At 45.4% G+C, this 69,077-nt stretch overlaps 8 protein-coding genes and 1 long non-coding RNA gene across 11 annotated transcripts; 6 read left to right on the top strand and 3 right to left on the bottom strand.

Moving 5' to 3' along the window:
- Window positions 1-6,488: 6,488 nt before the first annotated feature.
- Window positions 6,489-7,214, bottom strand: LOC120665447. Its single transcript, XM_039945018.1, has one exon. The coding sequence runs from the start codon at window positions 7,153-7,155 to the stop codon at window positions 6,799-6,801; it is 357 nt and encodes a 118-aa protein (XP_039800952.1). The 5' UTR covers window positions 7,156-7,214; the 3' UTR covers window positions 6,489-6,798.
- Window positions 7,215-11,777: 4,563 nt separating this feature from the next.
- On the bottom strand, window positions 11,778-16,279 carry LOC120665448 (RPA-interacting protein A-like). The gene is made up of 6 exons (XM_039945019.1): window positions 16,004-16,279; window positions 15,603-15,695; window positions 13,723-13,936; window positions 13,443-13,519; window positions 12,738-12,854; window positions 11,778-12,395 (listed from the first exon to the last, which is right to left on the bottom strand). Exons 1-6 carry the CDS (start codon window positions 16,064-16,066, stop codon window positions 12,234-12,236), a joined length of 726 nt encoding a protein of 241 aa, XP_039800953.1. The 5' UTR covers window positions 16,067-16,279; the 3' UTR covers window positions 11,778-12,233.
- A 181-nt stretch (window positions 16,280-16,460) lies between these two features.
- Window positions 16,461-20,901, top strand: LOC120665449 (26S proteasome non-ATPase regulatory subunit 14 homolog). Of its 2 annotated transcripts, none has more exons than XM_039945020.1 (7): window positions 16,461-16,623; window positions 17,800-18,009; window positions 18,080-18,257; window positions 19,288-19,369; window positions 20,025-20,201; window positions 20,271-20,438; window positions 20,547-20,901. In XM_039945020.1, the coding sequence occupies exons 2-7, from the start codon at window positions 17,883-17,885 to the stop codon at window positions 20,736-20,738; spliced, it is 924 nt and encodes a 307-aa protein (XP_039800954.1). In that variant the 5' UTR covers window positions 16,461-16,623; window positions 17,800-17,882; the 3' UTR covers window positions 20,739-20,901. The 2 variants fall into 2 exon arrangements, with proteins under 2 accessions (XP_039800954.1, XP_039800955.1); XM_039945021.1 differs by having other exon boundaries at window positions 16,476-16,725.
- Window positions 20,902-21,384: 483 nt separating this feature from the next.
- On the top strand, window positions 21,385-24,834 carry LOC120665452. Its single transcript, XR_005671164.1, has 3 exons — window positions 21,385-22,065; window positions 24,564-24,639; window positions 24,764-24,834. It is a non-coding gene; the product is annotated as an uncharacterized LOC120665452 (long non-coding RNA).
- A 44-nt stretch (window positions 24,835-24,878) lies between these two features.
- LOC120665451 (zinc finger MYM-type protein 1-like) lies at window positions 24,879-27,726 on the bottom strand. Of its 2 annotated transcripts, none has more exons than XM_039945023.1 (3): window positions 27,654-27,726; window positions 25,749-27,543; window positions 24,879-25,083 (listed from the first exon to the last, which is right to left on the bottom strand). In XM_039945023.1, the coding sequence occupies exon 2, from the start codon at window positions 27,035-27,037 to the stop codon at window positions 26,123-26,125; it is 915 nt and encodes a 304-aa protein (XP_039800957.1). In that variant the 5' UTR covers window positions 27,038-27,543; window positions 27,654-27,726; the 3' UTR covers window positions 24,879-25,083; window positions 25,749-26,122. The 2 variants fall into 2 exon arrangements, with proteins under 2 accessions (XP_039800957.1, XP_039800956.1); XM_039945022.1 differs by having other exon boundaries at window positions 25,194-27,543.
- Window positions 27,727-32,430: 4,704 nt separating this feature from the next.
- LOC120665453 (protease Do-like 10, mitochondrial) lies at window positions 32,431-37,136 on the top strand. Its single transcript, XM_039945024.1, has 8 exons — window positions 32,431-32,917; window positions 33,621-33,866; window positions 34,497-34,692; window positions 34,778-35,037; window positions 35,330-35,457; window positions 36,036-36,239; window positions 36,340-36,390; window positions 36,510-37,136. The coding sequence occupies exons 1-8, from the start codon at window positions 32,494-32,496 to the stop codon at window positions 36,753-36,755; spliced, it is 1,755 nt and encodes a 584-aa protein (XP_039800958.1). The 5' UTR covers window positions 32,431-32,493; the 3' UTR covers window positions 36,756-37,136.
- Window positions 37,137-37,339: 203 nt separating this feature from the next.
- On the top strand, window positions 37,340-39,268 carry LOC120665454 (thioredoxin-like fold domain-containing protein MRL7L homolog, chloroplastic). Its single transcript, XM_039945025.1, has 4 exons — window positions 37,340-38,218; window positions 38,461-38,542; window positions 38,639-38,750; window positions 38,852-39,268. Exons 1-4 carry the CDS (start codon window positions 37,530-37,532, stop codon window positions 38,971-38,973), a joined length of 1,005 nt encoding a protein of 334 aa, XP_039800959.1. The 5' UTR covers window positions 37,340-37,529; the 3' UTR covers window positions 38,974-39,268.
- Window positions 39,269-39,771: 503 nt separating this feature from the next.
- Window positions 39,772-44,136, top strand: LOC120665455 (crooked neck-like protein 1). The gene is made up of 4 exons (XM_039945026.1): window positions 39,772-41,496; window positions 42,794-43,010; window positions 43,120-43,318; window positions 43,529-44,136. Exons 1-4 carry the CDS (start codon window positions 39,865-39,867, stop codon window positions 43,644-43,646), a joined length of 2,166 nt encoding a protein of 721 aa, XP_039800960.1. The 5' UTR covers window positions 39,772-39,864; the 3' UTR covers window positions 43,647-44,136.
- A 16,716-nt stretch (window positions 44,137-60,852) lies between these two features.
- LOC120665456 (LOB domain-containing protein 6-like) lies at window positions 60,853-64,198 on the top strand. The gene is made up of 4 exons (XM_039945027.1): window positions 60,853-61,155; window positions 61,624-62,044; window positions 62,218-62,635; window positions 63,890-64,198. The coding sequence occupies exons 2-3, from the start codon at window positions 61,637-61,639 to the stop codon at window positions 62,617-62,619; spliced, it is 810 nt and encodes a 269-aa protein (XP_039800961.1). The 5' UTR covers window positions 60,853-61,155; window positions 61,624-61,636; the 3' UTR covers window positions 62,620-62,635; window positions 63,890-64,198.
- Window positions 64,199-69,077: the final 4,879 nt, after the last annotated feature.

Below are 69,077 nucleotides of genomic sequence, written 5' to 3' on the forward strand. Positions count from 1 at the left end.
AGGAGGATAAAAAACCAAACATTTCTTCCTTCCGATTCATAAATCGAGCTTCTAGCTAAAGTATGGGCACCGATGTTCGATGCTCTTTCTTCGTGAACGACGTCTGCTCCTTCGAAACTCGACATCGCCGCCTTGAGCTCTCTGACCACACATGGCCGTATCGGCTCATTCCCGACCCCTCCAAGCTCCGGACTGCACCAACACAATCAGAGGCTATCCGCACCCTACTGATCATCAAGTCCACTGCCAGGGCGAAGCCCTCGCGGCACGCCAGAACCTCCGCCGTCTCCGGATCAGTAATGCCGTTCAGAACAAGTGCCGACGCTCCCAATAAAGCGCCCGTCCCATCTCTTGCCACCGCCGCCAACACCACTAGGTCAGAGTTTTTGGATAGGGCAGCATCAACATTTACCATCATCAACCCTGGTGGAGGCGGGATCCACCTAGGAGCCGCAGCCAGGACAGTGCACGCCGGCGCACTGTCCAACCTCTCCAACTTCGGTGTCGCCATCTCCAGGTCTGCAATAAACCTCTCGATGAAGTTGTGAGTTAACAATGGGCTCTGAAACATGTTTTCATGGATAGCTTTCCTCCTCGCATACCAGATTGCCCACACCGATACAAACAATCTCACCCGCTGATCATGATCGAGACCCCAAATTGCTTCATGGAGCCACCCGCGCGCGTTGTCATCTCGTGCCTGGCTGATAAACTCAACAATTTCATCACTCTGTAGAGCCCAGACACATCTCGCCATGTTGCACTCTAGCAGTGAATGCTTCCATGAGTCCTGACCGCCACAGATGGAGCATGAACTTGTTTGTGCCATGTGGCGGTGGTGCCTCACATCGGCCGTCGAGATGGAGTGCTTGGCAAGCCTCCAGAGGAACACCCTTATCTTTGACGGGACCTTGATAGACCACAGGTCCGCCCACTCTCGTTGGTCTGCTTTAACGTCTGATCTGCCCGGATTATGTTCAATCCAATCCGATCTCCTCTCGCACATACTGGCAAGCATCCGATAAGCTGATCCTACCGTGAAAATACCGGACTTCTCGTAATGCCATGCCCAGAAATCCGGCTGCCGGCGCCCCGACAGCGGAATACTTCTAATCGGCTCCCCATCCATCGGCAGGAAGTGCGTATCCACCGCCTGCACGTTCCACTTGAGTGTCACCGGATCGATGAGTTCACTGACCTTAACCGGCGGTGGCTCGCTGATGCAGCAAATCGGTCGTAACTGCCCGTCCCTAGGGATCCAGTTCGACCTCCACACTTCCGTCTCTTCACCGGTACCAATCCTCCGGATGAGACCTTGCTGAAGGACATCTCGGCCATCAACGATCGCACGCCACACACTGGACGGAGAAGGTCCCAGAGCCGCTTCCAAGAACAAAGTGTTCGGGAAGTACACCGCCTTGAGAACCCTCGCACTGAGCGTGTCTGGATCCTGCAAAATTCTCCACGCCTGCCGAGCCAACAATGCAAGGTTGAACATCTCTATATCTCGGAAGCCCATGCCTCCCAAGTATTTTGGTTTAGTCATCTCCTCCCATGCAACCCATCACATCTTTTGACTGCCCTCCTTGCTTCCCCACTAGAAGCTCCGGAGTAATATGTCAATGTGCTGGCATAATCCGCGAGGAAGTCTGAAACAAGACATCGAGAAAGTAGGAACAGCTTGCGCCACAGACTTGATGAGGACTTCTTTGCCGCCAGAAGAAAGTGTTTGTTCTAGCCAGCCCTGAACTCGCTTCCACACCCTGTCTTTTAGGTATTTGAAAGCCCCATTTGTCGAAAACCCCACATCCGAGGGCATGCCCAGATACTTCTCGCTGAGTGCAACATTATGAACTTATAGGGCATTCATGACCACTTCACGAGTGCTCTCACTAACTCCTTTTGCGAAGTGTATAGATGATTTGTCCATATTAATCTGTTGTCCAGAAGCCTGGCAATAGATGTGTAACACATCTTTCACCTGATCCGTACTCTCCCTATTCGTCTTAAAAAAGAGCAGGTTGTCATCTGCAAACAAAAGGTGACTGACCATCGGAGCCGAGGCTGCCACTGTAATTCCCCTGAGGTTCGATGACTAGATTCTGGGTTTCAAAAGACACGAGAGACCCTCTTCTGCTAATAAGAACAAATAACGCGAGATCGGATCCCCCTGGCGGATCCCCCTAGACGGTGCAAAACTCTCATGACGCTCCCCATTAAAAAGAACAGAGAAAGAATCCGAGGTTACCAATCTCATAATGGAGTCGACCCACATCCGATGAAAGCCAAGCCGTAGCATGATAGCTCTTAGATAGCTCCACTCCACCTGGTTATAAGCTTTCCGCATATCCAGCTTAAGAGCAGCGAACCTCCAGTCGCGGCCACGCTTCTTCTTCATGAAATGCATACACTCATATGCTGTAATTATGTTATCGGTAATCAATCGTCCTGGCACAAAAGCTGACTGCTCTTCTGAGATCACATCAGGCAGCACATTTTTCATCCTGTTTGCCATCACCTTGGAGGCTATTTTGTAGACGATGTTGCATAAGCTGATAGGCCTAAACTGGCCCAACTCCTCCGGGCTCTCCACTTTTGGGATAAGTACAATGCAGGTACTATTGATTACTGAAGGATCATCCTCCTCTCTCAAGATTCTAAGCACCACCTCAGTTACCTCGTCACCACATAAATCCCAATAGCGCTGGAAAAAGTGAGCTGGCATGCCGTCCGGTCCAGGCGCCTTGGTCGGAAACATCTGGAACAATGCTACTTTGACTTCTTCTTTCCTGAAAGGCGCCACCAAGCCCTCATTCATAGCCGGTGTCACCTTCACAGGGACCGTGTTCAGAACTTGATCCATATCCGTAGTACCCTCAGAACTGTATAGAGTCTTATAAAATTCAGATGCCATAGCACCCATCTCTACCTCGTTCTCGGTACACTGGCCGTCAGCCTTCTTGAGTTTAACAATCCTGTTCTTTCTTCTTTGCTGGCTAGCTCTGAGATGAAATTTTTTTGTATTTTTATCACCCGCTGCCAACCACATTATTCTGGACCGCTGTTTCCACATTATCTCCTCCCTATGATTCAGCTCCATAATTCTCTCCACAACCTTGACATCGGCGTGCGACGGTCCCACCCGAGTTGGCTCCGATCTCAGGCGCTCGAGCTCTTCATTCAGCATTTGAAGGCCACTAGTTTATGCACAAAGACAGTCTTGCGTTCTCGAGCACACAGAGTCCGCACGCGGCCCAACATCATCTTCACGGCTAAACATGAAGACGAGCGGAGATTTTGACGTGAAGACGGCCCAACATCAGAGGGGGAAAAAAGGCAAGTGAAGACGAGCGGATATTTTGGAGTTTCCTCTAGAAAGGACAAAAAAAAGTTTGTTCAACAGGGTAACACTGGCTTTGACGTTTAGTGTGGGCCATCTTTCACAGTGTTCGATTGCTAGAAAAACATACACTAGTACTTACCTTTTTCTCCCCTTTCTCGCTACTACAGGAAGAAAGGGCAAAAAGAGGGCGAGCGCCTTTTCCTCCGGCGATCCACCGGCCCCCTCTCCTTCAGCGGCCCTCGAGACGCCAGAGTCGAGAGGGGTGCCTGGCTCCTCGGCGGGTGGAAGTTGTATAGCTGTCGTTCTAGGACTTCTAGCTATAGTTCCCGGCGGCGGTGGTTGCCCCCGTCTAGGGTTAGGTCTCCCCTGTGCTTCTTCGGTGGCGGTGGTGGCTCGTCAGCGCTTCCTCCGTCTGGCATAGGGGATCTTGCTTCTCCTCCTTGTCGGCGTGGCTTCAAGCGGCGCTGATGGGGACGAGTTTTGGTGGTGCCTCCGAGGCGGCTCCGGCGTCGTGTGCTCCGGCCGTCTTGTGAGGTCAGATGTTCCCGCTGACGATTTGTTGAGGGAGACGGCGTCGGCTTCGTGGAATAAGGTACTCTAGATTTCTATCTTCTTCGTCGGCGTGTACTCCGGTGCCGGCATCGGATCTCTGAGTTGTACAGGAGTGTGGTTCTTCTTCCTTGGCATTGCTTCTGGTGTGTTCGCTGGCTTTGGGGTGGCGGCCTGGTGCTCTGGGAAGGTGGAAGCAGGGGGAAGAGGGGCAGAATCAGAAGAGCCGACGATTGATGTTCGTTCATCGAGAATCTCTTGCAGTTTCCCAAAGCTTGGAGTCTGCTCTCTGATTTCGAAAGGCGAAGATGGATGGTTGAGGATCAGGTGCGTTGCTCACGACCTGGTGAAATACCGGCGGCAGGCTCCGCTGAGGAAGACGATGAACAGTGGCGGGGAGGACCTTGTTCTAATTTCTTGTTACTCAGGGGCCTTTCTGCAAGAAAGGAATGTACTGTGCTCTCTTTCTTAATATAAGTCACGTTCCTTCTCGCAAAAAAAGTGTTCGACTGCTAGAAGAAATTCCAACTAGCATGTCAGCTAGGCAGCTAGCAATATTTTTCTTTCATACCAAATCAGCATCAGCCATCACCTACCAGCCACCAGTACTTTTTTCTTACAACAAATCAGCATTAGCTATCAGCCATAGCTAGCCGAACAGAACAAATACGTTTGCCGGTGTTTCTTTCAAAAATAAATAAATAAATATGTTTACCAGTGTTCGACATAATAAGGAACGAAGGAGACAGTAAGTGAAGGGCAGATCTGTCCGAAATGGTGGAGCCTACCTATGTCGTGTGTAATTGTAAGGCCTTCTCCTACCTCGTAGCTATGAAAAATAGAATAAGAAATAACTTTTTTAATGATCTAACTTTTAACGCGTAGTTCAAAATATGGGCTGTGTTTAGTTCGAAAAAGGTTTGAATTTTGATATTGTAACACATTTTGTTGTTATTTGACAATTAATATCCAATCATGGACTAATTAGGCTTAAAAAATCATCTCGTATGAAATAGTTAAATTGTATAATTAGTTATTTTTTCAACTGCATTAATGGTTCATGCATATATCCGAAGATTCGATTTGACGGGCTGTAGGAATTTTTTTTGGGAACTAAACATGGCCGTAGACAGATGCATATACCATCTCTCCATAATCTTGGACTACGTGTACAAAACTGTAAGGCCAGTCTCAGTGGGAGTGTCATCGACATAGTTACCAAAATTAGAAACTTAAGAACTGTGCCAGTGGAGTGTCATGGTGATGACACTCCTCTCACATTTTATGACACTCCTCTCTTCTCTCTCCTCGTACTATTGGTACGTGTTAGCAAATTTAATGTCCATGACACTCTTATAACACTCCCACTGAGATTGACCTAAGGCTAGTCTCAATGGAAAGTTTTATGGTGTTTCATGCACATTAAATAAGGTGCCACATAAACAATTTGGATGATATGACAATAATTTAAAAAAGAGAGATGGAAGGAGTTTCATCTATGAAACCCCACATACACTATTTCCAAATCATTATATGTCTTATTTTACAATTAAATGAAGCACATAGAGAACACCAAAATTGAAATCTTGCATTGTAGGGGTTGTTTCATCCATGGTTTCATGGTATTTTAGATGATGTGATAATATTGAAAACAATGAGACGAAACCACCCACTAGGAATAGCCTAAGTGATACAATAGCTCTTCTTTCTATTTCTTCTCTAAATAAAATATTATACTTTACTTTTATAAGGGCAGTTCCAATGGTTTTGTTGATGATGGTTTCTATCCTTATTAAATGACTTGCCACGTAGGCAAAATGCTAATATGACGACGTAATTAATGAAAAAAGAGAGCAAAAATACTAGAAACGGTTTCCTGAGGAAGAAATTAAATCTTCTTTTGAGATCATCACCAACCCTCCTATTAGGATGGTGTCCATAGCATTAATGATACTGCCACATAAGCAATTTGGTGATATGACAAGAGAGTTAATGAGGAAAAAAATAGACATGATTTCTTATGCAAAATACCATGTCTACACAAGAACCAAGAAAGGGAGAAGAATGATAGAGTAAGGTAAGGAGAGAGAAGAGAGATGATTGGATGATATTTATTTTCTTAATTTATTATAAAAATCATTTATTATGGAGGTAGTATCTATGAGTAATTTCTTACTGTTGGGATGACCCAATGCACCAAGAAGCCATAAAATCACTATTGGAGAGAAACCATCAGCTTCTAGAGGGTCTGCGCTCACTTCCCATTGGACCAAGAAGATATAGTTGGGAGAGAGAAAAAAACATTTATTACTCGAATACACCTTCATTGTGGAAGATAGTTTCTATAGATGATTTCTTATGCTATAGAAACCATGCCAGTTTCTTTCATTGGGACTCCTCTAAGCTAGCTGACTTGGCAACATTGGAGGAGGCTTAACCTGTGGTTAAACTTGCTGATCTTTTGTCGAATGCTATGCTAGGAATTGTGTGTGGTGTGGGGTGGGGGTTGGGGGGGGGGGGGGGTTTGTTGTATTGCTCAGTGGAAACAGGAAGCAGGATCAAGATAGTCCTGTCGTGCAATCTTTGCCAGACCGAGTGCAAAATGGATCGCTTAAAATCAAAGAAATCTGAGACGTAAGTCCCCTTCCGTAACAATTACGGAGTACTCCACTACTAGTTCGCAATCGGGAAAAATTACAAAAACAAGACTTTTTTTCGACGAACCACAAAAAAAGATCACCAGTTGTACGATCTCTCATAAACATGAAAGCATCCCAAAGAAAAAGCAGCTACTAACTTTGTATACATACAATCTGGAGTTCTCAAGACACATGTGTCCACATCTGTATACCTTGTGCAACTTGACGAACTCGCTGTGCTCACGAACGCGTGCGCAGGCGGCGGCGTCAGGCGGCGCCGATGCAGGCGAAGGCGCGGACGCTCCTGGCCTTGGGCAGCGGCACGCGCAGCCGCCGGTCGTGCGAGAGCCCCACCTCGCCCGCCAGCTCCTCCAGCGACAGGTTCCGCCGGTGCGGCAGCGGGCCCTCCGCCGCCGCGGACGACGCCGACGCCGCGTGGACCGGGGAGCGCACCTCCTGCAGCAGCCACCGCCGCCTCTGCTCCGGGTCCTCGAGGTCCATGGGCGCGGACGTGCCACCGGCGTCGTCGTAGGCCCGGCCGCCGCCGCCGCCGCCTCCTGCGACGGCGGCGTTGCTCCGCCGGTCCTTGATCGCCCTGTAGGGCAGCGGGATGAGGCCCTCCATCTGCGAAGGGGGGTTGGTGGGAAACGGTTGCGTTTGGTGCTTGTTTTGGTCTCGGTCTCGGTCGGGGGGAGTTCAGTATGGTCGGGTCGGCCCTTTTATTCGACGCCATTCTCTCTTCCGTGGCAAGCATCGAAGCAGTCAAAATTATGAGTTTTGACAAAACAGATTTGCTAAGAACACCTAAATAAGCAACCAAACAATATCAAAGACCAGAAATCTGTGAGTATCTTTTTTCGAGTAAATAAGCGCTAAATGTTTTGCCCCTATTTCTTGTACTATAGTTGGATGGGCTAAAAGATTTGTGAGAGCAATCTTTTTCAAAAATAAAAATAAAATTAAAAGGATTTGTGCACCAGTTCCACTGCAATTTTTGTCTTTGCTTTTAATGCATGCCACAACGTGTTCACTTTGCTACGCAGGCAGTAGTAGTTTACGACAAATCCCAGCGCACCGTGTTCCATTAAGCTACAGCTGAGCCCACGCATATAAATTAGCCTCTGTACGCTTCACACACTCTTGTATGACTTGGCTTCTGTGTGACTACGACTACGAGTGACGGCATTCTACTCCGTTGTTTGCTGATGGCTAGCTGCCATTTGGATTCTTGCTTGTAATAATTAAGTGTATGATTTGATGGTAGTATTGGCTTTAATTTCGGTTGCGTGCGGGGAGCCACTGAGATTTGGTCTGTGGACGGTGATTGGTTGGACGACCTTTTCTTTCCAGAAATATTTTAACACAAATATAAAAAAATAGTTTTGTTACTCGTAGAACATGTCCATTGCTTGGCGTGTAGTCTACTCGAACCGCTATCTATCTCATCTCCTGTCATCAGGCTAGGCTAGCCCTCTTATTACCGCCGTCACCAATTTAATTGGTCTCATGGTCTGATCTTCAGAAAAGAAAATTCTGAAATACTGGTGCCCCACTTGGCGAGATATACTTGTCAGTGTTCGAGACTCATGGGTTGTCGATTTGCTTAACCCGGCCCTCTTGGAAGCAAGGAATGGTTTGAGAAAGAATTACGTGACAGCTAGAAAATTGGACATTAGTACCGGGTCGAAACCCCCGATTAGTACCGGTCGGGCGTCCGGTACTGTTTGGTCGGTACTAAATATACTTACATTTAGTACCGGTCAAAACGTCCGGTACTAAATGAATTTTTTTAGTACCGGTCGGTATATCGCTTTGTACCTACCACATCCGTGGTCTTTTTTCTTTTCCTTTTCTTTTCTTATTTTCTTTCATTTTTCTTCCCACAGCAGCCATCATAAATTTCAGAACTACACAATCCCAATTTGACAAGAGTCACAACAATCACAAGATTTCATTTCACAAGAATCAAAAATTTATTTGACAAATCACAAGGATCCCAAACTACACAACAATCAAAATTTGCCTAGCGTTGCGTTTAATCACAGTGTCGTTTAATTACAAAAAATGTTTAATCTACGTTTAATCACAAAAAACTCTAAACCATAGGCTAGCATTCACCTAGCGTCTAGCGTTTTTTAAAACCTTGCAAAATTTCATTTCACAAGACTACACAAGAATCACAAGATCTGAATTTCACAAAAATTACAAAATCTGCTGCCGCGAGCGCCGCCGACCGAAGCTGCTGCCGCGCGCGTCGCCGCCACCCCAAGCTGCTACCGCACGCGCCGCCGAGGGTCGACGGCAGGGCCCCAGGAGCAGCGGTGCGAGGGAGGAGGCGAGCTCGTTGAACTCCACGGTGCCGTTGCCGTCGGCGTCCATGGCGGAGCTACTCGTCGCGAGACACGCACGCCGGCCGGCCGCCCCGCCGTGCCGTCCGCGCCCGCACCGCCCCGCCGTCAGCGCCGTGAGCCGCCGCGCTAATGCCACGCGCCGCCAGCCTCCTTCGCGCCGCGCGCCGCCGCACTAACCTCGTGCGCCGCCGCACTAACCTCGCGCGCCGCCGGCCTGCCCCCGCGCCACGGGCCCGCTGATGCCCAGCGACCGGCCTCCCAACGCACCGGCGGCGCTCGCAGCTAGGCCGGCGGGCCCTTGCACCAACAGCAGCCCCGCGCGTCGGCGGCCGACCTCCCAGCGCTTTGGCGGCGCCTGCAGCCAGGGCGACAGATGAAGGGAAGAGGAAGGGAAGAGATCTAGAGAGAGGAAGGAGAAGCTAGGACTAAGGAGCCGGTGCGAGTCTGGAGCAGGGTTTTATTTCCCAACCGGAAACCGGTTACCGCCGCCCTCCGGTACCGGTTTACCGGACCGGTTAGGCCGGTAACCGGTGGAAACCGGTTGAATTCAAATCCAAATTCAAATAAATTCAAATTTTCCCGTGCAACCGGTTCCGACCGGTTTACCGGCCGGTTTTACCGGTTTACCGGCTGGTTTGGCCGGTTTACCGGCCGGTTTTACCGGTTTACCGGTCGGTTTGACCGGTTTGAAATTCAAACGCTCCCGTGCAACCGGTTTACCGGCCGGTTTTACCGGTTTACCGACCGGTTTGACCGGTTTACCGGCCGGTTTGACCGGTTTGATCGGTGGGCCTTCATGGGCCGGCCCATTTTTTCCTTTTTCTTTTTTGATTTAACTTTAAATTCTCACAAACTATACTAAATGAATGAATTTTTGAGAAAATTTGACACCATTATATTCATCACACCTTGAAGTATTTTTAGGAATTTTTTGGGAATTTTTCATTTTTTGAATTCAAATTTAAAATTTGAATTTTGGCCGGTTGGGTACCGGCCGGAACCGGGCCGGACCGGTTTGACCGGTAACCGGTCAAACCGGACCGGTTCCCACCGGTTAGGTTAACCTTGGTCTGGAGACGATAAGGTTTCAAGATAAATGGGAGAGAGAGTGTGGAGCTACCGAGGGAATGTTGCGTTTTAGTACCGGGTGAGGGCTTCACCCGGTACTAAAGAGGGTAAGATATATTTAGTATCGGGCCAAGACACCGGCCGGTAATAAAATGCGACATTTAGTACCGGCCGGTGTCTTGGTCCGGTACTAAAATGGCTCTAGGGGCTTTTAAATTTGGGCTCGGTACTAAAATGGCTCCGTACCAACGTTTGTACCGAACTAAAGTATGCCCGATACTAATGGTCGCGAACGAATAAGCCGTTTTCTAGCCGTATGCATAGAAACAAGGTGACGACACTAAACATGTGTGTCGAGTTGCTTGTGTAGTGTGTGCAAATAAAGGTGCATGAACGAACGTTTTCCCCGTTTCATAAGGATTGAGGAAAACGGGAGAAAGAAATGCTTCTCAGAATGAAAAATAGAGACTTAAGCTATCGCATTTCATCATCAGATGCTGCAGCTAATTTCTTAGTCGGAAGTCGTTCCTAGATACCTCACTAGAATTAGGAAATTTGATTTAATTTTTCGGGCTTTATGGTATACATGACTTGCTTGTTACAGAACTAGGTAAAAAACTAAAGCGTGTCTCCATTACTTGCATTGCAACAAAGATCCTTTGCTTGGTGATTGCGGACTGCGATATTGATGTCAACACTCAACAGCTAGGTAAGTTCAAAGATTACTTTGTGGGGGCACGGACGCACGGCAGCAACTTCGAACGGCGCTGCTGCGCGTGACTTGAGACCTCACCTGTCGCCTGTCGGCTGTTCCTCTTGTACTTAACACGTATAACGCCAAGATTAGTGGCACTTGCAGTGAGAGATGACTGCATTGTCTTTTCGAATGTGATATTGTACCTAACTTCTTCCTTATTGACGGGTTCAGAAATCCTGATCTACCAAACGTAACCATAGTTTGCAGTGCGACCATACCCTAGTTACCCAACATTACATGACGAAGTTTGAATGAATATCAAGAACTTGAGAGTGCTCTTTGCACGAGATACCCGGCATGTCATGAATCGAAAAAAAAAGACTCAAACGTCGCCGGGCCCAGCTCAGCATCCACTGAAAATCCGGTAACTAACCACACTGACACCCAAGAAAAGATGAGCCATACTGGAAACAGAAGATGAGTCAATAGGTGGTGGCAGTTGAGAAGTGGCCATCAAGCAACATCATTAAAAAAGAGTTCCTAAAAAACTTACCGCGTTCCTTCTTTACTTACCAAAAGAAATCAGATGTACATGTCATTGGAAATTCATTTCTGCGGCTTGTTCTCACCTTGGAGACTTAATTAAAGTGCTTCAATCAGCATGTCAAGTTCAAGAACTGGGTTTACTCGGCAAAAACCTGGTTATAACGACCAATCGCTCTATTCAGCTAGCTGTGGCCAGTAGCTGGTGCTGATTTAATGTTAGAGAAAAGTACTGCTGGCTAGTGGCTGATGCTGATTTGGTGTGAGAAAAAAACACGCTGAATGGCTGACAAACCAGCTAAACAGCGAATGCCTTTTGGACCAGTCACTAGCCATTCTTTATGCCTTTTATATGCAAAAATATTTGGTTTTCCGTCATGAAATTAAGACGGCCGTGATTGACATATAGTGACATGCATGTGGCCGAGTTCTGTGGATTGGCTGCCGGCATGCAGCACCACTAATCATTAAGGCATTGGGCTGTTACAACAAGAAAGAACAAAAAAAATAACAGAGACGAGAAAATATGTAATTTCAAGATATTTTGATTAATGTTGGTAGCAATAAACAGAAGGGGATAAAAAACATTCAGAACTTCTGTTACTAACATTATTTACAATGAACAGACAATTAACATGCATTTGCACAAACTGCAACTGCAAATTAATTTCTTCTTTTTGGCATTGTAAAAAAGAAAACCCAAAGCTCCAAACATAAAATTAAAGTGCATTTCTGTTAGTACCGGTTCAATGTACCCACAGTTTCGACTTTCGAGTAAATACGCTAGCAACAAATGTTGACTAGTCAACTGTATATTTACAGTGCACTGTAAACCAGTGGCGATATTAAAACATGCTCGACATACATGAGACTACATATATGTGTTCTGGCACTGAGAAGAAAAACTGTTGTGCCGCCTTTCTGATGTACAGCCATCTTGTAGGATAAGTTAAACAGCTCATCTAACAGGAAACAACGAAATAACTTCAGGCAACTGTTTTCAACCTTTCTGTCCTTTGAGACGTACGTCAGGTTTCTATCACTTATACCACAATATCAAAAGTGCTGCATTCTTCACACTGCATGTAGAGTGCAGTCAGGCCAAACATAGTCTGTAAACAGAACGTGGGTGCTGATTTACATCCTCTGTCAAAGTGCTCCGTATGTGCATTAGCCAATCGTTCTCTTAGGAACTCCAGCGTTATCTGATGGAACAAATTGCAGTAATTAGTTTCTGCAATAATTTATAAACAGCCAAAGCTAAACTATCAATTTCCACAGGCTGTGGACAGCCATACCCTGTTTAATCCCATGATAGGGGTTAATTTGTAGCTAATACCGTAATACGGCACACTAGTTGTCAGTGTGTGTGTGTGTGTGTTTGCTTGTTATTTTCTGCACTAATTCTAGTCCTGTATAATGGCTGGCAGGTGCCGGTCTTTAGCCCACCTTTTGTACTCTTCCTCTTCTATATAATGCAACGATATGCAGTTCTTCTGCATATTCAGAAAAAATTATATAGAAGACCTCCGAAGATGCAAACATACCTTATCTTCACCAAGATCAAGCCGTAGCTTACAGAGAGTACAATATATGAGGTTATGTGTATCCCGTAGCTCTCCTTGTTTGCATACTGGGCACCAGACCTTAGCATTTTCAGCAACCTGACATCGTTTATAGTATCCATTAAGTCTGTGAGCACACACAAATGTGAAAACAGAACACAAATGACTAATTCATAAATGGGAAACTGAAAAAATTGGGTTGAGATAGTCATATAACAATATAGTGCATCTGGCAAACTCTATGGATGCAGATAGGTGCAACTGTGTATTTTGGTGATGTCATGTTGACATGCCTGCTCCTCAGTAGTTTCCTGTATTAATTTTAGCTGCCTGATATTCTATTTGGTCCATGTGTGAGCCCTAATATTGGCTTGCGCACCTGAACAGTAGCAAGGAAATCTTCCTACAATTACAAGTTCATATATATGTAATTGTGCAAATTTGAGGATCACCAAGTAACAATCCCACACAGATAAACATAACGAAAAAAGTTTCAACAGTTGCACAAGAAGCACACAACCATAGAGAAAATTAATTAACTATAACATCCCCTTAAAAAGACCAGGTAGGCATCCACCCAGACAGCTCCAAGCACAAAAGGCATGTCACGACTCACGAGTATGCAGAAAGTATCTAGTGTCTATTTTAATCAAGAAGATTTCTGAAACCAATGCTCAGTGAACCTACCCCATTGTCACTTAGTTGCATATGATCAAAAACAGCTTGAGCTAAGTATGCATCTTCCTCATCAAGTGCCACTAGTTCTGCAGTGGTTAGCAACTGATAAGTGAAATATCTAGACCAATGAGTGAAAACCTTTACAAAAGTGACTGACATAATTACAAAAGCAAACTTTGATCAGGTAGTTTTCAGAGCTAAATTTCTGAGATAGGACAAACAAAGCAGATATAGTTCAGTAATAAAGAAAACAGGGATGAAAAATTAGCAGAAGTTATAAGTATTGTACCTTTTCTGATTAGTTCTTCTCTAAGATCTTCATAAAGAAGTCGTTCCATTTCAAGCAATATATCTACACTTTCAGTTACAGCAGGTTTAGCAGCCTGCGGCCCTTGATATTCCCAGATCACATCCATTTCTTGGTCCTCTTGTCCTTCATTTGACTGTTTGAGTTTCTCTATCTCATCAGAGATAATGTTCCTAACTGCAGATTCGACCTTTTTCTGTCAGTTGGCATATGTAGATGAATCAGATACACACAAAAAAGGAAACATATTGAAGTAAACTATATGATGAGAAGTATATTAATTATACAAGTACGTCTCAAGTGGGGTAGGCGATAAGGACACTTTTCAATTATATTATTCATAGTCAGCTTCAAGAGATGTATTTTTAAACAAGAATATTTACTAAAGTAATGGGAATGCCTGGAACCAGAACTAGACAATGATTTACTAGTGTGTAAGAGGCAAACATTCATAACAGTTCGATTCTGCAATACCATTACTAACTATCTCTTTATGTTTGATCAATGTGTGAGAAACTTTAATGCAACAGAAAAGTGTTTCAAACCAGACGAACTAGATGGCCACATCAGGCAGATAAGGAGGCTAGATGGAAAGGAAAGTTATAACAAATCTAAGAGTGACATATTTGAAATGCCAAATTTATAGGGCAATATATTCAATAATAAACAGTAACCTGCTGGATGAAGGAAGAAGAACAACACCACAACAACAACAACAACATAGCCTTTTTTCCCAAGCAAGTTGGGGTAGGCTAGAGATGAAACCCGAAAGAAATAAGTTCAAGGTTCAGGCACATTGATAGCTAGTCTCCAAGCGCTCTTATCCAAAGCTATCTCTTTAGAGATATTTCAATCCTTAAGGTATCTCTTAACCGACTCATCCCACGTCAGTTTAGGTCTACCTCTACCCCTCTTTACATTATCGACCCGCTCAAGAACCCCATTATGCACCGGCGCCTCAAGAGGCCTTCGTTGGACATGTCCAAACCATCTCAGCCGATGCTGGGTAAGTTTCTCCTCAATTGGTGCCACTCCGACCCTATCCCGAATAACTTCGTTCCGGACTCTATCCCTCCTTGTGTGCCCGCAAAACCACCGCAACATCTGCATCTCTGCTACACTCAGTTGCTGGACATGTCGCCTTTTTGTAGGCCAACATTCAGCACCGTATAGCATCGCCGGACGAATTGTTGTCCTATAGAATTTGCCTTTTAGCTTTTGTGGCACCCTCTTGTCATAAAGGATGCCAGAAGTTTGCCGCCATTTCAACTAGCCAGCTGAAATTCTATGCCTAACATCTTCATCAATGTCGCCATCCTTTTGTAGCACCGATCCTAAATACCGAAAAGTACTTTTCGCTTGAGCCAAGGACATGCATTTATAACATAGAGAAGGATATAATATGTAAAGAAGAATATCTTGTGCTCGTATATAACAAAACGCACAAAAACTACAACAGAACAAATCTGTATGAAGAATAGCACAGCTCAATTGAATGTCAATTTCAAGACAGCTGAGGTAGATGGTCCACCTTTGGCAGACAAGGAAACAACTAGGTTGGAAGAAGTGGTATGATAATTTCTAAATTCTAATAACAACATACTGAATGACAGTGTGTTTAATAGCTATACACGGCAACCATCCAGATGCAGGAAGATGTATATCATAACCATTCAGGAACTGTGTTGTTCATGGAAATTGAATTCATGCTGAATTTCTTTTTAATTTGAACCAGGAGCGTGCATTCATAGCATATGGAACGACGTAGCAGGTGACAAGCCAAAGCTTGTATAATTTTTAAGTTGTATATAAGCTGCAACGCACTGAATCGGGAGAAAAGAACTGCACAGCATTTTTCATACCATGTCATTGGCAGGCAGCCGCCCTTGGGCCCTGAGCTTCCAGAGCAAGTTGGTCCTGTCCTTTTTAACTCTTTGCAGGCAATTTGTCCTAAGCTGTTGAAAGCATAACAAGGGATAAGCACAATTTTCATGTGGCAGACGATGTATTCAAGAGGAAGGCAAATGCTGATTTCAGGCAGGCAATTCTGGGGCGCATGTCCACTCCGGCAATCCATCGAACACCTGGTGCCCAGCACGCCGGCGCCGCAACCGTAACCAGAAGTCCTAGGCCAGCAATCCAACAGTAGAACTAGCATCGCGCCTCAAATCCTCTCTGCGAGCGCGGGTTACCACGGCATACGGACAGCCGACAGGAACCACACGCGCGTCCGGCGCGGTCAGATAAGGGGAGCTCGACGAACCTCCGATTTCCAGTCGGGGCGGTGCGATTTGATGGGCATCCTGCTGGGCCGAGCCGAATCCATGGCGGCTCGCTCCCGCCTCCCGCGGTCGCGCCGGCGATTGGTGCGAGACGAGGCCGCCCAAACTAACGATTCCCGCGGTCGCGCCCGTGCCCTGCTGCTCGTTGCAGTCGCTGTGTCGCGTGCGTTATTGAGGTCGACGCCGTCACGCCGATCGGAAGAGGAAGACTGCAGGTCCGCAGCCGCTGCCTGCCTCTTCTTTGTGTTAATACACACGGCCGAGAATGAGAACGATGAGGATTCCTTGTTCTGAAATCATCTCATTTAAAACTGGGCCTGTTTGGATAGCATGACCTGGGCTGAATCTGAGATTGTTTCTAGGTCGGCCTGTTTGGTGGTCCATCTGGAAAGCCTTAGAGAAGCCCATTGCGGCATAACTAAAAGGCTAAATTCGCCGGCCGAAAAATGAAAAAAAAGCTCCGTCCATCTCCTTCCCGTCACCGTCCGGCGTCCGCTCGCGTGCGAGTGCGAGCCCCACCGCGGCGACAGCTCCACCGCCGGCTGCTTCCCCGTCGCCGCCGAGCGCAACTCCACCGGTGGCCTCCTCCAGGGGTCTGAAGGTACCCACGCCTCTCTACTTCTCCTCCGTCCCCGCAACACGGCAGCGGCAACCCTAGATCGCCGCGTGACGCGCGGGCCGCCTCAACGCCGGCTTCGCCCAGGTCTCTCCTCCGCAACAACCCTTGGTCGGCGTCGAACTCATCTGCACATACGCTAGATATTGATTGCTCCGTGCTTCGGTGCTTGGTTCGATTCAATTCCACCACTGCTAGAGGAGATCGACCTGGTCATGCGTCCGTTGTTGTGGTAATATATAGGCCAAACGTGGCACCGTTTTCGCTTGCTACTGGAGCAGGCCTATATCCATGTGGTTTAGTTCTTTAGTTTGTGCTACAGTGCTATGATGTCAACCATGCAAGCCTATCGAGATTGTTTAGTGTCAGTACAGCCTCCGTTTTTCTCCTTGTTTAATTCAGCCTATCTGTTTATTTGGTTACATGATTATGTATTGTCTAAGCAAGCAGGGACTGTGCAATCACTATGTATGTACTCACCATTGATTGATGTGAATTGATTTGACTTCTTCACCATGCTGATGTCATTGCCACATAGTTCTTAACCCTACCAGCGCTAACAAATATGAGGCCAAGTTGTTGTGAATACTGGTTAAGAAACCCTAGAAGTGTCTAGGGTAATACTTGTTCTGTTGTTCATAAAAAACTGAAGTCTTAGCTTACTCTCGAATAGAGTTGCTATTAGTTCGGCACATGTGTTCAAGTCACGTATATGTTCTAGCTGCTTGCATATTCCTTGCTTTAATTCATTGGAAAGCAATGTTGCACTGGTCCATTTTACATAATGATAATGTATGTGTGAGTTATTGTACTAGTTGGAAAGCTAGATAGCATATTCATAATATTTGAAACATCTCTGGATTCATGTGGCGGAAGGTTTAAATTCTTGTTCCTTTTTTGAAATCTTAAATTTGTGTTCTGGTAATTCGATCTGTATGGATTTTGATGCCTGGTTCTTTGTGGTAGGGTTATCGTAGCTTGATAGTTAATTGATTTCACTGATAACAGAGGCTGATACGTTTTAGGTTAAAAAGAAAGCACAGGCTCTGATGCCTATCCAGTGGTTTACACCATTTCCGCTTTCATCTAATCTCAGATATATATTTTCCATTACAGAGATCTTGAGTTGATTCTAAGATTCTTCCTCTTGTTTCTGGACAGGAAACAGCCAATCCCCAAAAAGAGCTTCACAAGAAAAGCACAAGCAGCTGAGAAGCTTGCTGCTCTCTCCATAGCACATCAGCATGGAGCGCCTGCAGAGAATATTTGGCGCCTCTGGGATGGGGCAGCCACCTTCGGACTCACCGCTGCTCGACTCATCTGAGCAGGTCTACATTTCCTCCCTTGCACTCCTCAAGATGCTCAAACACGGTCAGTAACCCTACCCGTCCCTACTGTCCTGGACTACTTGACCTGTATCGCTCATGCTGATGTGCTACAGGGAGGGCTGGTGTGCCAATGGAGGTGATGGGCCTTATGCTGGGTGAGTTTGTGGATGACTACACGGTCAGGGTGGTGGATGTGTTCGCCATGCCACAGAGTGGTACTGGGGTCAGTGTTGAGGCTGTTGATCATGTCTTCCAGACCAACATGCTTGACATGCTCAAGCAGACAGGGAGGTATGTGCTATAACCTAAGGGTGGACCTGCTTATCATGGTGTTATCTTGATCAGATTTGATGTCAATCTAGCCAGAGTGTGTTGTATTAGTTGATAATTCTGAATAGCGCACGCATTATCAGGTCACTTGAACTGCACCACAGTCACAATACATATGAGTTTTTCCTGTCAGTTTGGTGTTACTAGGGGTGTTAATTGGTGACCCTTAGGTGCACCTCCAACCCTCTTTAGTTTAAAATTTTGTTCTACTTCTTGAAAATGAGATCTCATTTTGAAAAAAAAAAATAGTATAAAACTTTGAACTAAAAAGGATTGGAGGTGCACCTAAGTGTCACCAATTAACACCTCTGGGTGTTACCGGGTTGCTCATACTTGCTAATTTGCTATGCCATATTAGAAAAGCTGATTAGCAATATTAGGATGTTAGGAACACTATAGGAGTGTGGTTTGGCACAGGTCTTCTATGCATAATTGGAAAGAAGTCCTAAGTTTCTTAGGCAGTTGAGAATACTTGTTTTCCTTTTTTTGTTATATTTTGTATTCTACTAGACTTAATAGCAGTACTTAGTCTGCCAGTCTGAAAACTATTTTCTGATTCAACTCTTTTGAAGAGTTATTATTGATTTCTATGATTTGCTGAAGAATTAAATTTTACTACTTGGTGCACCACTAAACTCATAATTTACTGCTCTCATCTGTTCCATTAAAAATAACTGACCTTTTTAGAGGATAAAAAAGGAAAAAATTCTCTTATTTTCTGCTAAGCACTATCTTTAATATTTCCATTAGAATAAATTTTGATAATGATACGAATCTTCTTGACATAGGCACGAATTGCTTGTTCCTTCCTATATCCTTTGTTTGGGTAACAGAAGATGCATCACTTCTCATCTTTAAACATCATAATGTTGGCCATTGTTTCATGACATTTTTTTATTGGCTCTCTTGTCTGATGTCTAATGCTATTATTTTTGCTACTTTGTAGCCAATCAGTTATATTCCTCTCTTGACAGTTGTGTCTCTTTTACAGACCAGAAATGGTTGTAGGGTGGTACCACTCCCATCCTGGCTTTGGTTGCTGGCTTTCTGGAGTTGACATCAACACCCAACAGGTATGCCGTGTAACTTGTAAAAATGTCTTTTAACTTTGCTCAGCAAACAGATTTAGCTGTTGTTCCACTACTGCATGGAGATTTACATCAACATTTGTAGTTTTTTTATAATGAAATATGATTATGAAATTCGAGCTGTTCAGATTGGAGAGAGTAAACGTTTGGCATACACTTATACGCATGGTTCCTGAATTCCCTTTGTCTTGTGTTGTTCCCCTGCATTTACCATTTTCATTCTCCCTTAAAGTTGTTACTCAACCTAGTATTAGTCTAGTTTTGTATTCCCTTCATCAATTTGTCATTAAGTAGCACCACACACCATGCCAATATCTGTGTGATAGTTAGCCCTGCTGAGGAGTCTAATCATCGCTCTTGATGATTTGAATTGTATCTAGATAGCTTGAGGTTCAGACTATTCGCTATAGTTTGTCAGGTTGAGGACATTGTTTCCCCCATTTTTCACTGTATACACGGCTGATCTGGATTAGGTTAGGGAAACAGCTTTGATAGATATGTTAGCATCATGCGAGAGTTTTTCAAAAGCTTTAATTTTCATTAAGTGCCAAATGCTACTAAATATTCATACTAACAGTTAGCTGTGTGATGTCTAACATTAAAAGCTGTGTGATGTCTAACATTAAAATTGAACATGCAGAGTTTTGAAGCTTTAAACCCCAGGGCAGTTGCTGTTGTGATAGACCCCATCCAGAGTGTCAAAGGGAAGGTGGTCATTGATGCATTTCGTCTCATTAACCCCCAGACCATGATGCTTGGTCAGGAGCCACGACAGACAACATCAAATGTTGGGCACCTAAATAAACCATCTATTCAGGCGAGTGCTCCGGCTTCTGAACTCTTGTGCTGTCAACTTCTCTAACAATTAGATTGTCCCTATTTTCAGGCTCTTATCCATGGGCTGAACAGACACTACTACTCCATTGCAATCAACTACCGAAAGAATGAGCTCGAGGAGAAAATGTTGCTGAACTTGCACAAAAAGAAATGGACTGATGGGCTGATTTTGAAGAGGTTTGATACTCATTCGAAAACCAATGAGCAGACAGTGCAGGTCTGTACTACTTAGCTTTGATTCCCATTGAATCTCTCTTTAGTTGATGCAGCAAACTTTTGAGATTTCTTTATGATCAATTCACACTATCTAACTCCTCACGTGCAGGAAATGCTGAACCTAGCTGTGAAGTACAACAAGGCGGTGCAAGAGGAGGATGAGCTGCCACCAGAGAAACTGGCTATTGCGAACGTGGGGCGGCAGGATGCGAAGAAGCATTTGGAAGAGCATGTCTCCAATTTGATGTCTTCGAACATAGTTCAGACCCTAGGGACCATGCTCGACACGGTTGTCTTTTAGTTCGGTAGGAGTGGTGTCTCAATGAACGCAGTACTGAAATTATCTTTATGTTTATTTGTCTTCGTGTTTATCACATTTCAGACTTTAATTTATAATCAGCTGCAGCACCATCTTCTCTATGGGTATGAGGTCCAGATTCATTTCTGCTGGGCTATAAACAACACACCGTTGGACTGTTCCCGATTCTGATCAGGTGGTACAGTTTCTCTAATGGGAAAGAAAACTAAAAGGTTATTTGCTGATTACAACACATGCATAACCGAGTACATAGATGCTCATATTTTTACATGAAGGAGCATTTATGTTCTTACCCCTACTATGCAATGTAATTGTAATTTTACTTTTATTTTTCTTACCTTTGTAATTTTACTCTTACTGTGCACAAGTCAATACGATTTTTCCCTTAGTCAATGGTCAATAATGGGCAAAATTGTGTTAAATAGGAGAAAAATTGAGTTTACTGATAATCTCTATACTCCTAAAAAGTACCAATTGGCGACTCGTCCGTCGCCAACCCTCGCACTTCCCCCGCGTCAGTCTGCCGCGCACGATTTTGCGACGTTCGATCCCTGATCTCGCAGCTGCGAGCGGTAGACCGAAAAAAACGCAAACCACCCGGCACCGTCGTGCGGCCCTCGCGCCTCCCCCTCGTCAGTCTGCCGTGAGCCATCAACAGACGTCCGATCCCTGGTTTCCTCGCTGCGAACGGTAGACCGCAACAGTCGCGAAATCCCTAGACAACCTCGTCGAACCGTCACCCTCGATCGCCCTCGCCGCCGCCATCGCGTCCTCCTCCGACGACGATGAGATGATCCGTGCCGATCCGTTGCCGTCGACACCGCCTCCCTCAAGCTGGCGACCCCTGCCCTCACCATCGTCGCCTCCCCCGGTTCATCGCCGTCGTCACCAGCCTCATATTCATCGGAGACCTCACCGTTGTCTGCGCTTGCAACCCGCCGTGGCCGTTGGGCTCAGGACGTGTTGGAAGCAGCCATCCTACCTCGGCCGGCCTCCGTCGATGCCGCCGCCGCTCGACATCCTCCACGAGTTCACGCAGCGCAGGTCCCCTGCACTACTTTTATTCCGTTGAACAACTGGCTAATCGGTTCATTCATTGAGGCAGGAGTTCAGGAAGACAAGGGTGAACTTAAACTCCATGAGGGAGCACCGGAGCACGCCTCTCTCCTCAGCTCGGTGCATGATGACATTATCAAGTCCAAGGGCCACTTGTTGTCACAATCTCTTCTGATGCTGTTCCTGGAAGCTGATGTCTCCAAGAGTGCATTTGCTCAGGGACAAGACTTCTATTCATGGCAGCATCAACCAGGTATTCCTTGAGTTAGACAAGACTGCGCTGCTTTACAGTTTGTTAACTTGTGCGAGCTTGGTTTCAGTATGCTACACTTAGCATTGCCCTGGAAGAATTTTGTTTAGGGTGTTTTGATGTTCCCTTTGCCTGATATCAGTGATCTCATCATGTGTGAATACATCCTTTAGTTACAACTGATGTTATGTGGAACTTGTGTAGGGCACTAGAGCTATAGCATTATGCCATTTTATGAATTCTGAAATTATGACGAAAAAATATTGGTGCTATGAATTTCTGTACCTTCCAAATAATGTGCCATGCTGTCAGCTTACACAGTTCTGAATATTTATTCTTTTTTCAAGTTGTGTTATGTTAGCCTATGTAGCACGGATACGGATACGCGTATCGGTATCGGAAAGATACGGATACACGGATACAACAATTTTCTAAAAAACCCGATACGCGGATACGTTTTATAATTTTTTTAAATAAATAAATAATGGCACATATTAAATTTATGAAAGTAGTAAATTACCTTACAATAGCAATTACCAGCCAAAACAAAGACCGGAAGCATCTCCATTCTTCAATTGTAATGTCCAATTGTCCATTCTCGAGTTCTCCTTCTCCAAGTCCAGAATTTGCACACAAACACCAACTATGAATCAATTTATTACTAAAACTTGAGTATTCAGTAATCACTAATCAGTAGTTCAGTACAAGTAGCAGTTCAGTACATCACCTTGAACTCCGAAGTAGAAAGGAGCGGGAGAGGACAAAGGAGCACAGGTACAGCCACAGCCCACAGGAACAGCCGAACAGGACATATAATATAGACTTAGCTTTCATTTCTTATCCAATCTCTCTCTCAGCTCCTTTCCACAACAGCCTCTCCCCCCGTCCCTCTCTTCCTCGCCTCTCCATCGCCCCCACAGCCGGCGCTGCTCTCCCCCCGTCCCTCTCTTCCTCACTCGCCTCTCCATCGCCCCCACAGCCGGCGGCAGGGCGGCTCCTCCCCCTCCTCTCTCTCTACCTCAAGCTCGGCCGGTGCAGGGGAGGGCCGGATCCCGGCGGCAGGGCGGCTCCTCTCCCTCTACCTCGAGCTCGGCCGGTGCAGGGGAGGGCCGGATCCGGCCCCAGCGCGGGCGGACCCGGCAACTGCGGCGTCGCTGCGGCACGGAGGGGCGGGACCCGTGGCGGGGCAGCGCGGCGGCCGGTGGACATGGGCGCTGCGGGGAAGTCGCCCAGTCGGGAGGAGGCGGCGGCTGCGTCTGTGTGAGGCGGACTGCGCGTGGGAGGGAGGGGACGGGTGTAGGGCTGCGCGTGGGAGGCGGATGCGCGTGGGAGGTGGAAGTTTGGGCCGGGCCGTATCGATGGCAAATTGGCAAGGATACGTATCCATTTCTTAGTTTCCAGCCCATTTAATCTGGGATACGCGGACACGCCATGGATACGTATCCGTGCCGTATCCGTATCGGATACGTATCCGGCACGGGATACGCATGTACCCTGGCGTATCCGTGTTTCTGAGATGTTAGCTATTAATTAGTCCATTGTTTCATGCTGTAGTTAGTGTCATGTGTTCTTCAACAGGTTAAATATTTCAATATTATTGTTAGGTAGACAACTAGAGGCATGTTGCTACATTTTTCTTTTTTGCAAGGAGCATGCTGGCACATGTTTATTTGTAGGGCTGCTTTGCCTGCACTTGCCAAGGCTTAGAATTTGGCATTTCAGAATTCTATTGACATGGGGTGACGCTTTGCCTTGTGGATCATAGCCAAAGGAATGATACAAGTCAGGATTAGAAGCCTGTGGAGCATGTTGGTACATCCGTACATGTTTATTTGTGGGGCTGTTTTGCCTGCACTTGCCAAGGATTAGAATTTGGCGTTTCAGAATTGTATTGACATGAGGTGATGCTTGGCCTTGTGGATGATAGTAACAAAATGAATCAATTCAGGATTAGGAGCGCTGATACAATTGAAAAGAGGCTTACTAATTCCAGCCTCCTATGACTATTTGCTTGCAATTCAATTTCAATTTGGTCCTTTTCTCTATGTGGGCCAGTGTCTGAACTCTTAATAATAATCTCATTTAGAGAAGGGTGTCTCTTCCCTGTCTTAATTCTTATGCCACAAATTCTAAGAGTTCAAAAATCCAAGTCTACATTGACACAAAGCATCTTGATGAGATTATGATAAGCATACTGCATGACAATTTTTTTCATGAGACTTGACAATGAAATATTGCCAGTTATATTAAGAACTAAAAAATTTATCACTTCCAGTAATACTTGCTCCCTCTCTACTTCTCTGCAACTAAAATGCATCAGCTTGTTTTACCATTTGAGCTGCACGGGTTATGTTTATTTGATACCATTTTCCTCATAACTAACCGTCTCTGATTTTGTCTCGCTACTTCTCCTGAATTGTATGAAGTTAGCATTCCTTCATAACCCTATATGAAGTCAGTACAATAGGTCAAATACCTCGCCGTTTCATCTTTTTGTGCAGATTTTTCAAAAGGAAAACATGAACGAATTTATCTCTGAGTTTGGGTGACCATCGCAGTAACCGCTAAGCTCAAGAGGTGAGTGAAACTCACGCCTTGGACTGTTCTTTTTGCCATGGATTCAATTGACTATTTTAGACAACACTACCGCATATATGTTTTGACTATCTGATTGATTTAACGGTGGATGATTGTCTTACAGGTAAAAGGATATCTTAGTTGTCTGTTCAGCTATTAGATATGATAGGTGTACCGAACTGAACTGAAGATAGTTTCTCATGGTCAGCGGCGGAGCCAGGAAATAAAAATAGGGGGGCTGAAGTTTAAAGGAAATTTTTTTAGAACCTTAACATACCCTATCAACAATATATTAGTCTAAAATCATGAGCACTAACCAGTTAATCTTGAGCAGAAAGACAAATCTGGTTTTTTATCCATACCAAACTATGAAACTATGAAACCAAAAGATGATGTGATCTCCATTACAGCACTACTCCATTATGCTTCTTCATTAGCAGCAACCTGCAGAAAGCAAAATAAAATTAGTGACAAGGTAAATAATATCTTCACAAAACTATGAAATTAGAAGAGATTTAAGCATACCACTATATTCTTTTGAGTCAGTTGCATACGACGTTTTTTCATGGCTTCAAACTGTTGTATGATTTTTTTCATTAGTGATGCTTCTAAATATTTCCTTCTCGACATAGCATATCATCAAATCATTGAGCCATTCATCCCCCATTTTGTTGTGCAAATCTGTCTTTATAAGAGACAGCTGAAAAGACCCTCTCAACTGAAGCAGTTGCCACCGGAAGTATCAGTGTTAGTTCAATGAGCCGATAAACCAATGGATAAGATGTATTCATTTTGGTCTTGACCATAATTTCAGCAACCTTTGAAAGTTCTGTGCATCCAAAAAATTCTTTGTTGTTTCTAACACGGACGTGGAATTCTTTAAGTTCACTTCGTAACAGCAAAATATGGCCGACATCGAAATCTTCAGCATATATTTCAGCTAGTCTCACTAATCTATCCACATCAAAGCTAGAGGAGTTCGGGTTAAGTGTGGCCATGCACACTAACAACTCTGAACTAACATCACTAAATCGATGATTCATCTCTGTCAAAATGGCATCGATGGCCGCAAGAAAAATCTCAACATGGTAGAAATGCATATTTGTTACCTTTTGCCTTCTACGTGCAGATGTCCCTCTAGCATTGACTTCCTTATCCATATTTGGCACTTTAATCTGATTTTTATCATAGAAGGACTTCACTCTTTTGAATAAAGGCTCCCATCCATTGTCTCTTGTATCCTGCAAGCGTTCTTTCACACCCATGATCAAATGCATTGCTTCAACAATATCTTGATCCTTTCTTTGCAAAGCACGTGACAGATTATCTGTAATGCTCAATAACTCTATCATCAAATGCAGGATGAACACAAAATCAAAGGTTTCTATTTTACCAATTAAACCAAAGGCACCACCATTACATGTTAGTTTAATGGAATCTTTCTTCAAAATCTCAAGCACCTCCTAGATAGCCTCCCACATTATCAAAATACGAAGCAATGTTTAAGATGTGAGCCCCATCTAGTATCTCCAGGTCTAGCAAGACTATTTTTTTGGTTCAAACCTCTTCCAGTGGCAATCTCACAATTCTCTACCTTTTCTAACAATTTATCATGATGTTTTGCGAGCAATACATCCTTTCTCATACATGATGCACCCACCGTATTGACTATCAAAGGAACATAGTTAAAAAAATCTGCAATAGCTGGAGTTGAAGTTGAAACAGCGACAACCACTAATTGCAATTGATGGGCAAAGCAATGCACATAGAAGGCATATGGATTTTCATCACGAATCAATTTCTGGACACCATTAAATTCACCTCTCATATTGGAAGCACCATCATAACCCTGCCCACGAAGCTTAGAGATGCTTAACTTGTGGCTAGAAATCATGCTGAGCAAAGCTTCTTTCAATGCAACCGATGTACATTTCTCAGTGTGTTTTAGTCCAAGAAACCTTTCCATCACCTTTCCTTCATCATTTACAAACCTTAGAATCATAGCCATTTGCTCCTTTATAGAAACATCTCGAGACTCATCAATAAGCACTGAGAATTTCCTACCATGAATCTCATCCAAAATCACGGCCGTGACTTCCTCTGCACAAGCTTTTGTAATATCCTTCTGTATATCTGGCGATAACATTTGACAATTTTTATACCCATTATTATATGCATCTTTCACTGTTTCAACCTTGTCTTTGTACCAATCAATCATCTCTCTATATGTACCCTTGTTGAGGGAAGTAGATGACTCATCATGTCCACGGAAAGCATCAGCTTGCATTATGAGAAATCTTGCAACATCTATAGAAGGTGTTAAGCGAATCTTGTATCGATTTTCTTCCTCCATAGTGTGCTTTTCAAATTTTCTAGCCACACTTGTCCTTTGATTCATAAAGTCATCACAGTTCAACCTTGAATTGTAATGAGATTGAGAAGCAGCATGTTTATCAAATTTTTCCAAAGCCTTTTTCCATTGCTCGTAACCAATCTTTGCAAAGACATTACTATCAAATTTTTCAGGCTTTCCCGGCTGAAAGAAGATAAACAATAAAAGCAAAATGCTGCATCCTTTGCTTCACTATACTCCAACCAATCATATTTCCCAAACCAATGGTGCTGAAAAGATCTCCATTCACCACTTTGCCATTTATGAGGATATGTAAAACCAAGAGCTTGTTGAGTTGGACCCCTCAAAACATATGCCCTCTTAACTTCTCTAATCTCAGATGGATAATCATCAATTGGTTTGCGCAGTCCAGGATCACTAATAATATCCGCGCATTGAAACTCTACTCTGGGCATTTTTGGTTGTCTTGTGTTATCATTAGTCTCTAGAGGAGTACTACTGCTACTGCTTGAAAAATAGGTGAGCAGTGTCCTCTTCGACATCTTGCAATTCTAGGCATTATTGATAATGAATGTATTAATAATTGAACGATTGAATCATTGACATACATATAAAAAAATAGATGATGCAGGCTCAATCATCTCTCCATTTAGGCATTTACCTTTCTTGAATTTCTTCAAAGGATCCCAGCTTTGGCTAATTGGCTTGGCTGAATGGCTGTGCAGCCTACTGCAGGACTGCAAGGCCCACGCGGCCACGCCACTGCACCTGTTGCACACAGCACGCCTGCTGCTGCAGGGCTCCGCCGGCCAGCCACGCAGCTGCACAGGCCAGAGCGCAAGGCGCTCGGCGCCCCAGCCCCCAGGCTCAGCGGCTCTGCTCCTCGGCCGCACGGCCCACGCGCACACGCGGCCGCGCCTTGCGCTCGCTCGCGCCGTGCGCCTGTTTCCGCGCCGGCACCACAGCGTTCCGCGCCGCCGCTCATCCCTCGCCTGCAGAGGTAGAGCTAGGGATTTGGCCGGTCGATTGGGAATGGAGAGGGAATGGATGGCCGGTTGATCGGGTGGGCTCTCGGTGCTGGAATTGGGCTTCAACAATTTGGGCCAAAACTAAAAATGGGTGGGCCTTTTGCTCTGGCTGGCCCAACAACGGAGATGGTGGTCGTCTTCAACCTTGAGCCCCCCCCCATTCCTCAGCCATGGCATCTAAAATTTGGGGGGGGGGGGCTGAGGGGGGATCCATGGATCCCGGGGCACTAGAGGGGCTCGAGCACCCCCAGCACTCCCCCTAAATCCGCCACTGCTCATGGTTCATGGGTTTCTTGAAGATTCACATTTCTCAATCTGCACCACTTCAAATATGACTCCTAGAATCCTGGTTGTGAGTATAGTAAGATAGACAATCAATATGACTCCTGGAATTCTGGTTGTGAGTACAGTAAGACAATCTGTATTTGTCCAGGTATAGTCATGCTCCAATCTCAACGTAATAGTATGTTTTTACTTTTTACAAAGATATTTGGATGTCACGTGCACTCCCCGACATATAACTCCTTGCTGTGAAAACGTAAGAATCTATTAGCTGCACTATAGAAACACCTTATAATAATTGTAATATCCAAGGGTTGTTTACAAAAATTCATTTCAAGGAAAGATTCTTTCTTTACTGTCATTGTGATCTCATTTTTTTTGCTTGTCTAGGATGGATTGCTTTAAGTTATTTGTTGACATTATAGCCTAGGGGATTTACCAAATTCCATTTGGTGACTCATGAGAACTCAAAAATAATGTTTCTTCGTGCTCTTTTTATTGTGTTGAAATTTTTTCAATTCCCGTAGCAACGCACGGGCATAGACCTAGTAAAGGGTATAATTAGAATTGCACTGCAGAGCACGAGGTAAGAACACAAACACCCATTTCTCTTACATGAACACTCACGTCTATATGCCCTTATACGAGATTTGGGCATTTGTCTAACATATCTTGACAATGGAAAAAAGTTATTAGAAGTACCCTGTCGTTGGCAATCATATCATCTACCACCGATATTATTACTGTTTATTTTTCTTTTTTTCTAAAAATAAAAAAAACTTTTAAAAAGAAAACCAAGCATCATGATTTGAACATTGTTTTCTTAAAGGGATTTAGATATTAATTCACACTTCACAGCTCCATTGTTGCAACAAAAACGGTTTAACTTAGAACCGCGATTTCATCATCATGCAGAAAAATGTACTTCTCACTATGTGTTATCCCATAATACCTTCTTGATGGGTTATGAGTACCTTAGAGCAAGTCCAAAAAGACTTGGTAAATCAATATAGCTAGGTAAATTTGGAGAAGTGGTGGCGAAAACTCCATCCATCAGACTCTCCATCTTCCACCCTTACTATCTTGCTCATCATCTTCTCCCCTCCACTATCTAATTTTGCCGAGCGCCCTCTCCTCTCCATTCTCCTCCTCCTCTTCCTCCCCCCCGCATGCGCGCCTATTCCTGCACCCTCCCGCCGGTGGAGGTCGGGCAGAGGAGCAACTCCGGCGGGTTGAAGATGACCAATTCCATCCCGGAGAAACTCAGCGAGGGCGGAGGTGCGGGAGGGTGTGCTGCAAGTCTGGGTGGGAGGAATCAAAGAATGGCGGCCCGAGCTGGCCAGGATGCTAGCGCCGATGCCCCTGTCGAGTAGGATGGTTTGCTTCAGGGCGAAGGGAAGAGGAAAAGAATTAATATGAAGAGTCAAGATATGGAGAGTCTATTGGTTTACCCTCTAATTATGAAGCTCTCTACAACAGGGCAGACCCAGCAATCAATGAAGACTAGGGCCAAAACCATAGATAGAGTTGTATGCTTCCTTTATCTATGGGTTGGGCTGTATGATTTTGGGTCTAAACTAACTGTGGTGGTGGATGTTAATGGACCATGACTAGGGCCACGTGGCCCTAGTGGCAGGCTTGCCACATGCTCCTCCTCCTCCTCCTCCTCCTCCTCCTCCTCCTCCCCCCGCATGCGCGCCTATTCCCGCACCCTTCCGCCGGTGGAGGTCGGGCAGAGGAGCAACTCCGGCGGGTCAAAGATGGCCGATTCCATCCGGGAGAAGCTCGCGCGAGGGCGGAGGTGCGGGAGGGTGTGGTGCAAGTCTGGGTAGGAGGAATCGAAGAATGGCGGCCCGAGCTGGCCAAGGAGCTAGCGCCGATGTCCCTGTCGAGTAGGATGGTTTTGCTTCAGGGCGAAGGGAAGAGGAAAAAAATTAATATGAAGAGTCAAGATATGGAGAGTCTATTTGTCGGTGTCCCGACCCCGGGGGGGCCGAATCCCAACCAGTGAATGCCGCGTGTTTCCTCGTCCCAGATGATGATGCAAGAGACAACACAGTAACGCACGATTTATCCTGGTTCCGGCCGCGGGGCTGTACGTCTAGCAAAGGGGGTGTGCGAGGGCACTGTATTATCTTGCACCCGATGTACTTGTAGTAGGGGGTACAAGCGAGGCGAGAGAGGAAGGAAAGCTCCCAGGTCTCTGCTAGAAGAGGGGTTGAACGTGGCGAATAGGGATGCCGGAGCGTAAGTGATGATGGATCTCGTCTGGAAGCGTCCCGTCTAAAGGAGGCCCGCCTCCTCCTTTTATAGTCACAAGGAGGGGCGGCGCACATGAGTGAGGGTGTGGAAGTCGTCGTTTTCCCCCGAATCGCGGCGTACAGTGGTCGGATACTGTAGAAAGTACACTGTGGGGCGTGGCATTGGGCGTGGCAGCTGTCGTGGATATCGTCTTTGGTCTTGCAGAGATCGTGCCGGCGTCCTGCCAGTCCTTATGGGCGGCGTGGTCGTCGCTGTTGGAGGTACGGTCTTCCATATGTGGTGCGGTGGCATCCGGTGGGCCCCGCAGGTCAAAGTCTTGCGTGCACCAGCGGGGATGGGGCACGCGGCGGTCCTGAACCCCCTGGACGGAGTGCAGGCGCGCGCACCAGAAAGTCTGGGAGACACGTGGAGGTCCCGGACCCCTCGAGGGGGGTCCGGGACTCCGGCTGCGGGTGATGGACATCCCTCCTCGAGGGGCCCATGGCGACACCGGACCCCCTCCCGAGCGGGAGGTGGGCCCGGGGCCATGCGTATGATGAGGCAGAGTCCGGATGACCGGAGTTGGCAGAATAGTGACGGGAACTGTGCTGAGCGCGTCTTGTCCCGCGTCGCAGGTTCCACAGTACTGCCACAGCGTCCGGGATGGCGGAGTAGTGACCGGAGGTGATGGATGGGACTCCTGTCACAGCTACTGTGGGAATGGCGGCCCGACGCCGCCTGTCCTGAGCACTGTGGAAGAGTGATGGCATTAAATGCCTCCGTATGGCGAGCGGTTGGGCGGCGGGGCCGTTCGTCCCTTGTGCTGAAGGGTGGCATCGAGCGAGGCGGAGATGACTTACCCACTCGAGGGTAGATTCGCTACCCTCGAGCGAGGCGGAGATGCGTTGCGCGGTCGAGGGTCCCGAGGGGAGCCCTCGAGCGAGGTGGAGATGAGTGACCCGCTCGAGGGTGGGCTCGCTACCCTCGAGCGAGGCGGAGGTGCAGGGCGCAGTCGAGGGGTCTCGACGGGGACCCTCGAGCGAGGCGGAGATCGTCCCGCGGGTTCGAGGGGGATGCGAATGGGCCGCACGCTGGGCTTCTTTTGAGTCCTTTCCTTTCTTCCGGATGGGACGGAGGCCATGGGCCTTCGTGGGCTCAGTCGCTTAACATGTGTTTGCGTTTTTCTGGGTGATCTTAGTACCCCGATTAGGGTGTTCCTAATCGTGGTACCCGATACTATTGGTTTACCCTCTAATTATGAAGCTCTCTATAACAGGGGCAGACCCAGCAATCAATGAAGACTAGGGCCAAAACTATAGATAGAGTTTATGCTTTCTTTATTTATGGATTGGGCTGTATGATTTTGGGTCTAAACTAACTATGGTGGTGGATGTTAATGGACCATGACTAGGGCCACGGCCTAGGTGGCCCTAGTGGCAAGCCTGCCACTACTCTACAAATCTTCTAAAACTCTAAATTCAGCTAGGATTATACCTAGCCTTTTAGAGTTACTCTTACTAACTCTTCAAATTAGCTCATAAAAAATGACTCATTGATTGTTGCACCTACAATTTTCTACTTAAAATTTCTATTTCTGTAAGATGGATTTAAGGTGTTTTCTAATAATTAGTCTGTTTTGATTTTTAGGATACATAGATTTTATTGTACATCTAGACACAATATTTATCTAGATGCGTAACAAAAATTATATATCTAAAAAATTAGAACAATGAATAATTTGGGACGAATGGAGTATTTGATACTGATTTCCTAAACCTAAACAGAACTAACCAACTTTTGAGTTTGAAAAAGAAAGAATATTTCCAAAAAAAAAGTTTGAGAAAGAAAGAAAGAAAACAACCATCATAAACCTACGAGTCGAAAACTCCCAAACCCTCGCACCTTCGGTCCTGTCCCTTCCGCTCGGCTCTCCCCTTCGGTGAAGCGACCATGCTCGCCGCCTCTCGATCCCTCCGCCGCCTCTCCTCTTCCTCCTCCGTCCGTTCCCTCCGTCGCGTCTTCCAGCACCCTCCAACACCCCCGCCCGCGGCTCCGCCTCCTCTCCCGCCTCTCCGGACCCTTACCCGCGCCCTCCTCCCGCACCTCGCCGCTGCCCACCGCTTCTCTACCGCCTCCTTCTCTTCCTCCGCCCCTTCCCGCCTAGGCGAATGCGGCATCGCGCGGGGAGCCCCGGAGATTCCCGAGGAGGTGGAGGTGGAGGATGAGGCGGGGGCGCTGGTGCGGCATGACACGGACGCTTATGCTGCGGTGGAGCTGGCTCTGGACTCGGTGGTGAAGGTGTTCACGGTGTCCAGCAGCCCCAACTACTTTTTACCGTGGCAGAACAAAGCGCAGCGGGAGAGCATGGGCTCCGGTAAGGCACTGATTTCAGCACGCGTCGTGGTACTGTATTGCTCTGCGTTTGGTTTGTATCTTTGCTACATAAGTAGGTGGTTCTATGTGTGATAGGCATCGATTGTAAGCTTGTGGAGCGTTTGAGTGTCATGTTCTCCTGAAATCGACTTAAGTTTCACTTTTTTTTTACATTACAAGTTTAGAGCTCATAGTTGAGTAATTTACTGGCTCCAACTTTGGAAAGGAAGAATTTGCACAAATTTGTGCTGTAGCTCGGAGTTGTGTGTCTCAATACCTGTTGTATAGTATTAGGCACTTTTAGGTCTTGTTTAGTTCGCTAAATTTTTTGGGTTTTGGTACTGTAGCACTTTCGTTGTTATTTGACAATTAATGTCTAATCATGGACTAATTAGGCTTAAAAGATTCATCTCATCGTTTACAGTTAAACTGTGTAATTAGTTATTTTTTTAACTGCATTAATGCTTCATGTATGTGTCTGAAGATTTGATGTGATCGGTATGATAGGAATTTTTTTTGAAACTAAACATGGTAGCATATGAGAGCACGGAAATTGTTGGATATGTAGGCATACGGACAGTACTACGTGGTTCAAAACTTCAGTTGATTGAAAGATCAATCTTTGCAGGCCTTATGACAACTAAGATTCTAATGCACTGAAACAGAAGTTGTTCTGTAGTTCATCTCTCCATGTCCCTGTGCAGGATTTGTAATTCCTGGAAGAAGGATCGTGACGAATGCTCATGTCATTGCTGATCATACTTTTGTTCTTGTGAGGAAGCATGGTTCACCTACTAAATATAAGGCAGAGGTCCTGGCTGTTGGTCACGAATGCGACTTGGCTCTGTTGACTGTCGAGAGCGAGGAGTTTTGGGATGGGGTGAATAGTTTGGAGCTTGGAGACATTCCCTTTTTACAAGAAGCCGTTGCGGTGGTTGGCTACCCACAAGGTATGAGTCTGAGTATCTGACATTGAGTAGTTGACAATCTGATATTTATTACAGTGTTTTGTATCTAGAAGTCAGACTTCTTAGTTATATGATTCCATCCATGAATTCAAGTTGCACATGCAGCATACATGTGACCATCTATTTTGCAAGGGCATTGCATTGGCATGCAAACTAATAAATAATTGGAACACATGAATATAAGATGTTGTTGGAAAGGGGAACCTCGATCAGTCTTTATGATTGCCCAACCTTTTGAAATTCAATAAACAAGTTGCTTCTCTATTAACTTGGTAACCAATTATTAAAAATTTGTGATAAGTATCCCAGGAATTTTTCTGTAGCAAGTTCCTTTCAACTTTCTTGTAAAGTCGCACACATGCCAGACTAGATACTCCAGTGTATATATGTTCTATGACTTCCTGCTATGTCAATTTATGCGTTTATGCCTGTACCTGATGATTCGTATGACTTAAAATTTATCGTGTCAAAGATTGCCTACTTCTACTAGCTGTGCAGGCCAGCAAGCTTCAATGTTACTGCTAGTGTTAATCATTTTGCAAGAGATTCTCTCTATACTTTTAAGAAAATAGAACCATGACCAAATGAGGGACTGAACTTTCTATGGCTCAGGTGGAGATAATATTTCTGTCACCAAGGGGGTTGTCTCTAGGGTTGAACCAACACAATATGCCCATGGTGCTACGCAGCTTATGGCTATACAAATAGATGCGGCAATCAATCCTGGAAACAGCGGAGGGCCTGCAATTATGGGTGATAAAGTAGCCGGAGTTGCTTTCCAGAATTTGTCAGGGGCAGAAAACATTGGGTGAGTCATTAACTATTTTCCTTTTGCACCAACTGAATCTTTGATTTTACCTATCTTTTTTTCTTAACTCTTTTTTTTTTTGCAGTTATATCATACCAGTGCCTGTGATTAAGCGTTTCATTTCTGGAGTAGAAGAGAGTGGTAAATATTCTGGGTTTTGTACTCTTGGAGTATCTTGCCAGGCTACTGAAAATATTCAATTAAGAGAGTGTTTTGGGATGCAGCCTGACATGACTGGAGTTTTAGTTAGTAGAATAAATCCTCTTTCTGATGCTTACAAGATTTTGAAGAAAGATGATATCCTTCTTGAGTTTGATGGTGTACCTATAGCAAATGATGGGACAGGTGAGCCTAAGTTTCCACGTATGCAATACTTCAATATGCATTAACAACCACTTTATGTTGCATATCTCATTTCTTTTTGTTTACCTTTTCATTTGTTATATATATGTTTTCTGTGAGTCAACTGTTGCGCACAATAGCTTGGACGAATATACATTTCACACCCTTTGGTGCATGTTTTTGCATACTGCTTTAGCAGCTTTTCATGCATCAGTGAATCTATCCATGAACTATTTGGAGGTATGTGGCATCACAGTGTCAACCACTTTAATTGTCCGGTATTTTATGTCTGCAGTTCCATTCCGGAATAGAGAGAGGATCACCTTTGATCATCTGGTGTCCATGAAGAAGCCTGGAGAAACTGCTGTTCTCAAAGTATTAAGAGATGGCAAAGAGCAAGAATTGAGCGTCATACTTAGACCTGTGAGTCCTTGCCACATATTATTACATTTGATTTTTATCTGTACCTTTAATTATAAGGGTGCAATTTTATGGTTGCTGGCTGATTACCAAATATAGTAGTATTAGTCTGTAGCTATTTGTGTTTACCTTCACACTAATTTTGCCAGTGCTAGACATGGTAATAGATTCAGCCTTGAAAAATCTAGATCAGTACACTATCCCATATAGGCAATATCCCTGCCTAACATCTATTGCCTGTTCAAGAACCCACCACGTACTACTTTAAGTTTGTATCCCACTGAATTCATTGTATTGCCAAGGGCCTGGTTTGACCCTTGCAGAGCTATTTAAGTATTTCAAAAGGATGATGTGGGTAGAGACCAACTCATCTTTTATGTAGATCGTTAACAGTCCATGAAATTGAACCAAATGGTATTCTGTACAGCTCTCCTAGGACCCAGGCCTTCTCTCTGCACACATCATTTCTATCTTCACTATTTCTATGTGATGCTAGTGCCTCTATAGCTTTCCATATGTTGATCTTTGATGGTATAATTGATTTTTTTTTACCTATTTGTGTTTTTCTTTTTATTATGCAGTTGCAGCCTTTAGTTCCAGTCCATCAATTTGATAAACTACCAAGCTACTATATATTTGCTGGTTTTGTATTTATCCCTCTTACCCAGCCTTATCTCCATGAATTTGGAGAAGACTGGTATAATGCCTCACCACGTCGATTATGTGAATGGGCACTAAGAGAACTTCCCAAGAAGTTTGGTGAACAGCTAGTTATCTTATCTCAGGTATTGTTCCATTAATTCACTAATTCTCAGTGTTTCTGTTCTACATTTCGATGGCATCACAGGGTTCCCATTATTTTTGTACTGAATAATTGAGTTTCAGGTTCTCATGGATGATATCAATGTCGGTTACGAAAGGCTAGCTGAACTGCAGGTATGTTGCTGTAACTAATTGACTACCCTGGAACCCATTTACCCACTACCCAAGAAGAGACATAAATTCTCCAGCATATATCCTATTAATCAAGCTGCCTAATATCACATAATCATCAGGTAAAGAAGGTTAATGGTGTGGAGGTTGAAAACCTGAAGCACCTATGCAGCCTTGTGGAAGGCTGCACTGAAGAAAACTTGAGATTTGATTTGGATGATGAAAGAGTCATCATCCTGAAGTACCAGAATGCAAGGCTCGCCGCATCCCGAGTTCTCAAGCGGCACAGGATACCATCGGCTATGTCCAGCGACCTTGTCGAAGAGCAAGCAACAAATGGTGAGGTTGAGGCATCATGCACCAGCTAATGCGGGGATCTTTTGTAGACCTAGTTGGGGAGTTCCCTGATGAAGCACAGTTCCGAGGAGCTCACATCATTTTTGGCGAGCCAGGTGCACCTGCCCGGACCTTCCTGGAGTCGCACCATGGCTTCAGCTCCTTTGCTGTGACGCTTCAGTTTTGACGAAAGGAGGGTCGTCAGAGAATAAGATTATGAGCCCTGGAGCTTTTCAGCCTGATATGTAACAGTAATTAACCATTCTTTTCCGAAGCATTCATTTTTGTCACCATATGGGGCGTTGGTTTAGCACTCCCATTGTTGAGTTCAGATCATGTATCGTGTGTATCATCAGGAAGCACAGCATAGAAAAAGAAAATGAGTTGCAGTTCAGTGTTTGTTTCCAGACATATTTCTATGAAATTTGAAAGTTAATTTTATTCCCTTCTAATGCTTCATGTTAGTAAAGGGAAAAAGAAAGAGGAGGAAGGGAACCTTGTTGGCAAGATGGGTCTTGACCCATCACCAGAAAACCTCCCGGATAGGGTTTGGCCCAACATGTAATGGGCCTCAAGGTGATATCGGCTGGGTACTCTGTAGATATCGGCTCTCTGCCCTTTTTCCTGACGCAGTTCAACTCACCGTCTACCTCGCGCAGGTGGCGTGAACAAATATCTCCCCGAACCCAGAAGCAGAAGCGGATTACGCGTGCCATTTTGAACAAGAATCGCCTCCAATCTCAGCTTGATTCGACCCCTAGAGGAGTAGAGAGGCGCACTGCGAGAGTGAGAGGTGCGCCAGCACGATGGCGCTGCCCGCGACCTGTTCGACGTTTTGCCTGAGAGGAGCGGAGCAGCGCGGTCCGCTCCGTCGGAGCTCGAACAGGTTATCTGCGCGCGTGGCGAGCCTCGTAGGCTTCGGTTGTAGCCCACGCCGCGGGAGGCTCGTGCTCGCCGGCTGCGCGCGGGCGGGGGAGAGCGACTCCAAGGCCGTGCAGCTGGTGCTCGGCGGCCGCGCGCGCGACGACGCCGGCGACACCTACTCCGAGTCCAGCGACGACGAGGGCGGTGAGGACGGCGAGGTGCGCATGACGGACGAGGAGCGGAGGACGCTGCGCCGGAAGATTCGGGAGATGATGGACCGCGTCCCGGAGACGGCGGAGCTCACGGACCCGGAGGAGCGGAGAGCCAAGATGCGGGAGCTGCTGACCAAGTACGAGCTGGTGGTGGAGGAGGAGGACCCGGACTGGCCCGAGGACGCCGAGGACGGGATGGGCTTCAGCCTCGGCCAGTTCTTCGACAAGATCACCATCAAGGCGGAGAAGAAGGACGACGCCGTGGAGGACGACACGGGTTACCAGAGCGATAAGGAGATTGTCTGGGAGGATGACAATTACATCAAGCCGATTAGGGATGTCAAGACACAGGATTGGGATGCGTCCGTGTTCACCGATTTCGGACCGATGGTTGTGCTTGTGCATAACAGATATAAGAGGTATGATTCATTCCTTTCTCTTGCTCAGGTGCTTGCACATTGCAGTTGAACACTAGATTTGATATACGCTGAACCTTTATGTTAATGTCTAAATTCCAAGGTACCTAGTGTGTTGTCTTTTTTTTTGATGAAACTGTGTTGTCTTGTTTCAATTGTCAATGTCAATGAATAGGCCATGAATTTTATTGAGCACCCGTTCATCCAACTTTAGTTTGACATGGCACGTACATTTGTTCTTATAGACCACAGGAGAATGAGATGGCGAGGGCTGAGCTTACTAAGGCGATTGAGATGTTTTGGGAACACAATCTGCCATCACCAAGGGTACAGAGTTCGTTGCCACATCCTTTCAGTTACTCCCTTGGTAAATGGTGCTTCAAGGCGCATTGCAAGTTCTGACTATGCACTTATCATCTGCAGTGTGTGGCGGTAGATGCCTGTGCCGAGCCTGACCTCGTGGATGCACTGAAGGTTTCTGGTTTCCCTGAGATTCTCTTCACCAATGCCGGGAGGATAATACACCGTGAGAAAGGTAGGTTGTATTGGGTCATCATAGAGTACTTAACTGATTTACAAACTCGCTTTTGGTCATCTGTATCGTGAAGTTCCCTGACCTTGAATCTCCCGTGCTAGTTGTCCGGTCGGCAGAGGCATGGTCGAGGATGATGGCGTTCTTCTACTACAAAGCAGCAAGGCCACCGTTCTTGTGTGAAGCAGATGGGAAGGGTCAAGAAAAGGTCCCTTTGATGTCATGAGAACGACGTGGAGGCTTGGCCTTGTAGTCTAGTGCCTCAAAATCGCATCAGTGTACACTATTAGGACTAGTGTTGAAACTGTTAACTGTTACGGCAAAGCTCCACCACTCAGCCTGTTTGTGTAACAGCTTACAGTGCAATGTCTGCAAAATTCTGTCACAAGGATTGGGCATTAGACTATTGTAGTATAGATATAAAAATCACATGGATGGTGGAGATGTGTGAGGTATCCAAATGATTTATTCGTTTCTCTGAATTCGATATGATAAGAATATGGTGAATTCGTTTTTCTGAATCGCCGTGCTATATCAGTTGAATTTAACATTGCGACCGGTTGCAAAAATGCACAAGCATTAGACAAGTTTTGTGCTGGACGTTTCTCTTCCATCTCCGGCGAATGCCGGCAAGCCCTATAATAAACTCTAGCCAGCTTCAGGTTTCACGTTCAACGTTTATAAAATTCGATAGGTCTTTGAATGAATTTGTTCATTAAATATTCAGACCTATCCAGTTTCGTGGCTTTAAAGTTCAGCAGGGGTATTTTCTTAGCGTGATTACTCTTTCGATCTCCCTCTTTCCAAACTTTCCAGCAGGAAGCAGCTAGAGCTTTTTTTTTTGAGAAAATCGGGATTTCATTCATTTAATATTTGGTGATTACAGCCCAAAGTGCAAAGACACCCTTAAAAGGAATAGAAAATACATTCCAGTCATCTTCCAAAAAAAAAACAGCCGACGGAGGCCCAAGGCCCAAACAACAGGAGACACAAAAGGCCCGTCTCTTCCGTCGAGCGCCGCCGGTCTCCCGTCTTCTCCCTCCCAGTCCCCAATATTACCTTTCCCATCCCATCTCGTGCTCCTTCGCCCCAAAACCCTAACCCTAACGCCGGGGCCATGGCGCTCACTACCCGCGGCGGCGGCGCCGGCGGCGGGGACCCCGCGAAGGCGCCGTCCGCCTCCGACCCCAGCCTCGGCTTCCTTACCAAGCGCGACACGGAGGTCAAGCTGCCCCGCGCCACACGGGTCAAGAACAAGACCCCCGCGCCGATCCAGATCACGGCGGAGCAGATCCTCCGGGAGGCCCGGGAGCGGCAGGAGCCCGAGATACGCCCGCCCAAGCAGAAGATCACAGACACCCACGAGCTCTCCGAGTACCGCCTCCGCAAGCGGAAGGAGTTCGAGGACGTCATCCGCCGCGTGCGGTGGAGCGTCTCGGCGTGGGTCAAGTACGCGCGCTGGGAGGAGCAGCAGCGCGACTTCGCGCGCGCGCGGTCCGTCTACGAGCGCGCGCTCGACGTCGCCCACCGCGACCACACGCTCTGGCTCAAGTATGCCGAGTTCGAGATGCGGAACCGGTTCGTCAACCACGCCAGGAACGTCTGGGACCGCGCGGTGTCGCTCCTCCCGCGAGTGGACCAGCTATGGTACAAGTACATCCACATGGAGGAGCTGCTTGGCGCAGTTGCCAATGCGCGCCAGGTGTTCGAGCGCTGGATGGCTTGGCGGCCCGACACAGCAGGCTGGAACTCCTACATCAAGTTTGAGCTGCGGTATGGAGAGGTTGAGCGTGCCAGGGCTATCTATGAGCGGTTTGTGGCCGAGCATCCACGACCAGACACCTTCATTCGCTATGCCAAGTTTGAGATGAAGCGTGGCGAAGTAGAGCGGGCACGGCGGGTGTATGAGCGTGCAGCAGACCTGCTTGCTGATGATGAGGATGCAGAGGTGCTGTTTGTGGCATTTGCAGAGTTTGAGGAGAGGTGCCGTGAGGTTGAGCGTGCGCGTGCAATATACAAGTATGCGCTGGACAGGGTGCCCAAGGGTCGGGCTGAGGAATTGTACAGGAAGTTTTTAGCTTTTGAGAAGCAATTTGGTGACCGCGAGGGGATTGAGGATGCCATTGTGGGCAAGAGGAGATTTCAGTACGAGGATGAGGTGAGGAAGAACCCACTAAACTATGACTCATGGTTTGATTACATCCGGCTGGAGGAGAGTGTTGGGAATAAGGACAGGATCAGGGAGGTTTATGAGAGAGCCATTTCCAATGTGCCCCCTGCAGAAGAGAAGCGATATTGGCAGCGGTACATATACCTCTGGATTAACTATGCACTTTATGAGGAGCTTGATGCCCAGGACATAGAGCGGACCAGGGAGGTTTACAAGGAATGCCTGAGGCTGATTCCGCACAAGAAGTTCACGTTCGCAAAGATATGGCTGATGGCAGCCCAGTTTGAGATAAGGCAGAGAAATCTTAAGTCCGCTCGACAGATTCTTGGAAATGCAATTGGGATGGCCCCAAAGGGCAAGATATTTAAGAAATATATCGAAATTGAGCTATATTTGGGCAATTTCGACCGTTGTAGGACTCTCTATGAGAAATACATTGAATGGTCCCCAGCAAACTGTTATGCCTGGAGGAAGTATGCTGAATTGGAAAAGAACCTTAGTGAGACTGATCGTGCTCGATCAATATACGAACTTGCTATTGCACAGCCAGCCCTTGATACGCCAGAGGTTCTGTGGAAGGTATGTTCTCTTGCTGATTTCCTCTTAGCTAATACGCATTTTATTGGTTTGCACAATGTTATATGCATATGTTCTGTTATTATTCCTAAACAGACTGACGGAGTGCAAACGATGTTATACTAACTTGCTAAGCAATTAGTGTTGCCCTAGTTGCTAAAATAATCAGAACTGATTTTGTAGTGAACTACATTGCTCTTTAAAGTGCCGCTAAGATGCTTTGGATTAAATATGTTGTTGTACATATCCTGGTTGTTTGCAATTATTCTTTTCTGCTGAAAGTTTGTGTCACCATTCGGCCCTGCAGAAACATTTTCCCTACGCACTTGTATTTTTTAGCGTGCTGTATGTTGGCCCCTTTTCTCTGTATCCCCTTCTTAGGAGATGAATAATCACAAATGTGTACAGTTCATTGGGCTGTTTGATTGTTGCCCAATAACTTTTCAGACTCGACACATCCAACACATATTTTGGTAGTATTCTAATTGAGCAGGAAATCTGACCATGTGAATTTTTCAGACATAAAAAGGTTTGTAAGATATTAATTGATCAAGATCTATCCTACGCCATGCCATTATGCTTAACTGATGCATATTTAGAGATTTTAATCTTTATTGGATTGTGGAGCTCCGTATGAGGTTAATCTATAAAATAATTTCATCAGTGCTTTGACATTGAATCTATGCTAACAGAACTAGTTTATGAAAGAACAAGTTTTGCTTTGCCATATCACAATCTTGGCATTCCTTAGTTTTGTGATTACAAAATATGTTCCTTTTAGTTGCATTTAATAATCTTATCATGCTTGCGCAGGAATGTTGTAGTTGATTTGAGTTTTATGTAAGTTTATGCGCAATTTACCTCAGTTTTCTTGGACTTTTCAGGAGCCTTAGTACTTGATATTCATACTACCATAAAAGTCTTAAGTCAGTCTATAGCGCACTGCAAACATCTGTTGTGTTCTTTTCTTTTGGACTTGTCTGCCTCAGTTTATAGGAAGTAAACAGAATGTTGTAGCATTTAACTTGAAAAATCTATCCTGATGATACATTTTTAAAGTGTACGATTTTAGATGATGTTTAAAGATTCTGCAAATCTCGTAAACTACTTGATGCAGCACACAAGTCCTTATCAGTGACAGTGACATTTGAGACATTCTGAAAATGTCAACAATACTCACTTACTCATTTAGTGCTGTTTTTTTTTAAAAATCCCTGTAGTACTTCTAAGTTTGTTTTAAGATATTTTTTTTGTTCCATATGGATGGTTACCAACTCATGTCCTGCTTTTCAACTCACAGGAGTACCTGCAGTTTGAAATTGATGAAAGTGAATTTGGTAGGGCAAGGGATCTATATGAAAGACTGCTTGATAGAACAAAGCATTTGAAGGTATGGATCAGTTATGCTGAGTTTGAGGCCTCAGCTGGCTTGGGAAGTGAAGAAAGCGAAAGCGAGGAGAAAAAGAATGAAGTTGGTTATCAGGAGCAGCAGATGGAGCGGGTCAGCAAATGTAGAGGTAATGATGAGTTAGAGAACAATTCTACATTCTCCAACTGGATATGTTTTTGCATTTTTTATTAACCCAGTACAGAGTAAAAATAACACCTTTGTGTTATGATGATCAGCTATATTTGAAAGGGCATTTGACTACTTCAGAACCAGTGCCCCAGAGCTGAAGGAGGAAAGAGCTATGCTTCTTGAAGAATGGCTTAATAAGGAGGTGAGCCTTGGTGATCTTGGTGATATCAGCTTAGTGCAGAAGAAGGCGCCACGAAAAGTCAAGCGGAAGAGACCAATCCCTACGGAAGATGGCTCCACTATAGCGTATGCTCTTTACTCAGTTTTTTCCTTTTTGTATTTCTGTTTCAAAAGGTTTGCATCTGCATTTGTAGCTATGTTATGCATTACTCAGTATCCAATAAATTTTAAATCAGGAAAATAGCAAGCACAAATTTGTTGCCTTTATCCCTTTCCTTTTGTTTTCTGGAGCTCTGGAAATATATCTACTGACATAACATTTGCTTAATACTACAGGTATGAGGAGTATATAGATTACATTTTCCCTGATGAAGTCGCTCAAGCACCAAACCTGAAGATCTTAGAAGCTGCTTACAAATGGAAGAAGCAGAAAACTGGCGATGATGATGAGTGATCGTGACATCTGAGTGGCATTGTCGTATCTATTTTGCAATGCAGCAGCCAAAATCAGATTTAAAGCATATGCAAAGCTGGGGACAGAGTTATCAGAACTGGAATAGTTTCATGCCACAGGTGATGCTCTTGCTGTTCAAAAGGATGCTGAGAATTACTTTAGCTAAAACAGCACGTGAATGCCTTCCTCACATATGCATATGCTTTTGCTACCGCTCTCGCGGATTCATTGACATGTAATGATTTTGGCAGAACTAGGGGAAAAATCGCCCATCTCCTTCCATAGGCACTTGCTGTAAATTTTATAAACTCCCAAGTAGCGCTGTCATAGTGTTTCTCATCTGTTATTCATGTTGTATCCTTTTTGTATTCAAATATGTTTTTCCACTGTAAAAAAAAGAACTGGTGTAAGGTTGCAAGGTGAGTTTGTTATCCTGAACCCGGGAAATTGGCAAAGCAGTGAGAAATCTGCAGTAATTCTTTTCTTATCATGTTTGTTCTTCACTGGTTCCACTGTCCTATTGTTTGTATTGCAGCCAAGTTCACTGGCCCTGTTTGTTTTCCTATGGTACTCACGCTGCAAAAAGATTTTTTTATGTATGGAGTACTAAATGAAATTTATTTGAATTTTTTTTCACATATGAGTGTACTTTGCGTGATGAATCTAATGACGGTAATTAATTGATGATTGTCTACAGTGATGCTATATTAACAATCCTCTAATTGTGCAATCAAAGGTCTAACAATCTTCTAATCGTGTGGTTAAAGGTCTTATTAGATTTGTCTCGCGAAATAGCGCAGTGGTTGTGGAGTTAGTTTTGTAAATTATTTTTATTTAGTACTTTTAATTATTGATCAAAGTTTGTGCTACTTATACTACGGAGTAAACCAAACAGGACCACTGGTTGAGGTCACTAGTTTGGGGTAGTTCATGGCTAGCAGTTTCTGTAGTTGCCTGGTTTTCTGTTCATTGTCTAATTATAATAAGCATTCAACAAGGCTGGCCCAATTTCATATCAGCAACGTTGTAGCCCAATGACATGTGTGACCTTATTCTTGAGTTTGCGTTTTTTTTCTGCTAATTTTCAAAATATCTGAGGTAGCATCAGGCCAAAATCTTGATCATGAACAGAGTAAGAGTTACAAACACCTATTGGCGGATCAAACATGACGACCTACGTCCTTATACAAAGAGGATTTAGAGTATCTCGCCATGATATGGGGCATCTAAATTTGATTCAAGGTTCTTATTTGCTTGCACGAGAATGTTTTTTTTTTAAAAAAACTTTGAGGGAACCTGCCAGGCAGGCCGCCACTCTGGCCACGTTCACGGGCCAGCTTCACCCTTAATTGGGCTTCGCGCGACCTCCTCCTCTTACGTGGGCCTTCTATTTGCTTCCTTCTCCCACGGTCCCACCCAGCCGCGCACGTTATGGCGGTGGCGCCGGCGCCAGCGCCGGGACAACCCAGGTCTATGCTCGCTAAGCCAAGACGACGACGAGGACACATCCATGGTCGGCAGCTTCCACTGCAGGTAGCAGCCACTCGTGCGTGCACGGCCATCCGATCAAATCCGTCATGCATGGCCTGGAGATGCAAACAAAGCATCGTGATTACATTGCGTCTTGCCGGCAGGGCAATAGGGGTCGTCCGGTACGTGCGGGGGGCGTGGCCCGGCCCCGGCCTGGCCGGGATAGAGATGGCGATGGCACGGGGAGTACGCTTGTTCTTGTCTCAGGTAGTGTTCGGGGTGCGCTGGCACATTGCACTAGCTTTCCGCGAGGCAATCATTGCATCGCGACGCTGGCTGGAAAGTTCCTCTTTCCTTTCGGAGGAAGAAAGGGTGTTACTCCCTGGTTTGATCTATTTTTTTTCTTTATCGTGTTAGGTGCTACTACGAGGGGAGCTAGCGTGCCATGATGCCATGTCACTGTGGGACGTGCACTTATCACATATAAATAATTATTATTACATCCGTTCTCAAATATATGGTGCCATTGACTTTTCTTCATTCTGTTTGACTTCTATGGTTTCTATAATATTTATATAAATACATAAATCTACAAATCAAACCTAAAGTACATTTCATATCAAATCGAGTGGTACTTATTTTACTTTACTTAAATAATTGGTTAAGTGGTCAAATTTAATTCGGACGAAAAAACCAAAAAAAATGTTATATTTCATTTTGCCGAGTGTTTCCCTAGTGCCACTCGGCATAGATGTTGTTTGCCAAGTGTCTGATGAAATGCACTCGGAAAAATAGCACACACTCGGCAAATATCTGGTTTCAGGTAGTGAGTTTTAAATTTTTAATTATGAACGTGCAACTAATAAACATCTTCTATACGCGTATGGGCTTTCTTAGCATGAGCATTTTACTATCAAGTACAGTTATGGTATTCTCAGCTCACTTGCCTATATTCAGTGAATAAATGGAAGTTCTATATGTCTACTGTACGTCTATATATTATGTTAATACCGATTACATTTCCACGAATCTTGATTATTATTCAAATTGACGATTATATTGTATGTACCACAATGAAGGATACACCGATCTCTTAAACCATCCCTACTCTGTTATTTAGAACTTCCAAACTAAGCAAGCTCAAACCAATCCCTCGTCTCATATATTGGATACATTGGAGAATCCAATACTTCTCATTTCCCTTTTTTTTTATCATGTATGGATCCTTTAAACCTGGAAGTTTGGACCAGTGGTATTAATAAATGGTACTAGTACAAAGTATGGAAAAACTTTTGAGGATCGGTTGAATTGAAGGACGCTGAGAAGTAGGATATATATGGAATCAGTGCAAGATAGGGAGTTATTCTCTAGTCAGTAGAATAGGGAACCAATACCATATACGTCAGTTGTCAGGTCAGCCTGCCTGACTACCGGCCATATATATACAAGCTCCCCCCACACGAGCAGAATTAGAATGTTAAGCAGCAACACTTTTGGGGAAAGGATCGGAGCAGCGCAGGCCCTCTCGAGCACGGAGCATCAGAGACAGGGAGATCCGTGGCCGGAAGAGGACACCGGGTACGTGGCCGATAAGGAGCCCGGGGGGCCGGCCAAGGCACGAGAGGACCGAAAAGGATCGAAGGGACCGTGATGGGACGGCACCATGCTGCCGCCATGCATGCAATGATGCACTCGATGATCATGCACACTTGCATGCATGCATTTGGTAGGTGTTCATCGTTCAATCATCGCCGTTCCGGCCTTGCAACTTCTCGCATCGTCATGGCTAGCTAAGTCATCTCGTCTCTCTGACTCTCTCTCCCCCTTCGTTTTGCCTCCCACAACTCACTGTGCTAATGGGCTGAGAACTGGACCATAACTGCACCAAACCATTTTACTGATATATATTATCCCACACCACACCATTCCAAACCATCATCTTTCAAAACCAAACTAAACCAAACCAAATGCATCATGCAACGAGCTAACTCCACCAACTAGCTCCATTTGTGCACGATGCAAGCCTGCAGCCAATGTTCAGATTTGCCTATGCGCGCTGCAAGTCTGTCCAGCTACACTAATTGGCTAGAAGTATCACTCTGAGCCAACAAATGAACTTGAAAGCAAAATCTCAAACCATACCAAACCAACCCATTGTGTAAGAAAAACCAAACCTAACCAAACCAATAGATGCCTCAGCCCATTTAACACTAAACCAAATGAGCCCAAATAACGAAACCAAACCGTTTAAACTAGGTGCAACCCGAACCGTTACCAGCTTGACCCACAACCCCTGCCCGTATGCTCGTCAGTGCCCAGAGAGAGAGAAGAGAGCATGCAATGCATCGTCCATGCCGTCGCATATATGCATGCATATGGATCGGAGGGGCATCGTCTTACCGTGCCGTGCCGTACGTATACGCTGTCATGTCATGTGGGCACGACGCCCGTGCATGCCGCTCCTAGAAGCACGCATGCCCCGCCCGTGCATGCCGCTCGTAGCTAGCAACCTCGCTCCAAAACCACATCCCCCGTGGACTCGCCGTACGTGCGCTGCTCCTCGCCGGCCGCCGCGCCGCTCGAGGGGCACGCCTCCCGGGCCGCGCGCCGCCGCCACCAAAATCTACCCGCGCGCGTTACGCCGGCCGGCCGGCCGGCTCCGATCACAATCATCCGAAGGTTTTCTTTCTGACGACGATCAGGATAAGAAATCTTCTGCTCATCTTTACCACGCATGCACATGGATATCGCGTGAAAACACTTGTACGGGCAAGGCCGGGAGGCTACCCTTTTTGCCGTACGACTGGATCTCAGCTACGCGCGCAACGAAGTCCATCCTCCCCCATCATTGCGGCATTGATGCATGAGTCCGGAGGTGACTAGAGATGGCACCGGGCCAGACACGCTCGGGCCGCGTGGAAAGCCACACTGCACGGGCTTTCTTCTTCTTCCCGGGCACGAACCCTAGCTAGCTGTGCCGCCGTTCGACGGGGTGCGGGGCGACGGCACTGTTGATGATGTCCAGAGGCAACTACCAGGGAGGCAGGGATGGAATACGCATGCACTGTCAATCGTGGGCACCAACAGCATGGCACGAGTGTGAAAGTTTTGACTCTCGCGATCTACTTTCGTATGTGCAGTAGCTAGCCATTTATAGCTTTGCGCTGTCTAGTTCGCAGGGGGCCTGGTGTGGAACTGGAACAGCAATGAATCGAAACACCCCGGTGCATTCTGGGGCATGGTTGAATTATTGTAGTTCATATTCCAAAGAATTATGAAAATGACATCAGAAATGAAAAATTACAGTTATTAGGTCCCAAGGGCTAAGAAATAATCCTCTGCTCACCGAACCACCTGAGAACACATAGGAAAATTCTAGGGGTTTATTGAGGTTACTTGTTGGCCACACATCTAGCTTAGGTCGATGTAACGGCCTAACCGTCGATGATCACCAGCAGTCTATGAGACACATGATTATGGGTCTTGTTAGCCGACATATCCCCAATAGGTGTATGCTCGATGATGGCGATCGGGACCGTTGGTGATTGACCATTCCTATGAGTGCATTTACTTCCATCGTGGAAAATATGCGATTATGGATCCAACTAGAGAGGCGAGGACTGAATAGTGTAAAGCTAAATATTTCGAATCTATGTTGTCGTGGGCTTTTGAGGGTACCCACAGCCGGGTAGCGGAACGCACCCGCCTAATCCCAGAGGAAAAGTACTCGGGAAAGTGCTGAGCGATTAGGCCAATCTAGATTAGGGGCAAGAACACAAGAACACTCGGGTTTTGAGTGGTTCGGGCCGCCGAAGCGTAATACCCTACGTCTACTGTGAGGTGTATTGCTCTTGGTATGAATGAGTCTATCCTCTGCCGAGCTGGGCCTTGAATCTTCCTCTAGCGAGCATCTCCCTTTTATAGACCAAGGGGACGCGTACACAGGCATTCAGACCCCGACAGGTGGGTCTAACGTGAATGTATAGTATACTGCGCAGAAAGCTTCAATGGAGCTACAGCGGTTGAGAATCTCTTCTTGGATACGTTTCATCGCCCTGTAGACTCTCTTGACCGAAGGGAGTCTTTATTTGTCCCATCAGCGAGGCGCCCGTTGGGGCAATGTAGCATGCGGCGTAGTCTGTCAAGGCTACCATGTAGGCGTCATAATGGGCGAAACCGAGCCATCGTGCCCAACTGGCAAAGTAGACTGACATACGCAGCGTGGGCGGCGCCAGCGACTACACTGTGCGCCTTGGTAACACGCGACCAACAGTGCAACCTGACAAAAGCCGCCTCGGGCTCTGCTGTGGCAGAGCGCACTTCTGCCTACCACATTGAATGCGGTAGGTAGGCGAGTCTTCTAGTGGAAGCCACGCGGCTCCGCGCGCGTGCCCGCTCCTGCGGACACGTGGTGGCTCCGGACCTGCCCAGGCCGGGTGTCCCATAGTATATGGGGGTCCGGGACCCGGCGGGGGTCCGGTACTCCCTGGGAGGTCCGGGGCCCCCAGCTGTTTTGGCTGAGGGCTACCTCCTCCGGGACACGTGGCGCCACCGGACCTTCCCCAAGCGGGGAGCAGGTCCGGGCCGTTTGCCGGGAGAGTAGGGCTCCGGACCACAGGAGTCTGGCTGTTCGGCTGTCAGTGCGTAGTTAAGGATAACTACGAGACCCTTGCCTAGACACAGCAAGAGGGGTACCCCAGTCCTAGGGTACCGACATATGTTTTAGTGATAAGAACCCCTATAGCTAGTGGTCCAGTGTACCAACAACAATGGTGTAGCCCAATAGTGGTGTGGCTTATCTTTTCTCTTGCTGAAGACCAAACCTCGATTCAATTCTGACCTACTAATGGTTGGACGAGTTACATGTCGAATTTGTCTTTACAAAGTGCGTACCTTTCTTACCCGCAAAAAAAAAAGACGTACCTTTCTTGGGTTTGTAGTATGTATGTAGTGATGACTACTTGTGCGTACATTCATCTTGAAAGTTGGAATACACATGTTTTTTTGTCCTATGCTAGATCCAGTGGCGAAGCTAGAGCAAATTGGAGGGGGTGCGCTTGCCTCGTGGGTGCATAATATAAGATTGGGTCATGGGGGGTGCAAATATAGTGAAAATTTAAGCATGATCACTGTTTTTTTCATTTTTTTTAGGGGGTGCATTAGCACCCCCTAATAACAATGTAGCTTCGCCCCTGGCTTGATCACTACTAAAAAACCGATTTTTATGAGCACTTCCTTTTTTTATATAGTTTAGGATGGAGGGAGTACTTCCTCCAATCATAGACATAATAAGTCTCCTAGGACATCAGTGTGATCTTATATATATACAATATGATTAGTCATGTAAGTACTTTTAGATGGATCTTGTAGCATCAATTTGTATTCTCATCACACTATGTGGAACTTTAAATATTAAAAAAGCCAGTTAGCTGACTAGTTGTACTCACACTTATCGATTAAAGGGCCCACAAGCTAGAGCTTGGGCTGACGGGGGTAGAGACATGAAAAAGACAAATAATGTGATGAACCGTACACTCATGTTGGTCTTTGATGTGTCCCTGCTGGTCAACAGCAGTTAGGGGTCGATTAATAGCACATATATAGCGCAAGATTTCAAGGTCCCCAATTAATTCCTCATAGCGCCCCACCACTGTGCTAAAATTGACCCAACACTGAGGAAAGAGCGCAACTGGCGCCTTGTCTTGACTAGCCAAAAGGAAGGTGTAGAAGTAACTAGCAAGGCTGGAGGCCTCGACCGATCGAGGACGTGCATGCTCTCCTAGTTAGGAAGGATCACGATCAAATATGCTAGCTTGTCTCTAGGGAAAATGTGTCGAGTTTGTTCACACACACACACACACACACACACACACACACACACACACACACACACACACATATATATATATATATAATGTGGACAATCTATCGTATTTCTTCTTCAATATGAAAGGGATGGATATATATATATATGGACGGCCCAATTAGTTCCAAGATACCTTGATCATTAGTAGTCTAACCTTAGGGTCTATATATATGGTTCTGGGAATTCTAAAAAAAAAGTTCTGGGAAATAGATCTTCACACACGTAAGAGCATCTCCACCAGTCTCCCAATCCCCAATTCAACTACTGTATTAGGAGAGTAGATAGGGAAATTAGTGCTCCAGCAGTCTCCCAAAACCTTCCCCTTTCCCCAATAGTTATTGGGACATCCCAATAATTCACCACATCTCTCCCTAAATAAACGGGAAGTTGTGTCTCTCCCAATAAGATAGTTGGATCGGGAGAAGGTTATTGGGAGACTGCAAAAGCAACTCTCCTAATAATCCTAAATCTGCTATTGGGACATCTCCCAATACTAGTTATTGGGAAATGATTATTGGGAGACTGGTGGAGATGCTCTAAGGTCCTTTTTGGAGCACTCCTGTGCGATTATGGTACGACTCCATTCCGTTCAGATGAGACGATATACAGTTGCTTAAAGTGAACAACATATACCCTTTTCACCTTGCCTACACTCCAATTAAAGCAAGTACCCCATGACGTGTGCCTGAGCTGGCCAGGTCATATACACATATACTAGCAATATATGCAAAGCTGAATGCTCCTGCATGCAAGGGGAAGGAGGTGGTCGCCGGGCGGCGGCCTGCGCGATCGATGAAATGTGTCCTGAAACCACCGAACACGCCCTTCAACCCCCGCTGCTTCTCCTTGGACCCTCCGGCCGGGCCGGTTGGTTGCCTGCGGCCTGCACACGTCCACGCACGCATCAATGCAGCACCAACACACATGACTACATGAGCGCGCGCGCACCACACCACCGTCACAACTCAGAACCACCGCCCGCACGGCGCCCCGGCCGTGAATCCCGGCCAGCCGCGCCTGCGCTCACGTATCGGAGAGCCGGTAGAGCCCCGGCCGGATTAATGTGTCGCGGGCACGCGAGGACGGTGATCGCAGGCGCGCGGTGGCGCGCGGACTCTACTCCTCGCGGCGATTTATTGCCGGGCCCCTGCTGGCCGGCTCACTCTTCCCTACGGCGACGTACGTACACCGGCCGGCCGGTGAATTCGTCGATCAACCGCCGAACTGCTCGTACGCTGCGCTGAAAAAACTTAAAAATGCCGCCCCGATCGATCCGTCCGGTGGGTCGATTCGATCGACGCGCGCATGGATCTGTCGATGTGATCCACTGGCCGGCATCGTGATCGTGTTTGGGAGGATGAGATCAGAGGGGAGAGGGAGCTGAGAGAGGACCACGGTGCAGGCCGGGTCACCATGGGCGCGCGCGTGCTGCCGGTCCGCCCGACACGTTGGCTACGTAGGCACCGGTACGTCTCCACGGTCTTTAATTCACCTGGGGCACATGGATGCCGTTGGCGAGTGAGTGGCCGGCCAGATCGATATATCGTCCGAGCCCCCGGCGTCGAGATGAACAATTAACGGCTGATCCGACGCGCAAGCCCACGGATCGATAGACGAATACACGCATACAGGTATCCGTGGACGCTGGTCTAAGTTTTTGTTGATGACACTATTGTTGGTTGCACGTACGACGTGGGTTTGTGTGGCCGCGTGCGTGGACCACGGTAACTGACAATGAAAGGCAAAAGCACGCCGGGCCATGGGCGGCTGTGATGAGTTGTGGCAAGCCATCATGCGCGCACGACGCCATGATGCATGCGCGAGCTGAGGTGAGCGAGGTGAGGACCGGCGGCGTGTGCGCCCCCCGCCGGCCCGCCGACAAATTCAATGCCCCGAGGCGTACAAAATGTCTGGCACGGAACTGCGCCGTGCGGGCGAATTCAATTGGGGGGCGCAGCAGGCGGCTCTGGCTCTGGCCTCTGGCTGAGGCTAGCTGCAGGCGCGGCGCAGTGCTGGTTGCTGGACGCCGGCGGGCGAGTGGAGTGATTTGCAAGAGACGATCGAGTTCGCGCGTACACGCCTGGCCGGCGGCCGGCCGGCACCACCTGAATTCTGAAATGCTCGCCGCGCCCGGCCGTCGCCATGTGGGGATTGAGCTACCGGGTTCAATAATGGCCGGTGTCGCCCACCACGCCACCGCTCAAAGTGACATGGAGGCGCGAGAGAACCGCGAGCTTGAGGCAGGGCACCAGCCGAAACGCGCGTGAAAACGGCGGGGATCGCCTCGCGGCCACCGCTCGATCAGGTCGGGAGCGCTCCCCAGGGCGGCTCAGGGCCATCTCCCCCCACCCACCGCAGCAGCCCGCCGGCCTGACCACGGCGGCCGCCGTCGCCGCCGCCGCCGGCGGCCACGGCGGTGCCGAAGCCGGCCCCCGTGTCGCGCCCTCTCCCTCCCCTTTCCTCCTCTCTCCCATCCCGCCCTTCTCGCAACCCTAGGTCGTCGTCTTCCTCTGGGTACGGCCGCCGTGCCGCCACCGCCTTTCGCCGGGGACAGGTGCTGGGGGCTTGGATCTAGGCTCCCTCCACTGGCGCGGGCCACTGCCTCCCGTCAGTGCCCTCCTTCAGGTTGTGGGGCTGGCCTCCGCCACGTCCTGGCGCCACTCCGGGTGGGGGTCGCGCGTCCCCGCTGCCGACGCCCTCGCTCGCCGGGGTGGGCCGCGGGTTCGTCGGTTCCTCGTCGGGAGCTGCCGGATCTGTGTGGGGGTTGCCGTGGTCGGTTTACCCTCTTTGAACCTTGGCTGGTGTTGCGGTGCTCTGGGGATGGGGTCGAGGCGAAAGCCATTGCTCGCTTGCGGGCCGATGATGGCGACGCTTTAGGGCGCCGTTTTCCTCGTTGGAGGCATCATCTCTGTGCCCCTTCCCCTCTGTGCTTCCCAAGTGAAAACCTAGACTTTGTTAGTCGGGCGTCGATGGCGCATGTGGCGTCATTTCCTTGTTGAAGGCGTCGTCTTGGAAGCTGCTGGGGATGGTTCAACTTCTGCACCTGCTTCGTTTTGTTGTTGCACACCGTTGCCTCTGTTGCCTAGGTCGTGGCGAATGCTTTGTCGTCCCATTGTGGTGGTCAGGTGGATTCTTTGCCACCGCGTCTTGATTCGGGCGGATGCTTTTCCGCCGTGGCTCTTCATCTGGCGGATGCTTTGCCGCCGTGCTCCTTCTGGCGGATGTTTTGCCGTCGTGGTAGTGTTGATTGTTGGATGGTTCCTCTCTAGGCATCTTTGGCGACGTTGTACCTCTTTTGCAGGTCCATTTGTTAGGTTGGCCTTGGTTTGGGCTGCAGGGTTGGAGATGTTCTGCTGCTGGGTGTCTGTTGTAGTTGCTGGGTGTTTTGGTTGTATTTTTTCAGTTTTTTCTCTGTTTTTAGTCCTTTGTGATCTTGTGTTGGTCAAGCATTGTTTGGCCGCATCAAGAATTATCTGTAAACTGCTTTTTTCTTAATGAAATACGTGCTCAGACACGGTCGTGAAAAAAAGGTCGGGAGCGCTCGAGGGGCCTGCAAGTCGAAAGGCCTGCGAGCTCGGAGATCGGCAGGAAGCTCGCTGCCGTTCCGGGTCGCTGCATGCGCTTCTGTCTCGGGCCAGCGAGCTCATTAGATCAGGACGATGAGCGAGGTCACGGCCGCGCCGGCAAGTTCCTCCTCCTTTCCCTAGGTTGTGAAGATCGGGAAGAGCTACATACTACGCGGTGGTGCAACGCACGACCGGGCTGCTAGCTAACGCGCCGCCATGCCGGGCAGGAGCTTTCACCGTACCTCTGCGAGTGTGGAGCTAGAGGTCTAGAGGAAAACGAAGGGTAAAGTGGTAGGTGGGCCTAGTGAAAGGAAAAGGGTAAATTAGGTATTTTGATCTCTAAACTTTAGACTAAGGGTCAAGTTCATCTATCAACTTTTAAATCAGCTAATTTAGTCCTTCAACTTTTGTTTTTGGATCAAATTTGTCCTTGTGCTGGGGTGGCACTCTATAATAACAAGAGACTAATGTGAAAAATCTTATTCATATTTGGTTCCTTCCTCTCCTAAATCCCACAGCATTTTATTTTTACTTCAAAAATAATATTTGGATAATTATTTGCTCATGCATCATATTGTATGCGCAGATGCTTGGAGAGTAAAATTAAAGCTGCCTGTTGCATAAATATGTACCGCCATATAGAATGTTGCAGAAAGTTTAGGGATGGGGCAATGATAGGACAACAGAAATTGAGGTGAAGAAGAAGGAATAAAGGGTAATGACTTTTCGTATGTCTTATGTTATTATGGATTATGTTCATATGGAGTACAATACCAGCATAAAGGGTAATGACTTTCCGTATGTCTTATGTTATTATGGATTATGTTCATATGGAGTACAATATCAGCACGAGGATGATTTTAATCCAAAAATGAAAGTTGAAAGACTATTGGCCGATCTGAAAGTTGAGGGACAAACTTGACCCTCCAGATAAAGTTGAGGGACCAAAATGTGCCAATAAAAAATTGTTGATTGATGCACACTAGCAAAGACTATTGTTTTTTGAGGTTCCTCCTATTGTATTGTCTAATACTCCATCCATTCCAAACTATAGAACATTTTGGTATTTATATGTGCATAATTTTTGCTATGTATCTAGACATAGTGTATATCTAGGTGTATAGCAAAAACTATGAAAAACTATGCACCTAGAAACGCAAAAACAACTATAATTTTGAAAGAAGGTTTATCTATATTAACGGTCTTTCTTTTTACGGCATATACAATGTAAAATGCTTAGGCACGATAAATGTTTAAAATTAAGTGAAAATTATAAGATGTTAAACCCTTTTAAGAGGTTTTTACTTAGGTCCATGCATTGCAAATTGGTGTTGAATAGGTTTAACCACCATGTTTGCACATACCTTAAGAACTAGTATACACTTTAAACATATTAAATTCACATCTAGTAAAAACTTCAAAAATAAGATCATATTCACCTTATAAGCACCAAGTGTATTTCTAAAAACCAATTTATTATTATCTAAGCAGCATCTCTAAGATCCTCCTTGGCATATGCCTTTGGTGGTGACGGATGGACCGGCAGAACCATGCAGTTAGGTTTATATGTTATTTGGTTAGCTGTGACCTAAGCTGAGCTTGGAGAACAAATTTATTTAAGTGGTCTTGGATCATGCCGTTTGATGATCCACTGATTGGTAGTTGCGGCTTATCTACATACTAAAGTTTGGTTTGAAGCATACCAAGGTACATGCCGGCATTAATATTATTCTAGATATTAGAGAAATGTGAACTAATACAAATGGGCGATAGCAAATTGAAAAGCCATGTAATACATGCATAGAAAATAAAAGTGAACTATTTATTCATGGGTGGAGTGTCACCTCTTAGGTAGTGTCATGGATCTATCTATCTATTCATGCGTAGAGCATCACCTCTTAGTTTGGCACCTCGAGCAATTTAGCACTTGGTTTATGAAGTTAGGAACTAATGGATATGTCGCTAGCCACTTTCTCTATTGACCATATTTTATTTATACATGCAATTATTAATTTGAGTCTTGCAAAACATTATTTTTGCTGTTTTACACTATGTTCACAATATTACTCGTTTAAGCAATTGGAAAATGCAAGACATTAATACTTTGGGTTAATTTTATTGTATTGTTGGTAATTTTGATTAGTTTTTCTAATTGAATAGGTGAGAAATTTAGAACATTATCAGAAAATGAAATTTTTGTGAGAGCGAAAAACTGTCACTTAAACTATGAATACCGCCATGAAATCATTCAGTGGCGGACCCCATCACGCAATAAACCTCACGAATCTAAAGCCGCGAAAGAGTTTTCGTGGGGTTGAACCGTCACATATCTTTTTTGTCCACGAAAAGGGAGCATCGTCAGGTTTATCAAATCTCAGAAACATGACATGAAAATGATTCGTGATAGTCTAAAACACATGGGATTATTTATTTTCATAAGAGTTCAAAGCCGGCACAAAAAAGTGCTTGCATCGCCACAAAACATGTCATTTCAAGGGAGCACAAGCCCATCATGAAAATGAATATACCACCATGAAATTTATCATTTTCATGAGAGCGCGAAGCAGCAATGAAAATATGGTCATATAGTCAAGGAACATCTTATTTTTGTAAGAGTGAAAAACTATCACAAAAAGATTTTGGTACCCTCACAAAAATTTGGACAAGCAGATCCTCCAAACCTAAATATAGCATAGATGCATGCACATATATGATCAAGAGCACAAATTCAGCAAAGATGCATGCATATATACAATCTACAGCTCACACCAACATTTCGTTTTAGACTCAAATTTTAGTGGTGAAGATAATGCACCAAATTTTACTTTACTGCCAGAACAAGCAGCACTGCAACACAACATTACATATACATTATATTAGTTGGCAACATGTTATTCAAAGAAACATTCAATTTCCATTATATGGATTCAATGGTAGAGCACAACATAAAACAATCAGGAAAAATAGGGATTACTTCAGCAGATTTAAGGAAGCTAATCATGGCTATGGTGTTGGTGTGACAGAGGGGTCGCTATAGCAGGTCCTCCTTTGACCCAATGTCGGCATCACGCGCTCCTCTGGTCTGGTATCGGCATCATAGATGCATCGGTCTCTAGCGTGTCAGGGGTCATGTGGAAGGGTGGCGTGGGCAGTTGCAGGTAGTCGTTGGCAACGGGTTTGAGCACGGGGTGGGATGATGAAGGGAAGCACAGGCGCGGGTGCTCTGAGGGGATGGGACGGTGCTGGTGGCATCCTTGAGAATGAGGGTGAGGAAGGGGAGCACCACTAGTGGTGGCCATGGACACGAGTAGGTTGGGCGTGAGGAGCCCGACATCGCAGCGGGTAGCGGTGGCGGCGCGATGCAGAAGAGGGGTGGCGCGCACAGCAGATGGGGCAGCAGCTTTTTCTTTTTACCGTTCTGATAGGCCAGCCCAGATAATTCTACTGACAGTGGGACCTTGGACTGCCAGATGAACACACACACGAATCAAGAGAAGAGTGAACAGAAAAATCATGGCATTAAGAATAAAATTCTAGCGCATACAAAGATTTGTAGCACCTATAACTTTTTTAATGATGGAAACAACTAAATTGCGTGACTGTTTACACAACTACATCATCAAAACAATAAATTTTCACAGCGGTGTATGTTGCACCTTAATGAAATATGATTTCATGATAGGTTTTGAAGCACCTTCACAAAAATAGTTAATTTTAGATTATCCTAATCTTTATATAATAGAATTTGTGGTAATTTAGTAGAACATCTTAGGCCAATGGTTATTGTTGTCCATAGTTATTAGTATACACCGAATTGATGACAAAATATTTTGCTTCTCTTTGAGAATTATGATATTTCTCTCTTTTTCTAGCACACTACATATGGGAACTATTGTGGAGGATCTAAGCAGAGCCTTTAATTAGTAAGATAAAACCCAGTTGTTTCCTTGTAGTGAAATCTATATACCCAACAGAGTTTGAGCCTCGAACTCATCATAGGTGCTCAAAGTTTTAGCTGATTATCCTTCACAATTGTAAGTCTCATCTGGTGCCTTTATTAATATTAAGATCTTTCTGCCTAGTCTCTTGGAGGCATTTATAGGGGTTGCGCAGATGCACATTTATAGGCTGGTTGTAAATATCTGTTGTGTACCATGCTTGAAAAAAGGGAATAAGATATGTCAAGATTTTTTTATCTACCATATCATTACCATACTTCTATACCCATTGATTTGGTTAGTTCCATTAGAGGCATCTGCATCCATTACTCTTAAGCAATCTATTTTGCCTATTTTTTAAATAGTGGCCTATAGTGGCGCTATAATAGTTTTGTGGAATTGCCCACTGCAAGGGAAACACTGAGCTATAAGGGCGCTAGTAGCGATTTTTTAAGAGCCTACCACTAAATCATATAGCTTGCTATATAAAAACTGACTTTTTTACTTTTAAAAAATATTGACAAAACAGCAGGTAGGCAAAACCTATCTACACTAGAAAGGCGCACGGCTTTGCCGCGCAGGACCAATATTTAGTTTTGTAGTACTGTAGTTGATACAGACTTTAGTTCATGTATGTAGTAATTATTGTGTGTCCACAAATATACATTTTTAATCAAAGCAGGTAAGGCAAATCCGTCACTTCATTATTTGCGCATAGGTGTCATGATCTAAAACCCGCTGTTGCATTTGGTATATATTTTGGGCATTCTATTGTCGTGACACTATTATTTATAAGTCCTTTATTATTTTGGTATGGAAATGGAACCATGATCTTTCTACTGTATTTGTTGTGGTGAAGGGAGGGTGAACTTATTTATTTGGGAGAGCGGATCATAATTAGCCGGAACCTTAATGTAGTTGCAAAATGAAGAGAGTTCGACTTTCAAGTTTGAGATTTGGCAATTAGTAGACGTGATGGTATTTTCTTTAAAGAAGTAGGGGCTATATGAAAATATGGCATTGTTTTGGAGGTAGCATGAGAATCCACAGAAGAACGATGGTACAATATTATATTTTTAGCAGAATAGGATCTTATGTTGTTGCGGTACTTTATTCATGGAAGTAGTGTCACTATTAGAAATGACGTATTCCTATAGGGTCTTAGGTTGTTGTAAGGTATGGGTGTTCATTTTTTGAGAATAATTTCATGGACTCTGGGTTGATTTTCAGTAAATAGAAGCAAGCATTTGTGCAAACGAATTGCGAGTATTTTGAATTTTAAAATTGTCTCTATAATGAAGTTATAGTTTTTAATTATTGATCAAATTTTAAATTAAACAACTTTTGATTTCAACGCATTTTGATGATTGTACGTATAATGTTACTCGTGTAGAAGTAACGAATGGAACTAGTTGTGATTTGTTTAAATTAAAATCCGTGGGCTTTTCTAAAACAAATTCTAAGAAAGGACCAGGACAACGGGTTGATGTTATAGAAATGTAAGGTTTTCTTTGTAATTTTTCATGAACCGGAAAGGTTGGACTATGAGTTGATTTTGAGAAAAGTTGTGTGCTTTTCTGCAAAATTACCTGAGAGAGGAGAAGCGGGTTGATTTCCCTAAAGATCGAGAATTTTTTTTACAAAATAACCGAGACTCACACGATCTGGGCCGTCCGCCCAGCCGATCCGATGGCCGAGAACAATAGACGACATGGCCACGCTGGCGGCCTTCTTTTGGTGCAGCTTTCGTAGTAAGAGAGATAAGAAAGAAAAAAAATGTGAAATTAAAACAACTACGGGTAAAAGAGAATGAGGAGGAAACTCCATGAAAATTATAGGACACATTATTTTGGCTTCAGATATCGCACGTGTCCACATGAACATTGCCTTGTCCACCAAGACTGAAACTAAAACTCTCGCTTTTGTAAAAGTGAAAATAAAAAAAAAAATCCGGGAGCGAGACAATTGGAACCACTACTTTCTTGTAACAAATTAAACATACTTCGATGTTCTTGTTACAATATTATAGTTCACCGGCCCTCTTTCCAGAATGAAGAGTACCGACGAAAATATGTTTACACTGTAGATTAAATATAATCACGATCTGCTCTATATGCTGGAAAGTAGAAAACGTTTGCAGTAATCATGCACTGTTCTAAATGCTAAGTAATGTACACAGACGATATGGTTGCAGTAAATCACAAAAATGATGCTCTTTGCTAAGTACACTGCTAATAATCATTTAGTACTATATATAGTTAAGCGCATGAGGTTATTAAAGGCTCGTGGCACTGTGGTTAGGCCCACCTACACGCTTCTTTTTGGAGGGTCAGGTTCCTACCAACACACAATCCGGGGCCTCCCTCTCAGGTCTCAGCATATAACACAATTACAAACGCCTCACGGTCTCTCTCGTCACTTTCATACCCATCCATTCTCTCTCTCTCTCCACAAAACAAACACCCGAATAATCAGCTACGGGGGCTGACCGGCTGAGACGAGGAGGAGAAAAGCAAAGCCCTGTTGCTAGGAACGAGGAGGAAGCTGTTGGGAAGTGAAGTGAGAGTAGAAGAGACGGAGGCGACGGCCGAGGAGGAAGGATACTCGGAGCCTCGGAGGCGGGGACTCCGGCGGAGCGGCTTCCCGGCATCGAAAGGGAAGGAAACAAGGTGCCTTCTTCTTCGGCGGCCCTCGCCGTACGCGCGCCGGCGGCGTCGGATCCGGCCGAGAGCTTCATGATGCTTCGGCTTCTATATCGTCGTTTCTATTCTTCTTCCCATCTGGTTCTCGCAAAGTTCTTCAATTCTTCCCGTTCTTAATTGAACTCCCTCATGGATCCGGCCAAGCTATCCTTTTCTACCCTCGTGTGCTTGCACAATTTTGTTTTATTTGAATCTTTTCGGTTCTTTTCTATTTCTACTCCGGAAGTCGGAATGTTGATTTCATTTTTACAGCCATAAGTTTCTAAGAGTAACTACGAGCCATTTCTGTAGTTCTGCTCACATTTAGAAAGGACAAATTTCGTGATTACTTGATTTTGTCCCCCGGCCCCCTCATTTCCTTTTATTTTAATTTCACACAGCATCTACAAGGAAACCCTTGGTGCGACTTACCTAGATCTTCTTCTCTTCGCGCAGAGGGAGATCGTCGATGGCCGCCTCGTCGGCGTCGTCGGTGCCGCCGGCCTCCACGGGCTCCGTGATCACCGTGGCCGGCGGCTCGGCCACCGGCGGCGCGGGCTCGCCGTGCGCCGCCTGCAAGTTCCTCCGGCGCAAGTGCCAGCCGGACTGCGTGTTCGCGCCCTATTTCCCGCCGGACAATCGGCAGAAGTTTGTGCACGTGCACCGCGTCTTCGGCGCCAGCAACGTGACCAAGATCCTCAACGAGCTCCACCCCTACCAGCGCGAGGACGCCGTCAACTCGCTCGCCTACGAGGCCGACATGCGCCTCCGCGACCCCGTCTATGGCTGCGTCGGCGTCATCTCCATCCTCCAGCATCGCCTCCGCCAGGTCCAGCAGGAGCTCGCCCGTGCAAGCTACGAGCTGTCCAAGTACCAGGTGAGACACACACGACAACACACGTAGGCGCGGCGGCCTCTCCATCCAGTCACGTGTATACAGATAGATGTACATACATGTCGATCGATCCTGGCTGCTAACACGTACGTATACGTGTAGGCGTGCACGTTCTGACGAGCATATATATATGCGCGCTGTGTTTTTCGGTGCAGGCGGCGGCTGAAGCGGCGGCGGCGGCCTCCGTGGCCGTGGGATCCAATGGTGCGGCGGCGGCGGCGGGGATGGCGGATTTCGTCGGGAACCCAGTGCCCAACTGCACGCAGAACTTCATCAACGGCCACTCCACGGCGGCGGCGATCGGCGGGGCCGGCTTATTCGCGCACCCCGACCACTTTGCCTCCGTGCAGATGCTGGCAAGGAGCTACGATGGAGAAGCTGCGGCCGCGAGGCTGGGTATGAACGGAGGAGGCAGCGGCGGCGGCTACGGCTTCGGGTACTCATCGGGCATGGGCGCCGGGCATGGTGTGGTGTCTGGCCTCGGGCAGGTCGGCAGCGGGCAGTTCTTGAAGCCCGGCACGGCCGGAGGGGACGAGCAGCCCACCGCCGCGCAGTAGTGGAGCATCTAGTCAGGTTCGACTCTATGTTCCATGCATTTCAAGGATGAGGTTTTCTTCCATACGTGATTTCGGTGCTGTTTTCCCTTGCAATATATCTGGTATTCTCTGTTTTCCCTCACTGAATAATTATAGTATACACGCTAATTGGAGTTGTGCGCACTACTGTGACTCACTATTGTTTAATTTATCGACGTGATTAGGTTCACAACATACCGTTGCTCAAATTGGAGTCTCAATCCATAGACATTCAGAATTTAGCGTCTAGAAAGCTCTCACTATCTTAATAACCTGTTTGCTTAGATATTGCCTATACTAAACAAATTCTTTTGGTGACTAGACTAGACTAGGCTAATCTAGGCTTTTGCAAGCGGTGATTGTTGTGGGAAAATATCTATGGAAAACTTTTTGGGAAGCAAAATCTTCATGGTAATAAAAACGGAAAGGAGTTAGAATAAATGTAGGTATATTTGTAACATTTGGACATTGTCCCTCGGTATCGACCGGTTTATTGGTTCTTAAAACAAGCATATTTCATTTGACCCATCATATATGGATGAATTGAGAGAAAATTTAATTAACTTAAAGAATTTCAATTCTAATGGGTTAGCTCTAGAACAGTGCAATACTGTTTTTCGTAGGAATAGTTATAGAACTAAAATAAATATAAAGCATATAACAACATCTATCCATGAAGAGACGTGCCTGAAAAAATTGATCAACTCATGATCCTATTAAGGAAGAAGAAAACTTATTCGAAATTTTTTGTTTGAAATTCTATGAGCTGCAAGACCATGGTTTATTTATGTAAGAGTTACATGTTTTTAATATTTTATGTTATATATGCAAGCTATAGAAATGTAATAGTTAGAAAAAGTTAGTTATCAAAATTATAATATCTTTGATTAATATACATTGTTCAATTTAGGAATTGAACTTTATACTAGTATGGAGATTGTGACCGTAATAGTTTGATATTGTTATAACTGGTACGCCAAATTGTATTTACAATGTTTCTTAGTAACATTATTCTATTTTATTGAAAGCATATAGATATATTTGCGATTGTTTCTTTACTTTTCATGTCATCATAATAATTTTAGCAAATCCATTTATGTTAACATTTATATAGATCTATCAATCAAATATTATTTTCTAAAATGTTGGTAGCCAAATATAATTAAACAAAAAAGAATAATGATGCAGTTAGTGTTTATAAGTTTCTATTGTGCCGTCTTTGATGCAAGATTTTGTACTTATTAATATACAGGCAATTACTTATGAAGCAAAGATCCAGATGCTAAGTTAACTACTTGAGGACGTGAAGACTAAATTAAGTGCAAGATAAAAAAAGTTCTAGCATCCTTTATAATAGAGATGGTAAAAAGAAAAGAATCCTTTATTTCGTATTGTTTGTTCGATTTGTTGATGTGGTTCACATAGTCAACTTGAACAGTGCTCCATGTTTGTGATTGTATTGTGTTGTTACTTTATTGCCTTTGAATGTACTTGTACATGGAGCTTTGGCATTAATCTAGTGAAAATAATATAAAGTTAAGTTATTTTATGGATAGTGAAATTGATAATTGAATTCTGTTATATTAGATGTAGATGTTGTATTTGATTATGCATGTGAAGTTCTACTTCACATATATGCATGGTTTACTTTGAGCAAAACATTCTATCACTTATAAATCATAGCTAACCCATTTTGATTGCATAAAGATAGTCTTATCTATTTTGAAAGCGAAGTATCCCACTTGAAAAAATATAAAAACAAGTATTGATCATTAAAATATCTTATTCTTGTATAGAAAGTTGAATGTTGAAGTAAATATATATACAGACAGCGTGTTTCGTGTTCTACTTAGCTCCATAGGCAGGACAAATTAATAACCAACAGTCTGCAGTAAGCTAAGCACATGCATGGCTCCGCTAGAGACACCCATATAGAAGCTAAGTCAAATCCTGACCAGCAGTGTCCGACTGTAGCATGAAACCCAAAAAAGAAGTATGATAACAGGCCAAATATATATACATAGCTTTCATAGCACCTTGAAAAAGAAATAGGACCAAATAAGGAAGTATGATAACCTATACATAGCTTTCATAGAAACTTGAGAAAAAAATAGCTAGGATGGGCGATGCAGGTTCGTCAACAACATGGCAGTGGATTGAGTTGTAGAGGGTTTGTTATGATCTTGATACAGGCCGATCCAAATATGTCTAGCTGTGCAGGCCGGATATCCAACTATATACAAGTATGATATATAATCAGATAAAACAATACTGGATAGATGCTTTCATGCTAAAGAAAGAAAAAAACAAGTGTGCATACACGCTCCACGCATAATACAGCGTATATACTTGCTTGGTCACTGGTGCTGCGTGGTGTAGACTGTAGAGCACGCATGCTGCGGATACAGTGGTGCAGGTGCAGCAGGGCAACAGCTAGGCAGCCAGCAGAAAATGCCAATTGCCCCCGCGAGGAAAAGCTGGTCAGAACTCAGGACTCAGAACTCAGGGGTGAGAGTGGGAACCATGGCGCTGGTGTGGTGTTTACACATACGCGGACGCTAGTCTATCTCGATCTATCTGCTGTCTGTCTCAGCGCGCGGCTGCTCCCTCCCTCTCGATCGCTAGCTAGACTCGAGGAGGGCAGAAGGCATTCTGCAGGGAGGTGACAGAAGACAGAAGAACAAAAGGAAAGATAGGAGTGCAGGGCCGGCCATGGATGATGAAAGCAGGGTTTTGTTTAATTGACTTGTGTAAAGTTTTTGAAAAGATATTTTTCTATATTTAAAGTACTAAACACAGACTAATCACAAAATAAATTACAGAACTCGTCTGTAAATCGCGAGACGAATCTAATGAGCCTAATAAAGTTTTTTAAAAAATATTTTTCTATATTTGAAGTACTAAACACAGACTAATCACAAAATAAATTACAGAACTCGTCTGTAAATCGCGAGACGAATCTAATGAGTCTAATTAATCCATCATTAGAGGTATTTACTGTAGCATTACTGTATTAATTTAGCATCTAATTACGGCCTAATTAGGTTCATTAGATTTGTCTAGCGATTTACATACAAACTGTGCAATTACGGCCTAATTTTGAACTTTGCAATTAAACAAGGCAGGTGAGCAGGCCTCCCAAGAATGTCGTCGTCGTCGTGCTGGAGAGATTGAATGCGCCGACGGAACTACTCTACCCTCCCTAGCTCATCCGTAGTTATTGTCCCAAACCCAAGCATGGTGCTGTCGTGCAGGAGATATTCAATGCCGTCATGTCCTGCTTGTTGCCCGGCCGCCTCCACATACACCACCACAGGGCAATTCTGCCACTGTTCGTTGTGCATGAAATGGAACACTCGGTTTCGTTTGGTTTGCAGCGTGCTAGTAAATAGTAATAGTTTGACCGTTAATTACGGTGTCAAACAAAGTTAGTTTACAAAACCAACTTTAGAACCCCGCGCTAGTGGCTCTAAAGAATCTAACGAGACTTTTGGACACGCGGTTAGAGACGGTTACCGTAGCAAATCATCAATTAATTACCGTCGTTAAATTCATCGCGAAAAGTTACACCAATCCCTAAAAAAATTTTGCAAATAGATTTATTCAGTCTTTCATACAGAAAAGATTCTCTTCTAGCGCTAGGATTCTAACGCCTACCCAAACAAGACCTATAACTCGCGGCAGTTCCCTTCATGTCTCGAAAGCATGTTTGATATTCCTTCGCAGGTCATTACTGGCTCCGTCTCAAATTCTAGACTGTTTTAGCTTCATTGACCTTAATATACGTGTAAAAAATCGAGAGCTCATAGTCTAAAAGAGGAAGAAGGTAAATTAAGCAATTTAAAACTTTAATCTAAGACCCCACAATATTTAAACTAAAACATGCTATCTAAATGTACAACTACAGTTATCTAATGTGAAACTCTCATCCCAAAAGAGTTTTATAATCTATAGTTAATTCTAGCTTGATGCTACTCTAAGAAAATAAAAGCACACAAATTGCAAATATGAAACAAGGAAATGTAAAAAAGAGATAAGAGGAAGCAAACTCTCGACACGAAGATTTATCTTATGGTATCGGTAGGCAAATGCCACCCTAGTCCATGTTGTTGAAGAACTCAATTAAGGGTATCGCTTCTCGACCACAATGTATCTCCGGGACTCTTCTTGTCTTGCCACCAAGGCTCGCCAAGTCACCATGGTCAATTTGGCCCCGCTTTCCACTAAGAAGCTTCTCCATGAAGGATGAGAGTCTCCACGTCTCCCGTACAAAGATGTTGACGCCGCTCCACACCAAGCCGGAGGGCCGAAGACGTGCCGGCGATCCACCAAGACTCCAAGAATGACCGGCGCACCAAAATACAATGTTGGTTCACTCTAGAACCACGATACAAGGCAGCAACATCTTGCTCTCTCACTCCCTTAAGAGCTAATCTAGCACTAATACTCTCAAAGATGGCCTAAGGACTAAGAATGTGATCACTTTACACTTAGATGGCTTGGAGTTATTATTCAATGTGTATGAGGTGTCTCTGAACTCCAGCAAGCTTCAAATAACCGAGGTGAGGCGTATATATAGACCTTGTCCATAGAGCCATTGCTCCAACAGGCTAGCAAAAAAATATAGCATAGCATCGGATGAACCGATGCCTATGCCTGGGGGTAACGGTTCAACCGGTCACCCTATCCTACCACATAGTCGTTGAGTCTGTTGACATGTCCTGCAGCTAATAACGTAGGCACCACCAGTAAAACCGGTGCATTGCACCAATGCCCATCGGTTTATTATACGGTGCTTAAGTCTTTCTCCTCGTGGCTCTGTTGTTGATGTGGCAATGCACCGATGACTTGCTCCGTTGCACCGTTGGTTTATCCGGTGTTGAAGACTTCTCTTTCCGCGCCGTGACAAGCTCTCAGGACGATACTCCGGTGCATACTCTGATGCTCTTTTCTAAATCCGTCGGTTAGACCAGTGCCACTGATTTTTCTTGTTTTCTTCTTGCATTTGTACAACTCGTCGCGATAGTCATTTTGACACTCTTCACTACGACTTGGATATCTTGATGGCGAACATTGTATCTGGACGGTGAATTGGACACCTTGGATATGGTTTGGAGTATCCATTGGGTGTAGAAATCCTACAGATATGATTTCACAAATTTATTAATTCTATTGATTATATTTTCATTTAATCACTATAATTACTTGAAATGGTTTAAATGGGGTCGTTACAATACGCCATATTTAGATACATACGAAATATTATGTAGTATTTAGAAAAAAATTGAATCGAATTTGGAACGGAGTTAGTATAGTACTGCGGGCTCAGGATTGCAGAGCGCGCGCATGGCACGATCTACGCTGACGCGACGCGGGTGGAACGCGCGCGAATGGTCCGTCGATCTCACTGACACCGACCCTGTCTGTCGTCGATCTATGCTGCGTCACGAGGCCTGACGCCGACTATACTCGAGAGACCAGCGTCGCGGCAGGGCCCGGATTTTTGCAGAGAAAGAGGGCCCAGGGTGAACCACGGAGTTAAAGCCCCCAACCGTCTCGGCTGGTAGGCGACTGATGCATGGACCATATCATTTCATCATGGCATCGTGCCATACCGGCCTACGATTGATCAACGACAATGAGATTATTGTCTGCGACGGATAGCGTCACCATCTCTATCGTCCGTCTCCGCCGTCCCCATTGCGTACTATGTAGTAGACTCCCCACTACGCGATCTGTGGATCGGAGACTAGCTAGCTAGTCTGCTAGGTAGACGACAGCACCTGCTAGTCACTACTCCCTCCGTTTCAAATTAGGCCAGTTTAAATAGAGTTTCATGACATTAGATATCATCATTTTTGCTGACATAGTAAAGAGAGAGAAAAATATAGTTTCATGGAATGTGAGGAGAGCTTCATCACCATGAAACTCATCTTGCACAGTTAGGGCAGTCCCAATGCAGACTCCACTCATAGAGTCTAAGCCTCAAAGACTCCATCACAAGAAACTATAATTCCCAATGCAAAGTGTGTTACTTTGGTTTATATGCCCCACTTGTCTATCTCACATTTATTCTTGATTTGCGTGAAGACTTGGAGTCTAAATAAGACTTGGAGTCTTGATTTCTCTCTGTCTCTCTTCTATAAATATACTGCCACATCAGCAAAACACAATAAATAGGAAGCTTAGACTCCATGGTAGAGTCTGGATTGAGACTGCCCTTACCTAGTTTCCAATCTAGGTAACTGCGCCCATGAAACTCCCACTGAGACTGGTCATTCCAATAATCTTAGAGGGTCAAACCATCTCAAAGTTTGACCAAAATTATAAAGAGAAACACATATATTTATAACATCAAATATGTATACTATGAAAATATAACTAACAAAGAATCTAATGATACTTAATTGGTATCATAAATGTTATTATCTTATTATATA

This window comes from Panicum virgatum, chromosome 3N (assembly GCF_016808335.1).
Source record: "Panicum virgatum strain AP13 chromosome 3N, P.virgatum_v5, whole genome shotgun sequence".
Lineage (NCBI taxonomy): Eukaryota > Viridiplantae > Streptophyta > Magnoliopsida > Poales > Poaceae > Panicum > Panicum virgatum.

Coding starts and splice junctions, on each gene's coding strand:
- LOC120665456 (XM_039945027.1), top strand. CDS start 61,637: ATGGCCGCCTCGTCGGCGTCGTCGGTGCCGCCGGCCTCCACGGGCTCC. Junction 62,045..62,217: donor ACGAGCTGTCCAAGTACCAG/GTGAGACACACA, acceptor TTTTCGGTGCAG/GCGGCGGCTGAAGCGGCGGC.
- LOC120665448 (XM_039945019.1), bottom strand. CDS start 16,066: ATGGATTCGGCTCGGCCCAGCAGGATGCCCATCAAATCGCACCGCCCC. Junction 15,696..16,003: donor GCCCCGACTGGAAATCGGAG/GTTCGTCGAGCT, acceptor TGCTTTCAACAG/CTTAGGACAAATTGCCTGCA. Junction 12,855..13,442: donor TGCAACTAAGTGACAATGGG/GTAGGTTCACTG, acceptor AAACGATGTCAG/GTTGCTGAAAATGCTAAGGT.
- LOC120665449 (XM_039945020.1), top strand. CDS start 17,883: ATGGAGCGCCTGCAGAGAATATTTGGCGCCTCTGGGATGGGGCAGCCA. Junction 18,258..19,287: donor ATGCTCAAGCAGACAGGGAG/GTATGTGCTATA, acceptor TCTCTTTTACAG/ACCAGAAATGGTTGTAGGGT. Junction 20,202..20,270: donor TAAATAAACCATCTATTCAG/GCGAGTGCTCCG, acceptor CCCTATTTTCAG/GCTCTTATCCATGGGCTGAA.
- LOC120665453 (XM_039945024.1), top strand. CDS start 32,494: ATGCTCGCCGCCTCTCGATCCCTCCGCCGCCTCTCCTCTTCCTCCTCC. Junction 34,693..34,777: donor TCAGGGGCAGAAAACATTGG/GTGAGTCATTAA, acceptor TTTTTTTTGCAG/TTATATCATACCAGTGCCTG. Junction 35,458..36,035: donor TGAGCGTCATACTTAGACCT/GTGAGTCCTTGC, acceptor TTTATTATGCAG/TTGCAGCCTTTAGTTCCAGT.
- LOC120665454 (XM_039945025.1), top strand. CDS start 37,530: ATGGCGCTGCCCGCGACCTGTTCGACGTTTTGCCTGAGAGGAGCGGAG. Junction 38,219..38,460: donor GTGCATAACAGATATAAGAG/GTATGATTCATT, acceptor TTGTTCTTATAG/ACCACAGGAGAATGAGATGG. Junction 38,751..38,851: donor GATAATACACCGTGAGAAAG/GTAGGTTGTATT, acceptor CTCCCGTGCTAG/TTGTCCGGTCGGCAGAGGCA.
- LOC120665447 (XM_039945018.1), bottom strand. CDS start 7,155: ATGGAGGGCCTCATCCCGCTGCCCTACAGGGCGATCAAGGACCGGCGG.
- LOC120665451 (XM_039945023.1), bottom strand. CDS start 27,037: ATGAATCAAAGGACAAGTGTGGCTAGAAAATTTGAAAAGCACACTATG.
- LOC120665455 (XM_039945026.1), top strand. CDS start 39,865: ATGGCGCTCACTACCCGCGGCGGCGGCGCCGGCGGCGGGGACCCCGCG. Junction 41,497..42,793: donor CGCCAGAGGTTCTGTGGAAG/GTATGTTCTCTT, acceptor TTCAACTCACAG/GAGTACCTGCAGTTTGAAAT. Junction 43,011..43,119: donor GCGGGTCAGCAAATGTAGAG/GTAATGATGAGT, acceptor TATGATGATCAG/CTATATTTGAAAGGGCATTT.